At 44.2% G+C, this 71,559-nt stretch overlaps 1 protein-coding gene across 1 annotated transcript; it reads right to left on the bottom strand.

Annotated features, from left to right (window-relative positions):
• Positions 1–35,562: 35,562 nt before the first annotated feature.
• On the bottom strand, positions 35,563–56,654 carry LOC115099056 (protein tyrosine phosphatase domain-containing protein 1-like). The gene is made up of 8 exons (XM_029616334.1): positions 56,476–56,654; positions 55,580–55,660; positions 50,554–50,672; positions 43,391–43,528; positions 42,075–42,697; positions 36,542–36,748; positions 35,978–36,118; positions 35,563–35,580 (listed from the first exon to the last, which is right to left on the bottom strand). The coding sequence occupies exons 1-8, from the start codon at positions 56,652–56,654 to the stop codon at positions 35,563–35,565; spliced, it is 1,506 nt and encodes a 501-aa protein (XP_029472194.1).
• Positions 56,655–71,559: the final 14,905 nt, after the last annotated feature.

The following is a 71,559-nucleotide window of genomic DNA, read 5'->3' as shown; positions in this document are numbered from 1 at the left end:
TCTATTATTCGAAAGTGTAAATAACCGAGTCACATCTACTCGTTCAAGACCTCTCATGATCTTAAAGTTGTTTCTGAAAGGAAAGATAACATGTCATAGCTGTAAGCTCATTGCCATAAGGAATTCCATAAGCAAGGAGCAGCTACAGATAAGGCTCTAGCCCTAATTTCTGTGAGCCTCAATTTTTTAAAAAGAGGAACTTACCAAAGTATGTGGATTTGAGGATTGCAAGGTACTGCCAGAAATATAAGTAGAGTGAGTGCAGAACACAAATGCATAGAATCATTGGCATGAGCCTTAAAAGTTAGAGATGCAAATTTAAATGTAATTCTCCAAAACACAGGCAATCAGGGGAGAGAAAATAGATTAGGAGTGATGGGGTCCTCCAGTCATGGGTAGATTGGATTACTGGATGATTAATGGGAGCTTGCACGAATGCCTAGATTGGTTGATAGATCAATGGGATAGTTAGATGATGAATAGGTGATGACCAGATGAATACACAATTCATTATTTATTTATTTATTTATTTTAAGTTTTTCTATACCGGCATTCGCGATAAAAATCGCATCATGTCGGTTTACAATTAACAAGTGGATAGGGAACAAAGTCAAAAAATAACATTTAGTAATAAATAAATAATAATAATAGTATAAAAAACATAAAACAAGAGAAGGCTAAGGAATGCAGTTACATAAAACAAGGGAATAAAATAACTTGGATCGGAGAAAAGAAGCAGGGGTTTAATAGAAAGAACATATATGCCAGTCAATGTGCTTATAGCATTGATGAATTGCCCTTATGAGGTAGGGATGTTAATTACCATGATTAAGGCAAAGTCTGGGCGACTGGTTGATAATGGAATAGGTTCAGTTTAGTTCAGGAAATGCTTTCATGAATAGCCACGTTTTAAGTCATTAGTATGAACATAAGTACCATGCTGGGTCAGACCAGAGATTCATTGAGCCCAGCATCCTGTCTTTGACAGTGGCCAGTCACAAGAGTAGATCGAGTTTCCTGCTGTACACTCCCAGGGATAAGTGGAGAGTTTCTCGAAGGCACCTGATCAATAACTGTTTAGGGATTTTTCCTCCAGGAACTTGTCCAAACCCCTTTTAAACCCCAGTTATGCTAGTTGCCTTGTCCACATCCTTTGCAAACAAATTCCACAGATTGATTGTGCATTGAGTGAAAAAGTACTTTATCCAATTTTGTTTTGAATCTGCTAGTTTCAAGGAGTGTCCCCCAGGCTTTTTCTTCCTGGGCCCTTTACCTGTTCCATCCCACTCATGATTTATAAAAATCCCTATCATATCTCTATCGTATCTCCTCTCAATTGCTTCATCTCCAGGCTGAAGAGCCTTAAGCAGTTTAGCCTCATCTGAACTACTGCATTCAATTTCAGGCGGCAGTAATCTTCAAAAGAATATAATCAGAATAAAAGAAAGTCCAGTAAAGCAGGGGCGGTTCTATCATAAGAACATAAGAACATAAGAAATTGCCATGCTGGGTCAGACCAAGGGTCCATCAAGCCCAGCATCCTGTTTCCAACATCGGCCAAACCAGGCCACAAGAACCTGGCAATTATCCAAACACTAAGAAGATCCCATGCTACTGATGCAATTAATAGCAGTGGCTATTCCCTAAGTAAACTTGATTAATAGCCGTTAATGGACTTCTCCTCCAAGAACTTATCCAAAACCTTTTTGAACCCAGCTACACTAACTGCCACTAACCACATCCTCTGGCAACAAATTCCAGAGCTTATTGTGTGTTGAGTGAAAAAGAATTTTCTCTGATTAGTCTTAAATGTGCTACTTGCTAACTTCATGGAATGCCCCCTAGTCCTTCTATTATTCGAAGTGTAAATAACCGAGTCACATCTACTCATTCAAGACCTCTCATGATCTTAAAGACCTCTATCATATACCCCTTCAGCCATCTCTTCTCCAAGCTGAACAGCCCTAACCTCTTCAAACCTTTCCTCATAGGGGAGCTGTTCCATCCCCTTTATCATTTTGGTTGCCCTTCTCTGTACCTTCTCCATCGCAATTATATCTTTTTGAGTTGCGGTGACCAGAATTGTACACAGTATTCAAGGTGCGGTCTCACCATGGAGCGATACAGAGGCATTATGACATTTTCCGTTCTATTAACCATTCCCTTCCTAATAATTCCTAACATTCTGTTTGCTTTTTTGACTGCTGCAGCACACTCAGCCGACGATTTTAAAGTATTAATCCACTATGATGCCTAGATCTTTTCTTGGTGGTAGCTCCTAATATAGAACCTAACATCGTGTAATTACATGAGGCAGGGTAAGGCGGCTGCCTCAGGTGACAAAGTTTTGAGGCGGCAAAATTGTCCCTCAAAACTCTCCATCTGAGGCTGCTTCACCCTGCCTTTAGGCGCAGCTCTGCAAACAAGCCCGAGGGGGTAGGAAGAAAAAAACCAGCAGTGGCGCAATTTTGATGAAAGGCCCGTGAGGTCCTCACCCCTTTGTGGAAAAGAAGAAAGGATCTGCGGATGGCGCGGGCCCCTTTTAATGACTTGCCCGCGGGGTTCCCACCCCTTATGAGCAGGAAGAAGGAACCAGAGGGATGGCGTGGTTTTGACTGACATCTCGTGGGGTCCCCACCTTCCACAGGTAAGAAGAGAGAGATCATGGCAGCAGCAGCACGCTGTTGGTAACGTGCCCCGAGCCGAAGTAAAGCTGTGAGGCGGCCAAAATGACTGCTCTCGGGATTCCCCACCCTTCTCGGGCCTTTAGAAGGACACAGGGAGAAGGAGAGGCAATGGACCAACCATGAAGGGAAGGAAGGGACAAATTCCCATGTTTTCCCTTCTCTTCACTCAACTCAGCTCCCTTCCCTTCCCAGTGAGAGGAGAAGGAAGGAAAGGGGAGCTGAGCTGAGCTGAATGACTGAAAGGGGAGGGGATAGAGAGAGAAGGGAATGGAAGGTGAGGGAGAGGGAAGAAGGGGGATTGTCTAAGAGGGAAGGGATGAGGTGAGAGAGGGAAGGGGTGAGTTAGAGGGGGAAAGGGTTAGGGGGGTGTAGTGATAGGGTGTAACAGGTGAGTGAGAGAGGGAAGGGGTAGGGGTGAGTGAGTGAGTGTGGGAAAGAGGGGAGGAGCAAGCATGTATTGTGGGGAATGTGAATGAGAGAGAGTGAAGGGCCAGTAGAAGTAGGTGGCTGCCTGGAGTGGTACAGTGGGCGCAGGATTGCGACAATTGCAGCTCCTTGTTCTTCAGCATAGGAAGCTGTCGCATGGAAAGAAGGAGGCACAATCACTGTAGCCAGAAGGAGCAGAAGCAGCCTTGGCCCTTGTGGCCTGAAGAAAGCAGGAGCAGCCTCTGCCCAAATCCCAGGGGGAAAGAGGAGTCCTGTCAACTGCATGGGCTATAGGTGGAGGTGCATTCCCGAGGGGAGAGAACGTGTGTGAGCATGAGAGAGTGTGAGCAAGTGTGTGTGTGTGTGTGTGTGTTAATGAAACAGAGGACAAAGTTTGTGTGCAGCTCCTGTCCTCCCACTCCTCCACGACAATCTGAGTGACTAGAAATCAAACGTTCACAGGTATGGAGAGTGAGACATTTCTTTTATCCTTATTAGTTGTAATTATTGGGTGTTTGATGTGTCTGCTGTTTTTAAAATATTTTATTGATTTTTGGGGAATATTTAACAATTCTTATGTGAGTTTATTGAATGTTCTATTTGTTAGCTGTTTTGAAATTTTCATTTTCATATTGTTTTTAATAGAATGATGTTTTATATTTCTTGATTGTATTTGTTTTATGAAGAATGGTGATGATTCTGTTTTTCCATTGTTGCACTGCAATCAGAGTCTGGTTTGCTGCAGATTCTAGTTCAGTTTTTGTCTGGACGTTTCTATGTACGGTCTCTTTATTCTCTTTTTCATGAGGGTCTGGCTATGTTCTGCATGGGCGACAGAAGTGAGGTATTCTGCTGTATGTAGTTTCTGCATAGGGATGTTTAGCAGCCTGGTTTGTTCTGTTTTCCTAATAGGAGGTGTAATATTTGCAGTGTTGCTTTCATGGGCAGGTCTAAATGGCTACCCAGCGATATTCATTGCCATATGCACCTAAATTCTAGGCACTCAACGAGATATGCACCTAGAATTTAGGAGAATAGGTTGGAGGCATTCCAGGGGCAGGCAGGAGGCATTTCTGGGTGGAATAGAATTAGTCGCATAACTTATGCAGCTAACTCTGGTCGTCCCATAGAGTTGTCCTAAAGTTAGCCATTTAGACATAACCAGCTGCGCCTCTGAATATCCCTGTTAAGTTAGCTGGATAGCTAAATATGCTAAATTAACTAGCCGCCTCTGCGGCTGAATATCGGCCTCTCAATTTTACTTATGGCTTTCTGAGGGTCAAGCTCATATCTAACACACTTTATAATAGGCTTAATACCGTATGTGTTGCAAGTGTCTTGGTTTATTTGCAGGATTTTCTGGTTGACAGCACGACGGTGCATGTAAATATAATATACCTGATGTGATTGTTTTACCTCAAAAGACTGTATTTCATGTAAAACTTGTCATTATAAATGCGTTATTTGTAATTATGTGTGGGAGGGTCAGGGGGAGGAGGGGACTGAGCGCAAGGCTGTAAAACTTGCCTAAGTGGCCAATACCCTTGCACCGGCCTAGAGAGAAGGCTTTACACACACACAAACCATTCACCCTCTCCCACCTCCCCAGGGCTCACATGTTGTGGAAGATGGGAGGCAGGTGGTAGAGTTCCTGGGACCGTGACAAGGTTACCAACTTCCTGGAAATATCAATACCACGCTATCTGCCACTCCTCTGGGAACCCTGACGCCCGTCTCCCCTCTTCTCCAGCATTTCAAATCACCAAAAGGGCTAGACTCTAACGGGGATCCATTTCCTCACCTCCCACTCTCTTGGTGATTTGACCTGCACCCTGCTTTCGGGAGGGGGAGGGCGTTTTCTTTTCCCCTCGTTCAGGCAGCAGATTGCTTTGAGCCGTCCCCGCAGTGAAGGGCTACTTAATGTATGAAATGAGACTTAAGGACCCAAATCTATGAGAAAAGAGAGGGAAGACATTCAAATACCTCAAAGTTATAAATAATGCACAAGAAATGAAACAACATTCGTCAGCGGAGAGGAGTTTCTAGAGCAAGAGGCTCTGATATGAAACTCAAAGTGGGTAGACTGAGGAGTAGTATTGGAAAATATTTCTTCATGGAAACGCTGGTGGGTGCATGGAATGGTCTTTCAGTGAAGCTGACAGAAGTAAAACAGTAACAGAATTTTATTATTTTATGCTGTTTTATGAGTTTAATTTTATTAATTTATGCGATTTTATTGCTCACCGCTATTAGAAAAGATTCAAGCAGACAATAATAAACTAAACTAAAAGAAGGCAGGAGGGGAACCCTGGTGGTGAAGAAATGAAGGTAAAGCTAAAGATCAGCCGTGGTCCGTGACTGGCAGAAGGAAGAAAATTGGGCAGACTAGATGGGTCTCGTAATTCCTATCTGCCATCTGATCCTATGTTTCTGTGAATGGGATGACAGTTGCAACAAGACAATGACCAGATTGGGTGGCCGATGGCTGGATAGGCTGCTAATTGGATGAATGGGATAGCTGATAGAATAATGGTGTCATAAATTATCCTTTAGAGAAGAGTGATATATAGCTAAGATCGCGTATAATTATGGAGAAAGTGCAAGTCAGTTCATTTTAGAGCAGAGTGGTCTGCCAAACTAAATAATTGTATGCTGTAGTCTTACATTCCTAGTTCTAAGGGGAAACTAGGAATTTTCACCTATCGTACCTCTCCCTGATAATGTTATTAAAGAAAAGCAATCTCTTTTTCTCTTACATTGTGGTTTCTGTTCAGGCACTGTGGAGACAATCCAGGCCTTGCCTTTGGCTGAAGTGCTGCATGAACTGGGGGCAGGACGGAGCAAGGCAGGAGAGCAAATCAACCCAAGCGTAGGAGCTGAGCTTCTGGTGACGGTGGGGGAGCACATCGCTAAAGGTAAACCCCTGGGGATATGGGGTGGGAGGGCGAGACAGTGTTGGGGGCAATTCTAGTCTTGTGTAAAAATGAAGAACTGATGGATACCTTCTCTCGTGTATTTGCTGTGGAGGTACCCCCTGGCTAAGAATGCACTATGACCTTCCAAGGCTCCGGGACGGCCAAAGACACACCCTGCAAGCAGCCCTGGTGATTTCTGACTGCCCACCCTTCACTGCAGGCTCCAGGATCACAGAAATTCTCACACCGGAAGGGATGAGGTGGGGAGGCACCGAAGAGCTCTCATCAGCCAGCTCTCAGCACATTCAAATCTGAGGGGGGGGGGGGGGGACTTGTAAAGCCCAACATGCAACAAAGAGAGAGCCTCCGGTGAAAAAACACATACCTGCCAACATTGGAAAACCCTTCAAGTGGTGAAAGGTGTCACTGCTATGGAGTGCCAAGCTGAGGAGGACCCTCTCGGGGACCGGGAGCTGCTGGCTACTGACCCTGACCTTTACTGCCAGAGGGCTGTTTGAAGAGCAAACCTTGAAGAACTCAGTTGCTGACTGAAATGTTTTAGGGTAAGGAAGCTTGTAGGAGAAGGAGGGTTGAGAAATGGTCTGGTCTTTTACCTCATCGGAGGGAATCTCCTTCTGAAGATTCGAGAGCGTGAGAACGGAGAAGGTGTGAGAGACGGAGAGACAATTCTTCTAGCGCTAGAAAGCCGGGAAGAGTCTGCACATGACGGGGAAATATCATGCTCCTTGCCTTCCTCCCCTTCTCTTCTTCCTCTTTTCTCACCACTTCAGCGCCCGCCCGCCATCATTGCTCTCCCTTCTCTCTCACTTTCTCTCTCACCGTCTACATTGCTATAAGAAACGGATCTTGCTCCAGACTGGAACCAGAGGCGGCAGCTCAAGCCACCAGCCAAAAGCAAAGAAAGAGAGAGCGCCTCCCATTGGCCATACAACAGAATTTCCCTTCTCTTTCTTCAACTGTATTTCTTTCTATTATTACAATTTATTAAACACATTTTTTAGAAAAACTCACGCAAGGCAGTGTACAGCATATTAAATGACAATAAGCTAACAGGAAAAAGAGAGTATTAAATACATAGCATAAAGTCAATGTTAAATGACAAATAATTTTTCCTTATGACAAGTTAGTTTATCCGTAAATAAGAGAAGACATAAGAAGGAAAAAAACGGAAATAAGCAAAGATTTACAGATAGTGCTACAAATAGAGTTACCCATAATATGGGCAGGCCAACACAAAGAGTAGCTACATAAAACCTCTGGTCACACAGCCTGTGGCTGCAAGGAAAGGTGATCAGAAATAGGAACGTTAGCTTAGGTTATCTAATAGAGGTCAGGAGACCAGAGGCCGGTTAATCAGAGGCATCAATATCCAGAAAAGCAGTGAGCAGACAAGTTATTTGGCTAGTTAGCCAGATACCTTGTTATGGATATTCAGCGGGTTAAGTCTCCTATTGAATATAGTCCCTAAAGTTATCCTAAAGGTAACCTTACCTGCATACCTTTAAACCTAACCAGATATATTCTGAATATACTGTAGCTGGGTAGGTTTAAAGGTATCTGTATAAGTTTAACTGATTACATTCAGAATAAATCCAGGTAATTGACCAAATCCTTCTGACCCTTCAGACCTAATCACCCAGCCCCCCCCCCCCCCCCCAAAGACTTTAAGGTTCATGAGGGCTAGTGACCCACCCCCAAGTCCCAAAATACAAAAAAAAAAAAAGGTTGTGGGCCATAGTGACCTGAGGACAGGCCTCCCCTCCTCTCTCTATGATATTTAATATGAAGTCATCAAGCCTACCTTTCCCACTCACCTGCAATCTCTACCCACCCCAGACTCCAGTACAGAGCATGGTACAGTGCTATCCACTCCTGGCCAATTTCAGCGTCGCTTTGACAGCCACGCTGGGCGTGTGTATACTAACAAAGCTGCTGTCGGAGAAGGACTGGATGTATCTGAGGGCGGGGAGGACTGTACCATACTCCCAGCTGAGATCTGGAGGGGTCTGGAGGTAGAGTGGGGCAGCTGAAGGGGGCTTGGTGATTTTATATTAAATCTCATGGGGAGGTGAGCCAGTCTTGCATTACTATGGACATTTTTCTAAATTTTGGAGATTAGAAGAGTTGGGAGGCAGGGAGGGATGCTGTTGAGCGCTATCCCACACAAAAACTTAAAGTATTTTCAGGAGGTAGGAAGCTGGGGGATTAAGCCTAAAGACCAAGAAGAGTTTTTTGGGGGTTTTTTTTGTATACTTAACTGGCTATATATTCTGAATATAACCAGTAAAGTACATAAAACATGCCTTACTAGGTCAGACCAAGGGTCCATCAAGCCCAGCATCCTGTTTCCAACAGTGGCCAATCCAAGTCACAAGTATTTGGCAAGTACCCCAAACATTAAATAGATCTCAAGCTACTATTGCCTACTAATTAATAGCAGTTTATGGATTTTTTTTCTCTAGGAACTTATCCAAACCTTTTTTAAACCAAGTTACACTAACTGCTGTAACCACATCCTCTGGCAATGAATTCCAGAGATGAATTATGCATTGAGTGAAAAAGAATGTCCTCCTATTTGTTTTAAATGAGCTACTTGCTAACTTCATGGAGTGCCCACCTAGTCATTTTATTGTCTGAGAGAGTAATAACTGATTTACATTTACCTGTTCAAGTCCTTTCATGATTTTCTGGTCCTCTATCATATCTCCCCTCAGCTGTCTCGTCTCCAAGCTGAACAACCCTAACCTCTTTAGCCTATCCTCATAAGGCAGCCATTCCATCCCCTTTAACATTTTGGTCGCCCTTCTCTGCACTTTCGCCAATGCAGTTATATCCTTTTTGAGATGCGGTGACTAGAATTGCACACACTATTCAAGGTGTGGTCTCACCATGGAGCAATACAGAGGCATTATGACATCCTCCATTTTATTCACCATTCTCTTCCTAATAATTCCTACCATTCTTTTTGCTTTTTGATCGCCACAGCACACTGAGCCAATTTCGATGTATTATCTACGATGACGCCTAGATCTCTTTCCTGCGTGGTAACTCCTAATATGGAGCCCTAACCGAGTTATCAGGGCACACCTACCTGGATAGATTTAGCACTACACTGAGGCAGTCCTACAGTTATTCAGCTAACTTACAGGCCGATACAGTACAGTGCGCTCCGGAGCACACTGTTAGCCCGCGATTGGCTGCGCGTTTGATGCTTTTCTGTACACCCTCCGACTTAATATCATAGCGATATTAAGTTGGAGGCCCCAAAATTTAAAAAAAATTTGAAATTAAAAAAAAAAAAATGTTAAATCGGCCCACGGGTCAGAAGACGGACACTCAGTTTAGCCGGTGTCCGTTTTCTGAACCCATGGCTGTCAGCGGGTTTGAGAACCGACACCGGCAAAATTGAGCGTCGGCTGCCAAACCCCCTGACAGCCGCCGCTCCTGTCAAAAAGGAGGCGCTAGGGATGCGCTAGTGTCCCTAGCGCCTCTTTTTACCACGGACCCTCATTTAAATACTGGATCGTGTGCCCAGAAGAGTGGCCTGGGCGCGCATTGAGAGGGTGGGCGCTCGCCTCGGAGCGCCGGCTCTCCCGCCGATTTTACTGTAACGGCCTGTTAGCTGGATAATGATGAACATCAGCTAAGTTAGCCAGATATCACTGCTCTGCCTCGAAACATACTCAGCACACCCCTGACTTTTCTGACTAGGTTTTTAGTCAGATAAGTCAGGGGCAGTGAAACTGGCAAGATTTTCAACAGCCACAAGGCTGGTTCTTACATTAGATAAACTAGGAGGTTGCCTAGATTACGAAAATTGGCAGGGGGGGGGTTTAACACAGGAATGTCAGATTTTAATTTTGTTCAGTTACTATATCATTAACAATATTGTGTAAATAATAACTAAACATAACATAGTAATTTTGTCTCTGATTTCTAAGAATGTCACACACCATGAAACTCATAAATCAATCATTGCCAATGGTTTAGCCTACAAATGATATTCAATAAATATCTACAAAACCTGATGTATTCCATGCATACTGTTAAAAACGAATGGAATTAAAAATATTTGATTTTCTATTTCTCTTAGCTGAGAGATCTTTTATGGAGCAATTGTATTAATACAAATTAGCAGTTGAATCTTGCTCCATTGGACTGCCAGCTGAATCAGAACCAGTTTCTGTGCTGGGTTACAGTACCATGAGCCTTCATGTGCAACCCCCTCAAATATTTCCCACTATTTTATATCTCCTCCTACTTACTTTGCATACACCACGGGTCCCTCCAAATGACATAATAGTAAGTTCTGAATTCAGCCTGTAGGTATAATCGAAGGGTGATGGTTACAAATTTCCAACACTCTTCCACAGTATCCGCAACCCCAGAGAGGCTGGGGATCAGAGTCCTAGTGTGGGAATCCAAACCGGGCTTTCTGTAGGCTGGCCCTACAAATATTTTTTATTTTAATGTTGTGGTGGATGGAGAGGAAGGCTACAGTCTTCCAAATTCATAAGCAGAAGGTCATCCTGTCATGGGTCATCTTCATCCTTTATTTATTGCCTAGGTTGAGGTTTGATTGGGACAGTATGTTGCTGTTGGTATGACTCTTTAAGGTGGTAAGGTAAATACCACATTCCCTGACCACAGGTACCAGTAGTGGTGTTGGTTCTGCAGCTTACTGCAGCTAATGATCTGTGCCTGTCTGCATTTGCACATTTATGATACAGCTTGCACCAGTCTGATGCCCTCTGACTACTGTCCTAAACTGTCCAATGCAGGCATAATATGTGCATGTGTGTTGGTGTATATACATAATATATTCATATAATATATATATAGCTGTGAATGTGTGCTTGATTATACACACACATATACACACAATAGATATATATATAGCTGTGAATGTGTAGTTGTTGTTTATATACATATCACTGCCTTAAATCAAATTTTGATATCAAAACAACATTTTTTTTTAACTTTTCCAAATTGCACAGCTTTCCAGTGAGGTAGGATTCATTGAAATCACATAAAAATATAAGAGAAGTTCACTTGAAAAGCATAAAGAGTAATAGAGATTAGCAAAAAGTAACAGTATGATAAGCTGCCATGTGGTACTGCTGTTATCAACTGTACCACATTTTATAGTATTGTAAAGCACCGGGTTCCAGACCTTTCCTTCTCTCTCGTGTCATGTGGTAGCTGTTAGTAAGGCTGACAGGTTTCCAAAGAAGCACTGAGAAAGGACACTAGCTGTTAAGAACCCAGGTAAGTTTACAGTGGAAAAATAATTTAAGTTAAATACATTTAAATGATGACATCAGAATATGCATAAATAGATTTTATTTAACTGCAATGCTGAATTAAGCCGGCAGATAAAAAGGATAAGTTCTAACATTAAAATTACTTTGCAAACTTTCAAAATCATGAAACCTCACAATTTTTATCTCTGATATTTGTACCTTTAAATTGGTTATGACATAAAACCAAATCAATAATTTAACTGGAAATCATTTCAGTTGTCACCAGCTATTACTTAAATCTATAGTTCTTTAGCTGGTAAGCTATCACAGTGTGGGCTAACAATAATGACTATTTTTAACTTTCACTGTTAGTACAGCAACTAAATAATTCAAAGAAACAATTCTTTATACTAGCAAAACATAATAGGAAGCAGTTAGGTAAGTATTCCTCTCCATAGTTTTCACAATCTCTCTCTCTGAAACTTTGACCTTATTTTATAAAGAGAACTCAAAAACTGAACTTTTGTAGCAATCTTTAACCTCAGAATTTCTGGAGCGACCATTAGATAACGAGTTTGTGAATTTTTTGGTTAATAAGTTTCTCTTTTCTGTGTTTGTTCTTTTACTCTGTTCTTGGAAAAGTTGAAAGGATTTCTTTACTTGCTTGTCTAGGTAGACTTTGCTACTATTCCAGTTCCTGTATACACTTATCCGATATCCTTTGAGTGGTTAGGGTGCGCTGAATTCTTCTCCCCTGCCGAGGCTAGTTGGCGTAGCTTGCTGCTAGGATCCATGGCTTGAGTGGTCAGGGTCTGCTCTACTGCTGTCTCTCGTGGTCTCACTTTGCCTGGTATGTGCTTCTGCTAACTCTCACACACTTAGCTGGAATGTGATCTACAGTCTTTTCTTCTTTCTTGAGCCTAACTAGCTATAAATAAATAAATAGCATGTTCCTAATTACTCTATCACGAGATTCCAATAGCATAACTAAGATCTTTCTACAGGTGGTCATGTAGGCTAGTTGAATTGCTCTTTCTTATGTGAGAAAAAACAATAAATGAACTTCCCTTTTCTGTCTAAGCAACAGAGAGATGAGTGATGATAGTGTTCAGTAGCACTAGTGAAAAATTCTCTCACACGTACCTTCATTCAGTTTATGAGAATTACAGCTCTTTTCCTGAATATTTTCCCTTAGTTTAACAGTTCCTTATACAAGACTACTACTCATTTTCACAATAAATTATGGGATAGTTTTTCTATCCACTAGTAACACATGCCTTAGCAGCATTTATCCACCACATATGCTGTGGTGGATAAACTAGTAATTCCAAAAATTACTAGTTTTTTGGAAACTTTTAGTAATTATTCCCTCCCACAAATTTTTTAAATTTAAGGACAGTTTATAGAACTGTAGTACACACTTAGAGGCCGATGGAATGATCTGAGCATTAAAAAAACTGTGCACTGGTTTCCAGTGCAGTATTTTTAATGCTCAGGTTAAATTTTTTTAACTCCCGATACAGTAAGCTAATGATATGCTAATGCAGCAGGAATTAAAACATGCACAAAAACTTTAAAATGTGGTTTGGTACAGGGGAGGGGGGAACTGTCTGTGACAGCCTTGGCCACCATTTAGCTGGATAAATACCTATTTATGTGTCTGTCTGTCTGTCTGTCTGTCTATCTATGGAAAGCAGCTGTATCTAATCTCACACAAACCAGGTGTAACCCTAAGACCAATATGTACGAATACTACACCTGAAAACTCAAGGGCTAGAAATGGACAGAATACATTTTTTCCTTAACAATTTTTAAGTGTTTTTGATCTCTTGTGGAGAGTATGTTTTTCACAAAAAAATATTTTTTTGAAAAAATGTATTCTGTTCATTTCTAGCACATGAGTTTTCAGGTGTAGTATTCGTACATAATAGAAAGCAGCTGCCAGAAAGCCAGATAAGTCAGTACTTATATGGCTATTTGGCACGGGTCACTGCTATTTAGCCAGATAAGTACTTGATCCAGCTAAGTAGAGGTAACCTGCCCCAGATAGCCTAATTCAGTACTTATCCGGGTAAGTGGGGCCAGTCCCCACTTAGCCAGATAAGTACTGACTTATCCACGGACAATTTTAAACCTTGTTCCCCCTTTTTTAGGGAGGATCTTCCCTACCTCCCTGCCTAACCTTCCTTCCCTTTCCCCTCTCCACCCCGACCCCTAATTCCTAACTAGCGACCCCTAATTTTTTTTATTTTTTTACTTACTGCACCTGAGGAGCAGAAGCAATATCTGCATACCGGCCGGCTGCTGGCGTGCGCTTCCCCGGGACAACGTACAATGGTGCTGTCCCGGCCCGCCCCTTGTGCATGTACCAGTATTTAAGCGCTTGGCTGAGCCTTTTTCAAAATTTGTGCAGCGCGCACAAGGCCCAGCCCCACACGTAAACCCCAGGATTTACGCGCGCAGGCCTTTTAAAATCTGGCTGTAATAGTTTTCGCCATACCTCTGGTAACAAATTCAAGATCTTAATTATGCGTTGAGTAAAAAAATATTTTCTCTTATTACTTTTAAATGGATCACCCAGTAACTTCATTGTGCATCCCCCTAGTCTTTGTACTCTTTGAAAGAGTAAACAAGCGATGAACATTTACTCGTGCCAATCCACTCATTATTTTATAGACCTCTATCATATCTTCCCTCAGCTGTCTTTTCTCTGTCCTATCCTTTTTAGCCTTTCCTTATAGGGGAATCATTCCATCCCCTTTATCATTTTGGTCACCCTTCTCTGTACCTTTTCTAATTCTGCTAAATCTTTTTTGAGATGTGGTGACCAAAACTGCACACAATACTCAAGATGAGATCACACCGTGGAGTGATACAGAAGCATTATGATGTTCTCTGTTTTATTCTCCATTCCTTTCCCCAGCATTCTATTTGCTTTCTTGGCTGCTGCTGCACACAGAGCAGAAGATTTCAAAATATTATCAATGTTGACACCTAGATCCTTTTCTTGAATGATGACTCCCAGATCCTTTTCCTGAATGGTGACTCCTAATGTGGATGGCATGGTGTCTCTGAGCGGGGTGCACTACTCCAGGAGTGGTACAGGAAGGCAAGGCAGAACATTGGAATTGACAGAGGCTGGTCTTCTGTCTAGCCAGTCCCCTCCACTGCAGTTTGGGCCCTTGGGTTCTGGGGGCCAGTAGGACTTGACTGCAGTGGCAGTACATCAAGGGGAGTCAACAGCATTAGACAAGGTTGAATAGGCTGAGCAGGCTGGAACAAGCCTAGACAAGCTGGGTAGACTGGAGCAAGGCTGGACATAGACACGGGCTGGAAGCTTGGACACAGAGTACAGGCAGGGCAACAAGGCTTGGTTCAGGCAGGGCGAGGCAAGGCTTTAACTGTGGACAGAGACAGGCTGGAGCAAGGTTAGACTGGATACTGGGGCTGGATACAGAACAAGGACTGGGGCTGAATGCAGTGATAAGCCAAGGTACTGAGCATGGCCAGGCAGAGGCACAAGCAAGGCAGGATACTAAACAGGGAATGGATGTTGGTTCGACTAGACTGGATAGGGCATGACGAGGTCAGACAAAAACATGACTGGATAAGATCAAATAAGGACTAAGCAAGACAACACAGAACAAGGAATATAGAAGCCCAAAGGCCTACAGCCTTGCCTGTAGGCCACTAAACTATAGGTCTGAAAGTCCCTAAGTATAGAGGGGCCTGGATAGGCTACACAAGGCAGAATACAAGAGTAGGGTGGGCTCAGAGGCCACAAGGCAAGGAAAGGCCTAGAATAGGCCACAGAGCAAGAACAAGAGCAAGGAATGGACTAGATAGGCCACAAAACAAGGCACAAAAAGCAAGAAGGCCTGGCAGCCACAAGATAAGGTAAAGCCAAGATAGGTCACAAGACAAGGAACAAGATGCAAAAAGACCCAGAGACCACAGGGCAAGGGAAGGCCTGAGTAGGCCATAAAACAAAGCATAAGGAGCAACAAGGTATGGAGCAAGGTAAGTGTGGCCAGGTCAGAGAGCCAAGAGTGACTCAATGAAGAGGCAAAGGTGTACTGGCAAGACTGGGTTATATAGAGGGCTGGAGTTTGGGTATGGTGCAAGCAATGAGAAGGAGCTTTCAAAGCTGGAAGTTAAGCTTGCTGAGGTCCCATAGTGGAGAGGAGGCTGCACCACAGAGTCAGGTAGTCAATGAGGAGGCAGCTCAGATAGCTTGGAACAGAGCTCACTGGAGACCTCTTCTGGTGAGAAGGAGTTGTAGTAGGCAGGATCAGGGCATGATGAGGCTGCACAGCAAACAAAATTGTGACAGTGGAACCTTGCATTGTGTAGCTATAATTTAGGTTACTCTTCCCTAAGTGCATCACTTTGCACTTGTCCACATTACATTTCATTAGCCATTTGCATGCCCAGACTCCAAGCTTTGCAAGGTCCTTTTGCAATTTATCACAATCCTCTTGTGATTTAACAACTTTGAATAATTTAAGTGTCACTGACAAATTTGATCACCTCACTCACTTCTATGTTTTAACTGTACCTTTGTCTAACAGAGGCCTCTGTGAAAGCGGACAAGTACACAGCTTCTGCTCTCTCTGTAGACAGCAACTCTCTCCCTCAAATTCTAAACTGTCGCATTGCTACGTTACAGTGGAAACCCTCCTATTGCTGACATCACATGGTAAAATAGTCCTGGAGGTAACTGAGATCTGGTATACACAGTCCACTGCTAAACTCCTCTATTCCTTGTTGGAGATATACTCCCTAAAAAATAATTTTTAGGAACGTTATTTTAAAGTGGACTTTTGAAACATAAATGAAATTGCGATGTGACCATTGCTAGAATAGTTACTCATTTTCTAACAAGATGTTTTCCTTCTCTCCATAGCAGTGGCCTCAGAACCTTGGTTTTGTTTTTATTTTTCTGAGTTGATCGAACTTCTTTTATCAGGCCTAGCATAGCAAACTCCAAAATGGACCCAAACCACCCAAAAAATTTCAAGTTAAAAAAAAATTAAAACCACCTCAAACACACTTTATCTCAGTCAGCAATCACCCAAAAGATAGCCATTATCACATAAAATCACCAAACATCCATAGGAATCCACCTGAAATATCCCAAACACCTTTATACCCATAGTTCGAGATGATCATTTTTTTTTATCCAAATTGCTAGTCAAATAGTAGACTTCAACAACTTCTCTGATGTTATCAACTATTTCCCACCTTTTGTTTTTGTGGTGTTTTACCTCTTTTTATACCCAAAATGCACTCTGAAAAAGAGGTTGAATTTTGACTTTAAAATGCACTTTTAAACCCAAAGGGTTAATTCAGGTCTTCATCATCCTCTCATATGACCCCCCATCCTCTTCTCACATGACCCCAACCAACAATTTCTTTACATTTTAATAAATTTAATGAGTTATGAAACTCACTGGTGTTGGGTCTGCCATTGTGCTTCCTGGCTGCTCAAACTCAGTAGGGAGCCTCCCCACCTAAATCAGGGCATTTAAATTCTAATTTTGTTGTTTTCTGCTTTTTTTATACTTTAAAATTAGGATTGGGCCCACAACGTTGTGACCCTGCTGCTGTCATCAATGACGTCAGCGGATGCCACCTCTTCTCATCCTACCAGGGGTTTTCCCAAGGCCCCTGGTTAGGGTTGCCAACTGGCTCCAAATGTTCAGGACAGGTTGTTCTGGTCCTGGTTTTATCCCATTGCATGGAGGGACTTCTTCTTGTGCTCTTCTAAGGAAAGGCAATAGGAAAGTCAGAACTACAAGTCCCTGCATGCAATGGGATAAAACCAGGACTGAATCAGCTATCTTGAAAATCTGGAGCCAGTTGCCAACCCTACCCGATGCCCATATACTGCAGTGGCAGCTTCCTCAAGGCTGCTGCTGCTGCCGCCAAGTTTGGCCTTCCCCACAGCGGCACTTAAAATTTAAAATTCACCACAGCGGCCCTTCTCCAGGAGTGGGAGGGCTAGGAGTGGCAGTGACAGCTAATTAGGTGCTCGCTCATGCCCCTGCTCCTTCTGAGCCACCAGGAACTTTCTGCCGGTTCCTGTGGTCTCCTGTAACATCACGGCACTCAGCCGCTTTACAAAAAACAAAACATGTCCCACATGGCATCTTCTGCCATGGAGAGGCTTAACTCAGCTCCTACGGCTTCTCCTTTCAATGTGGCTGACATCTGCATTTACTTTCTATGCAGCACGCAACCGCTAATGGCAGCACCATAGCTGTTCCTCTCCCGAGCCCCCCAATAAAAAAAAAAGTACAACTTTGTGGCCATGCCTCCTGGGCTCCCCAGACCGAAGTCACGCCAACCACAGGCTCCTCCATGAGCAGGCCTCACTAGCCCACTTCAGCCTGCCAGCCCAGGAACCCCAGGATCCAACCAACAGAGCAAGTAAATATGTGAGACCCTTCTGGGTTAGCCACTAGATGGCCCTAGCATCCCATTAGACAGCTAGAGAGTATACCACAGTCCTGCACCTCTAGCGGCTGCCTGTGTAGGTGGACTATGAGCTAAGAGCAGGTGTGGCATGCGAGTTCAGCTTTTGAGGAGTGAGGTGCTCCAGGTGTGTTTATTTGACAGTTAGGCCTGTTCCCCTCATGGCTTTATAATTTTTTTGAGGTTCTACCTTCCTAGGTACTACCTGCCTGTCTGGAGGTTGGTCTCATTTTAGAAGAAGAGATTTTGTTAAGACTTTTGCCATTTTTTGAGAGACATTATTGCAGTGGAAGCCTGATCATTTTGGTACGGGCAGTTCCCCTGATCCAGATCCCAGAACACTGAGGGCCTGACCGAACCCTCTCTAGGAGAGAGATAGATCTGCATGGCAGTGACTCCCCTTTAGAGAACATTTTTGGCTGTAGGAGATTTATACTATTTTAATTTGGCAGGAAGTTTTTTTCTTCTCCACAAAAGCAAGAGTACAAGTATAAGAAGATCCAATCCCCCCCCCCCCCCCCCCCCCCAAAAAAATAGCAAGGTTGACCAGCATGGAATGACAATAGGGCTTTTATATATTTTCAGAAATAAGTAGTGAAAAGTGTAAGGATGCCTGTCATGAGTGGCCAGACAACATGGCTACACACTGTAGCTCATGGCAAAAAAGGACAAACAGCCATCTCCTGAAGAAAGTCAAACTTGCAGAGCTGACAGAAGGTGATTAAAAGTTCAAAGAAAGTTCATAACCAGAACTACAATACTGTAGGTAGAAGCACTGAGAAGACTCGGTGGGCCAAATGGTCCTTATCTGCCAATATCTACTGCATTAGGCCAATGACCACTGGAGGGTACTCTGTTCCAAATGGCAAATCCATTTCCTGCAATACTGAGAGTGTTCATCTGATGGTATGAGGGGAAGAGAAACCCCAGGGAAGAGGCAGGAGAGACGTGAGAAAGTGTCACCGTAGGGAAGAGGCAAAAGAGATGTGCACCAGTGCCAATGCAAGAACTAGCAGAGGAGAGATGGAGGAAGATCATGGAGGCAGAGACACTGCTGGAAAAGGGAGGAGAGTTATGGAAAAAGGGATGCTAGGAGAGGGACTTATAAGAGTTATGTGTAAGTTTACACTGACGAAGGTGTAAGAGAGTTATGGAGAAAGTAACAATACTGGAGGAGATAGGAAGTGTCATGGGGGCGGTTCCACTGGTGAAGAGGTTGGAGAGCTCTTGAAGAGTTGTGTGTCTTTCTCGCTGGGACGAGCGCCTGTCGCCTTTCCAAGCTCTCTGGATGACCCGCCTTGCATGCGGAATTCCTGTATTACTGTCCTAAAGCAGTGGAACAAGCCAGAGAACGTCCTTGCCTCTTCTTCTAGGCACTGTGTGAACGAGAAAGAAAAATCTTAGCAATGGCAACTGTCATGGATCTCCGTGCCAACCCTTGTGAAGCTTTTAGATAGCTGCGGGAGAAGTCTGAAGACGTAAATTTAAGAGAGTGATTCCAGCTCACGGTGGCAGGAGCAGCCAGGATTATTTTTAAAACCAAGCTTAGGCCTGTCAAAAAGATGAGGGGGAAACCACTGGTAAGAGAGACAAGAGCTGAGATAGAATTGAATTTTGCATAATTATATTCTGCCATTTTAACACAGTGGATAAACAAAGTGAATCACAGCAGCTAAAACTTTATACACATGGACACTGCTCCAGTCAGAGGCTCCGGGAAATTGTAAAGTTGTCCTCGTAGATCAGTGGTTCCCAACCCTGTCCTAGAGACCGCTCCCCCCCCCCCCAGCCAGTCGGGTTTTCAGGATATCCACAATGAATATGCAGGAGAGAAAATTTGCATGCTGCACAGAGAAAGAAAGGAATCTCCTGAGTCCTGTGGAGCGCTCAGTAAGGCTGCCTTCAGCCCCCTGATTAGGGCAAGGATAGGCAACTCCAGTCCTCGAGTAGTGCAAACAGGTCGGGTTTTCAGTACATCCATAATTAATATGCAAGAGGTATATTTGCATGCACTGCTTCTATCGTATGCAACTATATCTGATGCCTGTTAATTGTGGCTATCCTGAAAACCTGACCTGTTTGTAGGACCAGAGTGGCTTACCCCAGCCTAGAGTGAGACTGGCCTCCCACTTCTTCCTGTTAAGACCCCAGACATTTTTTTTTAATAATTTAATTAAACACAGCCTGTGAATATATTTAGGAATCAGTATGTTCAGACCCTAATTTCTTGCTTTCTATTCACTGCATCCTCATTCTCTTTGATCTCTTCTAGTCCCCTCACATCTCGTCTTTCTTTCCTATTACCTATAGACTTTACTCCATTCTGCAGCTTTCTTCCAATTTTATTTCTGTAATCTTGTGCACTGTGCTTTGTAATTCTGCTACTAAATAACTGTTTTTACTCTCTCGATTCTGGATATTTCCTCTGACTTCTGCCAAGCACTGCTGAAGCTTCCAGGTGCTTTATTGCCTCTGTCTAATTTCGATTCAAGGCACTAATCAGCGCCCATTCAAGGGCCAATGCAATAAAACACGCCCAGGCTAGCGTACGTGCACACGCGCAGTTGGATGCGCGTTTTAGACGCGCTAGACTAGCGCCCAATGCAATAAGGAGATTAGCGCGTCCAAAACTCGCGTCCCAACAAATGCGTAGCCGGTTGCGCTCATCGCAAATAAATTCCATGTAGATGAGGCTAGGAACTATTACCCCCCAATGCAAAAAATCACTGACAAAATTTAACTCCAGGCCCGGAGGTAGCATTAAGTCAATCCGCGAGAAAAGGGCTCAGGAGAAATTTAAAAATACGGTCCTCTGTGGTTCCTCCTAGTTAGCATCGTCGTGACACTTACATTTACTGCTTGCAGTGTTTAAAAATAAATGTATATGGGCTTGACTTAAAATAATAAAATTCTGGATGCACAATTTACCCGCACAATTGCTAGGGGTGCTTAGCTATGGGGGTCCAGCAACCTCAGCAAACTCGGCCAGAAGCGGGATAAAAATGGACGCTCGTATTTAGCGCCCGATGCATTTAAGCACCAGGGACGCACAATTCTTCCTAGCACGTCCCTATTTTATGCATGTGGGCGCTCAGTGGCGGTGGCCGTGTGCGTTTTAACGGGCATCTTATTGCATCGGCCTGAAAGAAGGGAATTTATATTGTTATCCCTTGTCACCTGAAGAAGTATCGGCCCTCGGGCCTCGTTGTGTTTGGTTTATTACCTGTTTCAAGGAATACAATACAATAAAAATTGCAAATTTAAAAAAAAAAAAAAAAGAAGGGAAGGTGTCATTGATGGAATTGCTTCATTTAATGGATGCCTGGATTCCGAGGAGAGACTGGGGCTGCAGTTTGTGGATGCCAGATTCCAGTATTTAAGAAGCGAATATTTCCTCTGACATAGATGGCTTTTTTAAAATTACATTTTCCATTTTGTGAAATTTCCTGCAAGGGACTAGGTCAATGCCTCAGTCTACATAGTGATTTTGGGAAAGGACACAGTTCTGCATTTCAGCCATGCCTGGATTTAAGAAAATACCCAGGGCATCAGATTTTGAAGGCTCCAAATACCTTAGCTGGTCAGGAGCCTTCCTCCATTTATTTTAGGGCCACTTTGGCCCAACGCTTCCTCCCTCGCATTCTGATCTCTGAAGATGGAACCCTGCCCCTCCCCTCTGGTCCTGTCTATCAAGGCTTAATTTGGGGGCAAAAAGGAAATGGAACTGCAGAGCAGGGGGAGGGGCAGTAGGAGGTCGGATGTGACCTGTGTGAGAGGGATAAGCCCTTCCCCCCCACCCTCACACTGCTTCCCTCCAATCCCTTCATTCAATTCGATTGTAAGCCCTTTTAGGGGATAGTGAATTACCTATTGTACCTTATTATAAACCGATGTGATATCTCTTTTTGAAATGAACATCGGTATATAAAAATTGTAAATAAATAAATAAATAAATAAAATAAATTCCCCTCCTCCATTCCCTCACTTACTCTCTTGCCCCTTTCTCCCCCTCTAGTGTGACCACCAGTGGCAGAGGTGGGAGTCTGGGAAGCTAGCACAGTAAGCAGCAACCTGGCCAGGAAGGTGACATGCCCAGTAGTGGCAAAAACAGTAGGGCTAATGAATATTCACCTCATGTGTCTTCAACCTTGGCCATTATACCTCATGGCCTCCTCAACTGGGCCAGGAAACTGCAAAAAAAATCAAAGTTGTATGGCTATCCTGTCTCAGGATAAGCAGTTCCAAGACATTCTGCTCTGCTCTGCTTCCTCTAGGCCCTGGGTGGCCAGAAATAATCTGTGTTCTTTTCTGTTTCTGCAGGAGAATTGGAACTGATTTACATCGCCAGCTCTGTTCCACTTCCTTGGGTCCCAGAAAAAAGACAGTAGAATGCCAGTCTGGGTTGTTCCACCAGAAATGAAGCTCTGAGTAACAGACACTAAAAGGGGTTGAATTAGCCCAAGTTTGAAACTTGTGAACTGTAGTGCCAATCATCAAGGCCAGGGTTGAAGCCTTGACGACTGGCATTATTGCTCATAGGTTTCAGACTTGCCCTAATTCAAACCCTTTTTGTATCTGTTCTTTGCTGTGCAGTTTCTGTTTCAGTAACAGCCTTTCCCCTCCTGCTCCCTGTAAAATGGGAGGGTAGGGGATGAATTAGGGAGCAGAGTGATTGTTGTCTGCTCCAACTCACCCACTCTCCTCCTCTGCCTGGAGCACACCTACATCTTAAAGAAGTGCCGGAACTGCGTTCCAGGCCATTCCCCCAGAAATTAAGCCCTGCGGTCTATGGTCATCAAAATCTTAAAATCCGGTTCAGACTCCAACAAAATGAGATCATGGAAGAGTCCCCCTCCCACTTAGGAAAGATCTTAGCTTGACTACAAAGAGAACTTGTCCAGTTAGGCCGTGCAAACCTGAAATGTGATTGTAAGCAGGAAATTGAGCAGATGTGAGCCAAAATCATGCAGCTTCCCCAGCAAGGCAACCCAAAGGCGAGATCATTTTTGGAAAGTGGCTTAATTCATTAAGGAACTCCTATGGAAGAAAGTTGTGTGGTCATGAGGGAAGTCTGGAGCTTATGTTGGTGAAGTCCCATGCACGTGCTGCCAGCTTATGATACACACCCATGTTAGTGCTCTGATTAAACGTGAGAGAACCGCATCTTCCATGTCGAAGGTCAGGCCGCTCAGTTTACTGATGCACTCCAGGATACAAGAGATGGTTTCACACTGAGACTTGAAAACAGAATGGATTGAAGGAGAATATGATTGGTTATGGCTACAGATTATCTACAACAGACTTCAGAAACTTCTTCAGGGATCTCTCTACCTCCAGTGCAATAAAAACGCCCAAGATATTCATACAGAGAACCTATAGAGCATACACCGTGCCAAGGCAGAGTAGGCAGTGCCTAGGGGTGCCACACTGAAAGATGCGTCTCTTCCTAGAGAAGTGATACATTCCCTGTAACACCACACAATCAGCAGAGCTTTCCTAACCCTCCTCTTGAAGAGCATTCATCTCAGGAATCATCCTTTGCAGATGATTCAAAGCCTATCTATCTATCCCTGAGAGAGCATTAATCCTGCCCCTCAGGACTCACCTTCTGCAGACATTTCAGAGCCTGTCTATCCATCCCTTGAGATAGCATTAAGCCTGCTTTCTCCAAGCTTAGTACCGGTTCCTAAATGAACAAAAACACAAGGGTAAGATTTATTGAGAGTTGCTGTGCATTAGTTGTGATTAACAGGCTGAATGTAAAATACTATGATAGTGATATATAATAAGAGGTATTAACGAATGCAGTAATATATTACAGTGATGTATTATAGGTTTGAAATAAACTATTCCTGCTTTATAATTTGGTTATAAAGTCTTGGTGTTTAGGAATGCAGAACTATTATATTGTCTTATATTGCTGGAGATTTCTCAATTATTTAGTAGATGTGAGGATGTAATACAGCACAGACTGTTTTAAGGTTGCCATTAAGAACCAGAACCCAAAAGACTGGCATGTTTAATCAGTTTGTAGATAACTGAATGTCCTTGCTGTAAGTGTGGTTGTATATATTAAACAGGCTAATGTAATCCCATTACACAAAAGTGGGAACAAAGGTTCGATAGGCCATCTCATACCTGTCAGTCTAACTTCAGTAGTGGGTAAAGTCATGGAAAAAGACAGTGGAGCACCTAGAAACGAGTAGATTGCAGGGCAGCAGATGACATGGCCAACTTGACTGAGTTCTTTAATAAGGTAACCAAAGTGATAGACCAGGGAAGTGCTGAGGGTGGTAGCACATCAGGACTTTAGTAAGGTTCTTGATAATGTTCCACAGAGAAGACTGGCCCAGTCCCAATTAGCCAGCATGAGACTAGGATAGAAAACTGTTAAGTGGGTGAGGACTTGGAGGAACTGGTTGAGCAATAACATTAAAAAATGTGGGCAATAGAACCCATTCTGCTGAAGAAAAAGGGGTCAGTTTTCAAAGGTTTTAGGCTCCTAACTTTTACAGTTAGGCTCCTGAATTGGCTGTTTTGAAATTTTACCAGAGCTGGGCTTCTGAATTTAGGAGCCTATAAAGAGGGTAGCTACAGGGACGTTAGGATAGAGAAAAAAAGTTAGGAGCTGAGCACCTATTTTTAGAACTAAGCACCTAACTTAGGGGGTCATTTTCTATCCCTATCGCACGCGAAAAGGGACTTTTCACGTGCGATAGCTAGATAGGTGCGGAGTTGGGGCAGCGTCAGGACCGGAAGAGGAGTCGTCAGGGCAGCGTTGGGATGGACGCTGCGGAAACTTCACTGACGGTGAAAAGGTAAGACCCCCTTATCGCCACCAGTAGCGCAGCCCAATAGCACCACCTTTCACGGTGGCGCTATTGGGTGCGAAAGCTGGCAGCGATATCAACGCAGTGGTGCGATCGCTGCAGGCTTTCGCGATTCGCCCCCCGTTACCGCTCGATTCACAAAGCCCTGCGATTTTAGAAAATCCAGGCCTTAGGATGCTAAATCTAGGCCTATGAATAACAGGCCAAATTTAGGATTCTAAGCTCGGCTGAAAATAGGTGTTTAATTTAGGAGACTAATTTTAGAAGTTCAAATTTTTGAGAATCTCATCCTCATGGTGACCAGTGAGTGCCTCAGAGCTCAACGCTAGAGTCAGTTATTTTCAATATCTTTGTTAACCCGATTTTAGAGGCACTGGAGAGAAAATCTGCTTGTTTGCAGAGGATAAGACACTCTAGGCAGACACAATGGGAGGGTTTGAAAAAATAAAAGCAGACTTGAAATAACTCAGAAGAATGGTCAAGAGTCCGAACGCTCTGCTTCAACACAAAAGAAAACAAAACAAAAAAAAAAAAATATTTTTTTCAATTAATTCATTCATTCATTAAAATCATGCATCCAGAAGGCAAAACTCCCTTAGCCACTTATCAATTGCAAGGATAAGAATTGGCAAGTGTAAAACAGGACAGAGGCCCAGCAGTCATCATCTCAGTCGATAAAGCCACAGAGAAAGCTAAGCATATACCTGGGTGTGTACACAGAGCTGCCATCAGCAGTGCTGGAAGCAGGCGGGATCGAGGTACAGCATATACCTTGATCCTGAGGCCCAGATCCTCCTGTGCACAGGTACCAGGTGAGTGGGAAGGTTAGGGTTCAAATGGAGGGGCCCCTCCATTTGAGAGGAGTGGAGAGAGCCTTTGCTGATAGAATCGCCTAACCGGAGAGGGGGGGGGGGGGGAGAAGTTAGCGAAACAACCACTGTTTATTATTTTTTTTAAATTATATACTTGGAGAGATTTGGGGGGTGGTGGCTGGGCTTAGCAGAGCTGATTGATGTGTCTTTGGGTGTGGTGGGGGGGCTGTGATTCGAGGTGGCAGACTGGCTCTGAACCTTTGTTTTTTTCTGTATGGAGGCTAAATCGATTATATTCTTTCAAAGGCTAAGGTAATTCCGGCCACACAAGGCCAGATAACTTTAGCCCTGCTCTGAGACAGACCTAGCACGATTTATCACTATAGGGAGAATATAAACATTTTTAAAATAAAATAAAGTTATCTGACTAACTTAGCTGAATACATGGCGATATCCTTAAATTAGCCAGATTACCGCACACCAAAATGCCTCTTTTTTCCATCTGGCAAAGTTATAGCCAGATAATGATTTATCCTGCTATTATAATTCAGCGGATATGTGCCCCAGATATTCAAAAGTTGGTATTTAGCCGGCTAACTCACAAGATATCCAGCTAAATGCCATTGATTATCAATGCCCCTCAATATTTAGCAGGCTTCAGTAAAATATAGGAAAGTAAAATTTTTGATAAAAAAAAATAAATAAATTCAAGGATAAGGGATCATGATATGGAGGGAGACAGAGGAAATATGAGAAAACTAGCTAATACCCGCTGAAATTCCCTAGAGGCCCCTATACCCACCCCCTCCTCCCCAGCCTCGGCCTAGCACATTCCAATCCCCCTCCCTAGTCTGACCTCCAAACTCTCACCTGTCCCCAGTCTGATCCTAGCACACTCCTACCCATCCCAGTCCAATCCCAATAGTCTCTCCAACTGTCCACCTTACTTCACCTGAGCTCTCTTCTCCCCTCCCATCCCCACCTTCTCACCCCCTAAATCCAATGCAAGCACTCTCTCCTCCTCTTCCCTCTACCTCTAAAGCCAGATCCAAGCACTCTCTCCTCCCCTCCCCTCCTCCCCAGTCCAACCCCAGCACTTTCCTCCTTCCCTCAGTCTGGCCCCCAACGCTCTTCTCCCCCACCCCACCCCCGGCTCCCCAGCCCAACTGCAGCTCTTTCTCCCCCTCTCTATCCCCACCCCATCCCTCTCTCCTCCCCCCTGACCGCATTCCTCTCTCTTTTTCTCCTCCCTAGCCCTATCTCAGCACTCTCTACTCTCGCCCTCTCCAGCCCAACCCCAACACTCTCTCTTCAGCTTCCACCTAGTCTGAGCCCATCACTCTCTCCTCCTCTTCCCCTAGTCCCAACCTCAATACTATTTCCCCCCCCCCCGCCCCCGCCCCTCCCTGGGCCAGGCTCCCCAGCCCTCATATCCTCTTCCCTGCCTTCTGACCCAAGCACTCTCCCGCCCAGCCCTTTTTCCCCCTCTTTTCCCAGCCCAACCCTATCTCTCTCTCTTTCCCCTGCCAGTCTGACCTGAGCATTCTCTCCTTCTTCACCCTCCTGTACGACCTAAGCATTCTCTCCTCTTTTCCCTCAAGTATGACCCAAACATTCTCTCCTATGCCCCCTCCCTAGCCCAACTTCCTCAAGCTATTGAATATCAGTCCTCTTATCCACTCTAGCTGCCATCATGTAGGCATGTTGACTTGCACTGTTCGTGTCTCCTCCACAATCCTCTGAGTGCATAAGTGGAGGTTAATGCCTGATCCTCCTTCCAACCCATGCTGCCGACTCCCCTTCCAGTCTTTTCTGGTTGTGCACTGATGTCTGCAGAATGGCTGAGAGGCTAGATGGGAATTTTCCTTAGTTGGTTGTGCATGCACACCCCACCAGTTCCCAAAAGACAGACACCATCTGGTCTACCTAAGCGCATTATATATAAATGATACTTCTTTACTTAGAGGGTGGCAGCTGCATGGAATAACCTACCAATACTATGACAGAATTTAAACATGTTTGGGACAGTTTTAGAGGACAGTGATAAAAACAGGGTTGAGGTTGGGTGAGAGAAATGGGGCAAGAGACTGCAGTGTTTAAGGGTAGAGGACCAAGGAGGAGAAATCAATGAAAGTAACTTGAATAAGGAGTGATATCCTGCAGGTGGTCTAGTTTGTATGGCTGAACATTAGGAGATATCTATTCCTACAGCAGCATACACAGGAATAACCAGGCACACTAGATGGACCAATTGGCCTTTATATACAGACATCTGCTAGGTTGCTTTATAGTGTAGAAAGATTTGTGCTCAGGTACAGTGGATCAGGGACAGCAGCTTTAAGTAAAACTGAAAGGAGCAGCTACAAAAGTAAAAAATGTCCAAGAGGCGTGGTCATTGTTAAAAAATACCATTCTAGAAGCACAGTCCAGATGTATTCCACACATTAAGAAAGGTGGAAAGAAGGCAAAACGATTACCGGCATGGTTAAAAGGGGAGGTGAAAGAAGCTATTTTAGCCAAAAGATCTTCATTCAAAAATTGGAAGAAGGATCCAACAGAAGAAAATAGGATAAAGCATAAACATTGGCAAGTTAAATGTAAGACATTGATAAGACAGGCTAAGAGAGAATTTGAAAAGAAGTTGGCTGTAGAGGCAAAAACTCACAGTAAAAACTTTTTTAAATATATCCGAAGCAGAAAGCCTGTGAGGGGAGTCAGTTGGACCGTTAGATGATCAAGGGGTTAAAGGGGCACTTAGAGAAGATAAGGCCATCGCGGAAAGATTAAATGATTTCTTTGCTTCGGTGTTTACTGAAGAGGATGTTGGGGAGGGTACCCGTAATGGAGAAGGTTTTCATGGGTAATGATTCAGATGGACTGAATCAAATCACGGTGAACCTAGAAGATGTGGTAGGCCTGATTGACAAACTGAAGAGTAGTAAATCACCTGGACCGGATGGTATACACCCCAGAGTTCTGAAGGAACTAAAAAATGAAATTTCAGACCTATTAGTAAAAATTTGTAACTTATCATTAAAATCATCCATTGTACCTGAAGACTGGAGGATAGCAAATGTAACCCCAATATTTAAAAAGGGCTCCAGGGGCGATCCGGGAAACTACAGACCGGTTAGCCTGACTTCAGTGCCAGGAAAAATAGTGGAAAGTGTTCTAAACATCAAAATCACAGAACATATAGAAAGACATGGTTTAATGGAACAAAGTCAGCATGGCTTTACCCAGGGCAAGTCTTGCCTCACAAATCTTGCTTCACTTTTTGAAGGAGTTAATAAACATGTGGATAAAGGTGAACCGGTAGATATAGTATACTTGGATTTTCAGAAGGCGTTTGACAAAGTTCCTCATGAGAGGCTTCTAGGAAAAGTAAAAAGTCATGGGATAGGTGGCGATGTCCTTTCGTGGATTGCAAACTGGCTAAAAGACAGGAAACAGAGAGTAGGATTAAATGGGCAATTTTCTCAGTGGAAGGGAGTGGACAGTGGAGTACCTCAGGGTTCTGTGTTGGGACCCTTACTGTTCAATATATTTATAATGATCTGGAAAGAAATACGACGAGTGAGATAATCAAATTTGCAGATGACACAAAATTGTGCAGAGTAGTTAAATCACAAGCAGATTGTGATAAATTGCAGGAAGACCTTGTGAGACTGGAAAATTGGGCATCCAAATGGCAGATGAAATTTAATGTGGATAAGTGCAAGGTGATGCATATAGGGAAAAATAATCCATGCTATAATTACACGATGTTGGGTTCCATATTAGGTGCTACAACCCAAGAAAGAGATCTAGGTGTCATAGTGGATAACACATTGAAATCGTCGGTTCAGTGTGCTGCGGCAGTCAAAAAAAGCAAACAGAATGTTGGGAATTATTAGAAAAGGAATGATGAATAAAACGGAAAATGTCATAATGCCTCTGTATCACTCCATGGTGAGACCGCACCTTGAATACTGTGTACAATTCTGGTCGCCGCATCTCAAAAAAGATATAATTGCGATGGAGAAGGTACAGAGAAGGGCTACCAAAATGATAAGGGGAATGGAACAACTCCCCTATGAGGAAAGACTAAAGAGGTTAGGACTTTTCAGCTTGGAGAAGAGACGACTGAGGGGGGATATGATAGAGGTGTTTAAAATCATGAGAGGTCTAGAACGGGTAGATGTGAATCGGTTATTTACTCTTTCGGATAGTAGAAGGACTAGGGGACACTCCATGAAGTTAGCATGGGGCACATTTAAAACTAATGGAGAAAGTTCTTTTTTACTCAACGCACAATTAAACTCTGGAATTTGTTGCCAGAGAATGTGGTTCGTGCAGTTAGTATAGCTGTGTTTAAAAAAGGATTGGATAAGTTCTTGGAGGAGAAGTCCATTACCTGCTATTAAGTTCACTTAGAGAATAGCCACTGCCATTAGCAATGGTTACATGGAATAGACTTAGTTTTTGGGTACTTGCCAGGTTCTTATGGCCTGGATTGGCCACTGTTGGAAACAGGATGCTGGGCTTGATGGACCCTTGGTCTGACCCAGTATGGCATTTTCTTATGTTCTTATGTTCTTATGTTCTTAAAGCAAGAGATCTAGAATATAAGACATGCTAACCTTGAGGTGTTCCAGCCAATTCCAGAGCAAGGCGCTGAGGATTCTGGGATTGTTTTCCATGGAGAGCTGATCCCAGGCTCCCTTTTCTGTATTCAAACTTTCCTGTCCCAAAGAAAGACACATTGGGATAAACCATAATGGTGGGTACAGAACTTGAGGTTATGCCACTCCAGGAGCTGTTAATAAACTCACATGGGGTAATATGGACAAGACACATGGCATCATTTGAAGCTACTGAAAAATTATCAGTGTACATTAGGGATGTGAATCGTTTTCCATATCGTCTTAACGATAGAAATCGTGTGGCAGGGCAAGAAAATCGTCTTAGGCACGATTTTTTAGTTAAAAAATCGTTAAAAATCGTTTTTTCCGATTAGTGCGCACTAACTGGGAGTTAGTGCGCACTAACTGAAAATGATACAATTTGACACTTTCAGGTCAGTTAAGGTCAGTTTAGGAATGAATATGTATTCCTATTGGCTGCCCTCTTATTTATTCATGTTACCAAGTTTCCCTACTGACAGTATATGGGGGATGGGAAATGGAAACAGTTGGTAGCTTGACAAAACAAGTAATGTGATCAGTCAATGTGACTAGAACTTGTGCCCTAACCCTGATACCAGGGGTATTGTGATCTTCCTGCACACAGTGCCCTATCCCTATTAATACCAGGAGTGTTGTGATCTTCCTGCACACAGTGCCCTATCCCTAATACCAGGGGTGTTGTGATCTTCCTGCACACAGTGCCCTATTCCTGATACTGGGGGTGTTGTGATCTTCCTGCACACAGTGCCCTATTCCTGATACCGGGGGTGTTGTGATCTTCTTGCACACATCCCGATATCAGGGATAGGGCACTGCATGCAGGAAGATCACAACACTCCTGGTATTAATAGGGATAGGGCACTGCATGCAGGAAGATCACAACACTCCTGGTATTAATAGGGATAGGGCACTGCATGCAGGAAGATCACAACACCCCTGGTATCAGGGATAGGGCACTGTGTGCAGGAAGATCACAATACCCCGGAGGAGTGAGGGTCAGGCAGCTCCCCCCTGTCTGTGAAGCCAGCCTCTCACTAGTAATGCAGGGAGGGAGCTGTCTCAGACTTCACCATCCACCCCCCCCCCTCACCCACACACCATTCACTAGCTGGGACATGGGGGAAGTCAGGAGTGAGGGACAGGCAGCTCCCCCCTGTCTGTGAAGCCAGCCTCTCACTAGTAATGCAGGGAGGGAGCTGTCTCAGACTTCACCATCCTCCCCCCCCCCACCCTCACCCACACACCATTCACTAGCTGGGACATGGGGGAAGTCAGGAGTGAGGGTCAGGCAGCTCCCCCCTGTCTGTGAAGCCAGCCTCTCACTAGTAATGCAGGGAGGGAGCTGTCTCAGACTTCACCATCCTCCCCCCCCCCCCTCACCCACACACCATTCACTAGCTGGGACATGGGGGAAGTCAGGAGTGAGGGTCAGGCAGCTCCCCCCTGTCTGCGAAGCCAGCCTCTCACTAGTAATGCAGGGAGGGAGCTGTCTCAGACTTCACCCTCCCCCCCCCCCCCCCCCCTCACCCACACACCATTCACTAGCTGGGACATGGGGGAAGTCAGGAGTGAGGGTCAGGCAGCTCCCCCCTGTCTGTGAAGCCAGCCTCTCATTAGTAATGCAGGGAGGGAGCTGTCTCAGACTTCACCATCCTCCCCCCCCCCCCCCCCTCACCCACACACCATTCACTAGCTGGGACATGGGGGAAGTCAGGAGTGAGGGTCAGGCAGGCTCCCCCCTGTCTGTGAAGCCAGCCTCTCCTAGTAAGGCAGGGAGGGAGCTGTCTCAGACTTCACCATCCACCCCCCCCCCCCCTCACCCACACACCATTCACTAGCTGGGACATGGGGGAAGTCAGGAGTGAGGGTCAGGCAGCTCCCCCCTGTCTGTGAAGCCAGCCTCTCATTAGTAATGCAGGGAGGGAGCTGTCTCAGACTTCACCTTCCTCCCCCCCCCCCCCTCACCCAACACACCATTCACTAGCTGGGACATGGGGAAGTCAGGAGTGAGGGTCAGGCAGCTCCCCCCTGTCTGTGAAGCCAGCCTCTCACTAGTAATGCAGGGAGGGAGCTGTCTCAGACTTCACCATCCTCCCCCCCCCCCTCACCCCACACCATTCACTAGCTGGGACATGGGGGAAGTCAGGAGTGAGGGTCAGGCAGCTCCCCCCTGTCTGTGAAGCCAGCCTCTCACTAGTAATGCAGGGAGGGAGCTGTCTCAGACTTCACCATCCACCCCACCCCCCCCTCACCCACACACCATTCACTAGCTGGGACATGGGGGAAGTCAGGAGTGAGGGTCAGGCAGCTCCCCCCTGTCTGTGAAGCCAGCCTCTCACTAGTAATGCAGGGAGGGAGCTGTCTCAGACTGGTATCAGGGTTAGGGCACTGTGTGCAGGAAGATCACAACACTCCTGGTATTAATAGGGATAGGGCACTGTAAGAGATGACTGTAGTAGATTGAATAAAGATCTGATGTTTCTGCTCTCCTCACACCAAACAAAAACAACACACAAGCAGAGAAGCCCTTCTTACAAAGCTGAGCTAGTGAGTTAAGTAGGAGGAAAAGTAAACATACTGGTGCCAGTGTGGCTACTTAAAAAATACACTTACCAACAATCAATTACATATATTTGAACTGTGTACAGTTCCAGCCAGGACCACCTTCTAAAATGCACAGTGATTGGCAAATTCAACATGCACTAGCATTTCAGGTGCCTGCTAACAAAAATAATAAACAAACAAGTTCTAGTCACGTGAGTGCTGATCATTACATTACTTTTTTTGTCAAGCTTCCAACTGTTTCCATTTCACATCCCCCCAACCATATTGGTAACATCAATAGATAAGAGCACAGCCAGCCAATAGGAATACATATTCATTCCTAAGTGACCTTTACTGACCTGGGAAGTGTGAACACTTTGTTTCATTTTCTGTTGGTGTTCATGAGTTTCCAGTTCCATTTCCCATCCCCCCAACCATCACCTCAGTGGTAACCTTGGTAACATCAATAGATAAGAGGGCAGCCAGCCAATAGGAACACATATTCATTCCTAACTGACCTTCAGTGACCTGGAAAGTGTTTATTTATGATTTTAAGGAAGATCTATTTTACAGCTAGTCTTATAAGGTCATAACATCTACTGCTTAGCTAGTTTGAGGATACACCATTTCAGGTTTGTAAGGAAGAAAAGGATAATTTGAGGAGTGCACAAAGTAGGAGCATGGTGATCTGATACATCATTGAGGACAATTAAGCTCTGGAATTTGTTGCCAGAGGATGTGGTTAGTGTAGATAGTGAAGCTGGGTTTAAAAAGAGTTTGGATAAGTTCTTGAAGGAGGAGTTCATTAACAGCTATTAATCAAGTTGACTTAGAGAATAGCCACTGCTATTACTGGCATCAGTAGCATGGGATCTACTTAGTGTTTTGGTACTTGCCAGGTACTTGTAGCCTGGATTGACCACTGTTGGAAACAGGATGCTGGGCTTGATAGACCCTTGGTCTGACCCATCATGGCAATTTTTTATGTTCTTATGTTCTTAGTAGGGTGTACTGCAGAAGACACCCAATAGAAGGTTGAGAGACAAAGCATGTTTGCATGACTGAATGTGTGTGTGAACAATTGAGAGAGAGAGAGAGAGAGAGCATTTGTGTATATGAGAGGGAAAATGTGTGTGTGAGAAAGCATTTGTGAATAAGGAAGAGAGCATGGGTGTGTGATTCAGAATGTATGAGGGAAAGAGCATGTGTGTGTGACTGAACATTTATGAATTAGCATATGAGGCAGAGAAGAAAAATTTGTGCTTAACAACCCTCTCCCCTTTCCCCTGCTATTCCATGATAATCTCAGGACATCTGGAAATCAAAGCTTCTCAGGTATGAAGAGCGAGGGATTTTAAAAAATCTTTATTAGTTTTAATTATTGATGTTATTTAATGTGTCTTTTGAAGTATTTTATTGGTGATTGCAAAATTTTACAAAATTTTTATATGATTTTTTAAAAATATTTGATGTTATTCTATTAACTAACTGTTTTGGAATATTCATTTTTATTGTATAATTTTACTATTATTAATGATTTATATTTCTTGATTTTGTTTGATATTTTATAAGAACTGATAATATTTCAGGCTTTCAACTGCCGCACTACATATAGAGTCTGGCTTTTTGTGGTTTCCAGTTCAGTTTTTGTTTGCATGTTTCTATTTCTATTTTATGGTCACATTATTCTGTATTTGGTGAGCATCTGTCTATGTTCTGCATGTATGATAAAAGGGAAGTATTCTGCTAGTGTATAGTTTCTGTGTAAGGATCTATGTAGCTTGGCTTGTTCTATTTTCCTATCAAGAGGTGTATTGGTGTTTTAGGCCTGGTGTAATATTTGAGTGTTGCCTTTTCATATATAGGACTACTATTGTTTGAGTGTTTGTAGTTAGTGCTGTTTTGGTATGGGAAGTTTACTGTATTGTAATTGTAATTCAGTTTAGTCATAGCTTTCTAAGTGCCAAGCCTACACCCAACAGATGTTACAATATCCTTACGTATTTATAAACCAGCTAGACAGTTACGGTCCCTATCAAAAAATCTTTTAGATGTTCCCACAATCAAATTAGCAAGATTAGACTTAACCCGCAAGAGAGCTTTTTCGGTGGCAGGTCCCTCCTTGTGGAACTCTTTACCAGATTCCCTCAGACTGTTCATCAATTCAAGAAATCCTTAAAAACCTACTTGTTTCATAAAGCCTTTAACATTTCTTCTTCAAATTAAACATTAAAAACTTCCCCTCCTGACGCCTCCAAGACCCTTGCCACTACACACATCATTTCCTAGCTCCTCCTCCCCCCCCCCCCCCCCACTTCTCCTTTCCCCTCCAATACCCAAGTCTACATTTAAAGTGAGTTATGGCACTTTTTATTCAAAAGGAACTCATTGTTTGTCTGCTGATTTGTCTGTAGAAATTTATTTTATTGTTTTTTATTCAGATTATATATGTTTTAAACTGTAAACCGTTTTGACTAAATTTTTATTTGTAAAGGCGGTATACAAACATTTTCAAATAAATAAATAATACCATGTGGGTTCCAAATGTCTTTTTTGCAGGACCTTCTGGTTGGCATCATAGCGGTGCATATAAATATTATATACATTCTGTTATTGTAAGTGATAGTTTTATCTTAGAAGACTGTACTCTGCATGTCCTTTTTCAAGTAAATTTTATTATAATAAAATGCATACTTTTAAATTGTGTGTGAGGAGGCTGGGGGCACAAGAATGTAAGGTTCACCTAATACCCTTGCACCAGCCCTGAATTTTCTCAGTAAGAAAATGAAGACTTAAAAAAGTCCCACCCTGCTCCCAGATGAGATGTAAAAGAATATAACAGCTGGGGCCATAAAGTTATAATGAATTTATTTATTTTTCATTTTTAATGAATGTGATAGAACCCTCTGTAACTCTGTGAACAAATGTGTTTCAGTTGCATCAGAAGAGCCAACATATCTAAGAGAAGGACATAGAGGAAAATCTCCCTTACCAGCTGTGATAGCAGTATTTTTTTATCTCTGACTTCATCAACTAGAGGACACTCAATGTATTCAACAATTGCTCAAGACTCCATTCACATAAACTCACGGTGGAGCTGCCAGCACATGCTGGACCAGAGAAACTTAAGACGACAGCCCTCTACTGGGAGAAAGTGGAATTACAGCCTCTGGCACAGCAGGCTAAGGTAACTGCAGTGTTTGCTGTCTTCAGGGTTGTTACTAGAAAGAGCAACCTCATCAGCAATAGGAAAAAAAAAAAGATTCTCTACGCGCCATATTAGCATCAGCAACTCTGACCACACTGGGGCCATGGCTGGCTCTGGCTTCTCTTCTCCCTGTGATATCTGCATTACCTGGAGCTGCTGTACTCTCTTCATCAGGCTGGCGTCCAGGGGCTCCAGCTCTGCCATTGCTCCAGCAAGGGACAGGATATGAGGTGTCGTTTTATTGTCCACCGACTCCTGCACTGACCAGCTCAAGGGTTTAACTATCTGCTGTAGACAAATCAGATAGAAAAGACAAAGGAAAGCAAGACTGCTGTGATGCCCACCAAGCGGTTATATCCTGCTGAAGTTTAGAGCTGGAAAAACTAAGAAGGGCGATCCTCGTCTATGGTGTTCATTTCATCTATGGGAGAGCTCTATAACTTGCAGCAACTGTGATTAAGGATTAAGGATCCAGTCAAATCAATGTTCCTGTATAAAGTTCTCGAGTAACATGCATGCATCAGGGCTTCTGCATAAGAATCATAAGCAACAGACAGGAAGTTTCTTGCATAAACTCCTGGAAAAAGACTTTCAAAAATCAGGACATTTCTCATCAGCCATGACAAAAAGAGTAAAGTTTACTGATCTACAAAATCCTGAAGGGAAGTTTCTAGTTCTCAATGAAGCTCAAAAGTGGCTAAAAGTTATTACCTTTAAGATATCATAATTTGTCTCCCTTTTAGCTACGTTCCTTGACCTCTGAACTTTCACCTCATTTGCTTCCAGTCTCACAGAATCTCTGGTCTTTTCATGTCTCTCAGCAGCTGAGCTGACCCCTTGGAAATCAGAACCAACAAGAACTGGGCTAGACCCAAAGCAGCTGTGGATGTTACGTAAGATAGTCTCCGCTTCATGCCCCTGCATAAAATACAAAGAGGAAAGAAAAAAAGAAAATCATAATCTAAAGATTTCACAGAGACAAGTCCTGCTGTCTATGTTTCTCAGTACTGCTGTCTGTTGGTCCTTCTCTTGCTTTTTACCCCTTCAATTATTTCTCTGTAAAACTCTTTCCCATTCAATACTCTTTAGAAACACTCCTACCTCCTTCCTTGACCCTCTCTACCATTCCTGACACTTCTCTTGAGGGTCTGCATCTCATTCTAGCTTCATTCCAAGATTGTCTCTATCATACCCTTCAGCTCCAGAACAACAAAAGCCATTAACTCCACACCTGCGACTAACCATAAGGATAAGAACATAAGAATATAAGAAATATAACCTTATTTTGTAAACCGTTATGATGGCGTTATTTTGACGTTTCCGAATGACGGTATATAAAACTCGCTAAATAAATAAATAGCCATGCTGGGTCAGACCAAGGGTCCATCAAGCCCAGCATCCTGTTTCCAACAGTGGCCAATCCAGGCCATAAGATCCTGGCAATTACCCAAACACTAAGAAGATCCCATGCTACTGATGCAATTAATAGCAGTGGCTATTCCCTAAGTAAACTTGATTAATAGCCGTTAATGGACTTCTCCTCCAAGAACTTATCCAAACCTTTTTTGAATCCAGCTACACTAACTGCACTAACCACATCCTCTGGCAACAAATTTCAGAGCTTTATTGTGCGTTGAGTGAAAAAGAATTTTTTCCGATTAGTCTTAAAATGTGCTACTTGCTAACTTCATGGAATGCCCCTAGTCCTTCTATTATTCGAAAGTGTAAATAAATGATTCACATCTACTCGTTCAAGACCTCTCATGATCTTAAACACCTCTATCATATCCCCCCTCAGCCATCTCTTCTCCAAGCTGAACAGCCCTAACCTCTTCAGCCTTTCCTCATAGGGGAGCTGTTCCATTCCCTTTATCATTTTGGTTGCCTTTTCCTGTACCTTCTCCATCGCAACTATATCTTTTTTGAGATGCGGTGACTAGAATTGTACACAGTATTCCAGGTGCGGTCTCACCATGGAGCAATATAGAGGCATTATGACATTTTCCGTTTTATTAACCATTCCCTTCCTAATAATTCCTAACATTCTGTTTGCTTTTTTGACTGCTGCAGCACACTGAGCTGACGATTTTAAAGTATTATCCACTATGATGCCTAGATCTTTTTCCTGGGTGGTAGCTCCTAATATGGAACCTAACATCGTGTAACTACAGCAAGGGTTATTTTTCCCTATATGCAACACTTTGCACTTGTCCACATTAAATTTTATTTGCCATTTGGATGCCCAATCTTCCAGTCTTGCAAGGTCTTCCTGTAATGTATCACAATCCGCTTGTGATTTAACTACTCTGAATAATTTTGTATCATCCGCAAATTTGATTACCTCACTCGTCGTATTCCTTTCCAGGTCATTTATATATATATATATATATATTGAAAAGCACCGGTCCATGTACAGATCCCTGAGGCACTCCACTGTTTATGCAACAGATGCAATTTGGAGATCTTGCTATTGGAATTGGCATGAATATCAGAGCACCTGAGTAGCCTCCTGCAGGTGCAGAGGAGGCATGAATCATCTGTAAAGCTATAAATTCCTCTGTACCCAGGTCCACATGGCAAAATGGAGAAACTCTACCAGACGATGGTGACGAGAAGTAGACCAGGCAATACCTTTTGGTTTGCCCATTGCTTAAGGATAGCCCTTGTACAGTGTAGTATCTGGCTAAGGCCAACTCGCGAGTGTGGAAATGTGCTCATCAGTGGAAAAAATATGACTTTGGTGGATGGAAACAAGACAACGACAACTTCAGAATGTGTTGTTTTTTACTCCTCCATTTTTCACAATCAATGCCCCCTTCATTCCTCCTGTTTGTACACTTGGTTTAGCTCTACTTAATTTGAAAAATGTTTTCAGAATCTCCAATATACTGTAACTCTTCTCTTTCTCTCGATGTTTCAACATTTACTCCCTGGGCCGGGACAGTGAAAATTTCTCACCTCTCACAGGTGTTCTGAGGACAGTGGGATGTAAGTTATCATAGTTGGGTAACATCATCTGATGGAGCCTAGTCAGCAAAGATTACTTCAAAGCTTCTGGAAGTTTTTGACACACTCTACAGTGCATGTACGTTACATCCCACATCATGTGGATCCCTTTCATTTCTTAATCTAGTTAAGCAAGGGGAGGTGAATGGATTTTGTGAGAATTTATATCCTGCTGTCCTCTAAGAATATCCATTACAGGTAAGCAACTTTCACTGTCTCCAAGGACAAGCAACGAAATCCCAAATTACAAACTGTGTTTAATGAAAAGGGGGAAAATAAAAAGGAAAAACAGTGCCAATGGACAACTGTTTATGGTAGCAACAAGCCATTTTGCTCATTTCTCTTTTTTTTTTTTTTTTTTGAGGCAGTTTGGAAACAATAAAATAATGAAGAGGGAATGGAGTTGCATTCTAAACCTCAAATACGCCAAAGTTAGTGTCATGTCGGGAGTCGTTATCTAAAAACAATAACTTTCCTCCCAATCAGTGCCAGTGCAAGTGTCTGTAGCCACCCTAAGTGTCACGTAGTGTTTCTCCTCTCTCTCTTCTACCCCGACCCACCAGACTCACATACCTCATCTCCATGACTTCTGCCTGTCCCCTTCTCTCCCACTCAACAAACCTCCTTTTGAACGCCATTACAGCACTGATTCCTCCTCCACGCATTTGAAAAATGGCACCCTTGTGTCCGCCTACGGCAACCCACCCACTTCAGGCACTCTAGGTGTTCACCTAGTTCCACCTAATGCTTGTGCTGGGCCTGCTCCCAATAAGATTAAGAGTAAGAGAATCCTTCTCCAGGGGCACTGAAGAGTAGGTTATAGACCTTTTGGCCTTTTTGAGAGTGGATGAGACTACAATTGACAGATGAGGCAATTGTGGTTTTTTGAATCTGGGAGCTTTTTGGACACAGTACATTGCATCTGCCTTCTTAAGTTTAGCTTATTAAAACTTAATCGCCTTTCTGAAATAATAATCACCACTGACACACAGAAGTGTGTGTGTGGGGAAGTGTCTCCTATATTCTCATCTGACCCTCCTGAAGGATCTCATGGATAAAAACTACTATGATTTCCTTGAAGGGAACCATGAACTGGAAGAGGTCAAGCATTTTTAGCCCTGGACTCTTCCTTCTTCTATAAAGTAAATGTAATGATCTCTGCCATTCTTGTCATAAAATCCACAAAGGAGAGGTCTTGTGGAGGGGCAGAGCTGGTGCAAGCGTATATGGTGTCCTAAGCAAAAACTTTGGTCATGCATTCCTCCCCCAACTTACTTCTAGCACAATGCTTCCTCCTACTGGCAGCAGTGGCTCCAGAAGAGTGCTCCCTTTTTTAGCAGTATTAGATTTGGCACAGCGCCCCCTCTGGGCCTTGTGCTGGCAGGATTTTGCCACCCCCCCCTCCCCCTCCCAAACTTTGGTGCTCTAGGCGACTGCCTAGTTGGCCTAATGGAAGCAACGGCCCTGTAGAGGGGACTCTCTCCTGTGGACGAAAGCAAGACCTGTTGACTCCTCGTGATCAGAATATCCTGAGACCCATATGCACACTCCCAGGAATACCCAGACTCTTGTGTCAGAATCATAGGTTGATGGTGTGATCTGAGTGCACATGTGATGAGAAGACAAAACATCTGTGAGGGTATCCCTTGTTTGTTGGCATCTAGACCCTGATGAGCTTCTGTGCCTTAGGAAAACTTCTCCCCTGCACTCCAATGCACCTCCAAGAACTGACAACAGATCCCTTCCACCACATGCAATAAGTCTCCAGCAGAGGTTGGACCTCAGTTTCCAAGGCTATTAGTGACGTTGGTGCCAATACACTGATGTACGCAATGGAGACTCCATATATGCAAATTTGACTCATGCATATTCATTGTGGATATCCTGAAAACCCGACTGGCTGTGGGGTCCCCAGGACAGGTTTGGGAAGCTCTGATCTAACCCCTCCTCAAAAACTGCCCATGCCACTATTGCATGGGAAGCAGGAGGATTGGTCGCATCTTGCCGGGACACCTGAGGGAGATCGGTGGTTGGCATATGGGGCTTAGAAGACTGTGGCAATTCCTGAGGCTGATGCGAGGGTGAACTGTCCTCACTCAACCATAGCCAGAATCTCCTTGCTCCCGGCATCATGCGCCAACGGGAACTTTTGCTGCTGCTTGGCATCAATTCTCCTTAATGCCGTTGAAGTAGAAACCTTCCCTTTCATTGGATGAGGAAACTAGATGAAGGGCTATGTCCATGGCCTCTGTGGGTGCTTGATGTCGAGGGAGAGTGATGCTTCCTTAGTGTTGATATCCTGCCAGCATCCGGTGCAGCTCCCAAATCTTTTGACGCCAATGGGCCGGACTTGCCTTTCCCAAAGAGCTTTTCTCACAGCTCTAAGCAGGAATGACATCCTCTGAGGATCATCTTCCTGCACGTGAAGCATTATGGGACATTGTGGTCATCCCCCAGGCACATCACACATCTGTCATGAGGATCTGTGAAAGACAGGATGCGACCACCCCAGGGACACTTGTTAAAGCTGCTGGACTTCTCTTTTTGGGACATTGGCTGAAAAGAAAGTTAGATGAAATCAAATGACTTAATTTTACACAAAAACCAACCCATTTCGCCTGATACACTAATACTGATGTACATAGCAGCTGTGCCAAAAAAAAACCAAACAAACCATGAATAAAACTTAGAAATGTGAACAACACACAGGTGTAAAGTGAGAAAACAGAATAACAGGAACAAGCCAGGAAAGCAGTGAGAAGACCACCAGAGAATCTAGCTTGTCAGAATTAAAAACATTTTGGGAGTCAGTGGCACACTGGACTTCATGCTAAGGGCTGGTACATCCCAGCTACTGTAATAGGATTCCTAATGCTACCAATGTGGAACTAGGGGATAGGATTACTGGAGACTAATTCTGACTCTAGCACCAACCTGGTCCTAGTTAATTTACCTCCAGTTATCCATTTGCGTGACAGTAAATAACATTTGCTCTCCTCCTCTTCAAGAAGTCTGCAAACACAAACTCTGCAGCACAGTCACTTCTTCCTAGAGGTGGCCGCATGTGTTTCTGAACTGCTGTGATTGCCAAGCATGTCAATATCTTTCTTGAATGGAGTGTGCTATACAAATCAAAATTATTAGTAATATCGTTGTCGCAGATCACAAGTCCTAGGTTCCCCAGTATGAGGAAGCAAAAAAAAAAAAAGAGAGAGAGAGAACGGCACCCATCCCTCACCTCTTTAGTCGTCTGGAGGGTAGCATGGTTGAGGCTGGACTCACTGTAGCTCCGTTGGGTCTCTGTAAGTCTTCTCTTTGGAACAATCAGTGCTCCTGTCCTTCCTCTCGCAGTAACTGAAGGATCTGCTCCTCTGCTTTCTCTCGCTGGAGGGGCTACCACTGGGAACAGTAAGTTGTCGGGGTCACTTGGTACGGGTTCATTGCTCATCAGCTGCTGGGAGTGCAGCACTTGTCTGATCACCTCCATTAAGGCTTGGCTGCTGACTTCTTTATCCAGTTCTGCCCAGGGTCCGAAGCAACTCTGCCTCCTCCCTGTTAAGTGCACCAGTCGCTTACAGACCACAGCCACAAGCTTTGGGACATGCCTGAGGCTACGGGCTTCGCAGCCGTGGAGGAGATGTCCCTGTCGGGTCAGATACTGAGCCAGCGTGAAACTGCAGGTTCTGGGCGCTGCACGAGCAAAGACAGTCTGCTGGGAGGCAAGAAACTGGGCAAAGTCAGAGACCAGGCTGATCTGTCCCACAGTCTGGATGGAGCCAGGACGTCGGATACGGACAAAGCGGATAGCTTCCTGGGGACTGACTCGAATTGCATAGATCAGATAACAGGCTATGAGAACCCCTGGGACACAAACACACACACATGCATCTTAGGGACTCTGAAAACCCCCTTTTGTTTGGACATCCAAATTCACTGAGAAAAGTAAACAAACAGGATGCACAAAATATTTTCTATCAAACCAGTGCACAATATCTAGGGATAGGATAACTCAAAGGGCTAGCACAAGGATGCACCTCTAGTGGATTGGCACAGGGATGCAGAGTCTTGCATCTTTAGACTTGGGGGCTAACGGACAGGACTATTGCTGGATAGCATGATGCCCCAGGCAATAGTTACTAACACTGCTACTTAGCACTTCTATAGCACTACTCATAGGCACTCTCTCCACCCAACATGGTACTCATCCCCATTCCTCCCACCATCTGGCTAGCTGCTTGGCTCCAGGCCACCACTGGGGCAGGCTAAGGCCCAAGAAGTACACAAGCACATCAGGGGCAGGTTGGGAAGGGTACAGAAGGGGGCTGGCAGTGCCCGGTCGCCCTGCTTTCCCAAGTCTTTGGTGCCCCCAGGGTCTGATACCTTGGGCGGGCAGCCATCTTGCCCGTCCATAGTGACAGCCCTGCTCAGGCAACCGAAAAAGGTTTCAAAAATCAAGGAGGAGTACTGTGAGTGCAACAGATCAATTTAGAATCCCTCACACACATTCAGTAACTACCAGCAAACTACCAGCCACACAGGCCCACCACATGTTACCTGTGCGTCCCAGGCCAGCATGGCAGTGTACCGCTAGCTTCCCCTCCTGCAGCGCAAAGGACATCACCTTCACCGCATCCAGGACTCGCAACACTGAGGCCACCCCAAAATCTGGCAGGCCAAAGTTAAAGAAGAAAACTGCAAAGATTAGGAGACACAAAATTAGGACAAGCCACATAGGGAATGGCTGTAGGACACTCTCCTTCTATACCTGCATCCTTCCTCATACAACCTCCAGTCACACCTTGCAGCTCTCGCTCTGGAATAACTCGATGTTCCACCTCAGTGGTGCCTGCACAAGGATTTCTAGATCTCATGTGCTCAGTGAACAAAACCCAAGAACCTTTATCTTTATATACATGCAACTTATCTCAGATTGAGGTCCAGGGGGTTATATTTACTTCCATTACATCAGGACGTCCCCGGGCCATTAGCCTCATAGGCACAAAAGGCCGGGGACCATGGTTTTCCCCATTTTGTGTCTATGAGAAAAATGCCTGATACATCTGAACCAGAAGGGAAAAATCCCTTTAGTACATCTGGCCCAGGAGCTACTTCTGAGTGACCCTGGGAAAGTCACCTTCTCTGTACTTCAGTTCACTTAACTGCCATTCGCTAATAATAATAATAAAAGTCAGTCATGATTTTGCAATGCTGTTTTTACAGCTGGTTCACCACCTAACAAGAACTCTCTTCCTTTAATCGTGGCCTGGGCCAGAGGCCCTAGACGGCTTACGCTATGGCAGAACTGCTAATCATAATAATGGGGGTGGCAAGAGAGCCACAAAAGAAGATGGACCCTCAGAATTCCCCCCCCCCCCCCCCGCCCCTCTCTCTCTCTCTCTCTCTCTCTCTGGGAGATGAAAAAAAAAGTTTTCACCCCCATAAAAGCAGAGACTCTGAAAAAATGTGCAGCTAAAGCTCCCTAAATATTAAGAGAAGTTGTTGCCCAAAAACAGGAGCGTGGATGCAGCTGTAGGCAAGCCTTAGAGGTGAGAGTGGGGGGAGCTGAGAAAATCACCCGGCGGCAGAGCTGCACGCGTGCAGGAGGCGCGGGGATTAAAATGAACGCAAGGCTCCTTTGCCTTACAAAAGCCAAAGCCAGTCCCTAGCAGAGGTCTGCCGTGGTACAGTCCCGTACGCCCTTCTCGCCAGAATGTACACGAGGTGCGCCAGGAGGGGGGGGGAGGGGATTTCAGGACTGCCTGCAGGGCACGAGAGAGCGGGAAATGTATTAGAGGACTGCTCGGGGACGCTCTCCTCCTGCATCCCCCTGGGTCACAGGGGATCCGTGTCTGATTTTCCGGCTCGTGGCATAAACGTCCTTGAACAACCGAGATAGCCGGGACGAGGAAATCTTTGGGCACGTTGCAGCTTGGGGGGCAGGCATCCTTCTCTTCCAGCGAGGGTGCCTGCTGGGAAAGGGGCAAGCACTTTACAGAGATGGCCAGGTATCGCTCAGCCTCTTAACCTAACAATTTGGGTTGGAAGGAGAGCTAGGCTCTGCGCAGAGAAGAATTCTTTCAAACTGTTTGGATTCTGAGTTGCCATAAGGCACCGAGACTGGTACCAGCGCTTGTCATCCATTGTTAAGGGGTATGAGGACAAGCTTTAATTGCAGTGATGAATTCCAACCGACTCTTGCTGGATGGATGCCAACCGATTGTTGTGTTGTTATAAAGAATTGTCAGCCATCTGTCTTGAAGAATAAGGAAAAGTCTTTAGAAACATCAAGCGCTTGTATGTTGTTTTATTTTGTGGGGGAAGTTGAAATATGGCGTCACCCCCCCATGAGTAGTGTCATCCCCTATGGATAAAGGCCCATCTCATGCCTCAGAGCAAGCCAGGGCTACATAAAGCGGTGCTGGGGAAGCCACGTGCTTGAGACTGGGTGAAACAAGAAAGGGCTGGTGGGTTTTTGCAGTGGTCAGCGGCAGAAGCCTAGGCACCGGCTAGTAAGTGCTGGGATCCAGGTGAAAAAAAAACCAAAAACCCCACCTCACAAAACACAACACTGAAAAAGTAAGACAGGTGTGAGAGACTCTACTGATTCTATGGAGAGCAAACAAAAGAAGCAAGGTGAGCAAGCAAGCGGGTGAAACTGGATGGGATCGCACAGAGAACCCTCCCTCTCCGCTTCCAGATGACAACAGAAAAGAAAAAAAAAAAACTACAGAGAAGGGGAAGTCATCATGAAGTGCCAGCAAGAAAGAGCAGCTCTGGGTTCAGGTCTGCACCCAAAACAGCAGCTCTCTGTTTAGTACCCAAAGGATGCTGCCAAACCAGAAGCAAAACCCTAATGATAAGTAAGCAGATGGAAGAGCATTTGGCAAAGTTTGCTCAAGGAAGCAAACAAGCTGAGAGCGAACAACAATCAGGTCTATCCTGTAAAGTGCGGCCGCGTTTACCCTGCTCCTAAGCCGCGTTTTACTCACTTTCCGGCCGCGTTATCCCTTCCTGCGATCCCGAATCCACTTTAACCTACTCCTACCGCGTCCTAAAATCCCCGGCCAACCCCTTCCACACGCGGTATGGATATTGCATGCAAACGAGTGAATTAGCTATTCCCTAGCATCCCGTAACCCGCGCCCCGATTGTCGCTATCTTTCCCTGCCGTTTTGTCGCGCGTTTAACCTGCTAACTTACCGCCTACCCTGACCCTGCGGTAGAGGCAGGGGTAAGGGTAGGTGGCAAGCTTTCCCCCAGCCCTCGCTCACCTGCCCCAGCCGCGATCTTGGGTGCCGGTCTCCGGGGCAGCCCCAGTCCTCTCCCTCCTCTCGAAGCAAAAAAAGCGAAAAAACCAAAAGCAAAAAGTAAGTCGCTTCGCCGCTGTCACTTCTCCCCTCCTCCCGGAGCAGGGCGCGAAAAGCAGCCTTGCTCCGGGAGGAGGGGAGACTGACAGCGGCGAAGCAAAAAAAAAAAAGCGTCACATGCCGTGACGCCAAAAGAAGCAAGGCATGTGATGTTTGGCGTCACATGCCGTGACGCCAAACGTCGTGACGTCACGTCTTGAGCAGCCAATTGAATGCACAGGGGCCGCTTTCCCCCGTGCTGGCATCCATCTTCCCCGTGGAGGGGAAGATACCTTCTTCAGATGGACCGGACGGCTGCAAAAAAAGTAAGTTTAGGCAGGAGAAGTCCGATCGGGGATGCTTCGCCGTGAAGCGGCGAAGCAACTTACTTTTTGCTTTTGCTTTTGGTTTTTTTCGCTTTTTTTTTTTTTGCTTCGCCGCTGTCAGTCTCTCCTCCTCCCGGAGCAAGGCTGCTTTTCGCGCCCTGCTTCGGGAGGAGGGGAGGGGGGATTGGCAGTCCCGACTTCCTGGTATCTGTCATTTCAAATGACATTTGAAATGACAGATACCAGCGTGGCGTGAAGCCTTAGGCCCGCGCACCCAGGATACTGTATAGGAGCTCTATCCAGTAAAATGGGTTGCGCGGGCCTAAGGCTTCACGGACCCTTCTTAGACGCGGTTTACATTTACATAAAATTAGTGTTCAGGATCGAGCGGTAGGTGAGCTGCACTGTGCGTGCGGCAACCGCGGGTGCCGCAGGCACTAACGCAGCTCTTCCTACCGCTCGGTACTGGATAGACCTAAATGTAAGCTGGCATGGGAGACTGGGGAGGGAGGCTCTGATGAGGAAAGTGAGATAGGCCTAGCCACAAAGAAAGATGTAGAGGAGATAATGAAGGAGCTGAAACTCGTCAGATCTAGCGTTGCAGCAGCAGTCATAGCAGGTCTTACACAGGAGATGCAGAGCATTTCAGAGTGACCCAGAATGGGAATTACCCAGGAGAACAGATGGACTCAACAGCAGCTTTATTTAAGAGCCTCAAAGGAATTAGAGGGAACATTTTTCTTCCATATTTGGTGCCTGTGTCTCATCATTAAAATATTCTGGTCCGCAAGGTTGGCACTGATATATGAGATAAGGAAGATTCAGCTTCCACTGGACCCTTTTCTTATTTGATTGTGAGCTCCAGTTCAGGGGGAATACAGAAAGTACTATTGATTTCCCATCTGTTGACGGCAGCCAGCAGGTCGGTGGCTAGGCTCTGGAACGACCCAGCTAAGCTCACGGTAGTTGCTTGGCTTAATTATATGTAGTTCATGTTATCTATACAAGAACTGAGCACCGTCTGCACATAAAGGTGGCCCTGACTTTGTTCCAGCAAGTGCAACCGTTCTTACATTTTCTTACTGAGCAGGTGGCAAACCTCACAGACCATTTCTAACATGCATGCAAAACTGGATGGGCATCTACCTCTATGGCAGAAATACTGTATGCATCTAAATGCTTTATTAAAAGTAACAATAAGCTTGGTTTTTTTTGTTTTTTTTTTTTTACACAGGATGCTTCATATGTTTTATTATTTAATTATATTTCAGTACCTACTGGAATCAAATACTTGTTCAGATTTTTTTCTGTATGTTCTTAACTTGTCAGATCTATACAAGGAAATTAAAAGCAAATTCAAAATGAACGACACTAATAATGAATAAAATAGCAATGTCCTCTCTTCTTTCATGCAGTCCAAGCTGCCAGAGCCTCCATTCCAGAGGTGCATGTATTTTGCAAATAATTTCATATTATCAGATGTATCCTCTTGCGCACCTGCCAGGTGGAATGAGATGCTCCTGCCATTTGCCATGGGATTGGAGGCAGGGAGTCACCATAGCCCCTCCTCCCCCACTTCTGGCCTGAGGTATGGCATGCGGACACACTGTCATGTTCTCCTGTTATGGGGTACAGGGCAGGGCTGTTTTGAATACTGTCCTGGGAGGGAACAACGCTGTCTCCCTGTCTGAGTTTCATTTGTGTCTTAAGAACATAAGAAACATAAGAAAATGCCATACTGGGTCAGACCAAGGGTCCATCAAGCCCAGCATCCTGTTTCCAACAGGATGCTGGGCTTGTGCATGCTTTCAGTGGCTACAGCTCCTGGCATGACCTCATGCACAGCTGACATGGTGAAGTGATCCCTTCCAGCCAGGTGAATAAGTGTGGTCTCTGCAGCTGGTGGTAATGCGTCTGTAATAGCTGAATCCTGGCACTCTGCCTGTCCTGTCCTCCCTCCTCACTGCTGCCTCAGCATCTCCCTAATCAGTGATTAGAGGCAGAGGCTGATCAGCAGGGATATCAGAGACAGCTGAGTAATACAACTGCTCAGATCCTGTATCCGACATGTAAGTGATACAGGAGAGGTGCAGACAGCTGAGCAGTTACAGGTGGGCACGTGTAACCAGAGCGCTTGCCTGAGTTACAGCAAACATCTCTGGTACACATCTAAACCTATAATGTCAAATCAAGTACTGATTGAATTAACACTTATAGAACAGAAGCTCTGGCTGAGGACGTGCATCTTTCACAGCTGTGTGTGTGAAGCAGACAACTATTCAGTAAGGGATCAATGACTGAAGCCTGCATGGTGCAGCAACCTATATACCACCAGAGCAAAACTTTCTGAGTGACCGATCCTGCCAGATCGGCTGAGAGAACAGCAAATCAAATGAGGGATGCAACCTCACTGTGCCAGGGTTCATCTGCTAATGACTTGCCCCAGCACTGCCAATATACCACCTCTGTGAACCAGACCCAAAGCCAGCACAGCACAGGAGAGATCACAATTCAGCAGAAGCAGAAATAGCCTCTCATAGAAGGGAATGTCTGCAGTACTTAGCATCTTTTCCATAGCTAAAATAAAAACTCATAGGGGGAGCAATATTCAGCCACTATCTGCCTAAACATATCCGGCTAACTTGTCACTAATATACCCGGCTATCTAATGTAATAGTTAGCTGGATAAGTTCATCTGGCTAACTTAGCCGGATAAAGCTGATTATCGGCACTTATCCAGCTAAGCCAACCAGATACTGTAAGTAGCTCCATCCTGGAATGCTCCCATCCTCCCCTCATTTAGCTGGCTACATAGCCACATAAAGAGTTATCCGGCTGATAGGCGACCGCCAAATACGGACGAATATTAAAACAGCATCATTTAGCTGGATCAGTCCGAATTTATCCAGCTAAACGTCGCTGAATATCGGCTTCACACTGTACATCCCTCTCGGGCTGGGCTGACGCTGCAAGTGCCTGTTCAGCTCCCCTGCAGATACTTCTGGGTTCTTTTTTTTTTTTTGGCTGACAATGGTAAATCTCTTTCTTAAAATGCCCTGCAAGACCTCGGTAGGACACGAAATTAGCATTCAAAGAATGCAACAGTTTTAAAGGCAAATCTTAGGTGGTGTGCTCTCGAGGGACATGAAGTATCCCGGAGATATTTCTGAGGTTGCTGCAGCCTTGAAATCTGGGCAGTGCTGGGACGAGACACCTCTTGCATGAGCAAAATGCCCCAGGGTGTGGGGGGCACTGCTTGATGTAATGGGGCCTGTGTGTGTTTGGGGGGAAAATGTGGCTCAGGGTCTGCAGAAAACGCTCTGGGGGTGCAGAGAGACTTTCAGGCTGGCAATAACGTAGCACATTTCATCCACTCTCCTTTTTCCCTCTCCCCCCTTCCTATACATCTCTTTAACCACTTTATGTAACACACGTGCAGTCATTTCAATAAAGTTTCTTGAATCTGAATCTATTATTCACCCTCCCAGCACCCCCTCCCCTCTACATACTCTGGGACCTCCTCTCTTCTATGTCTTATTACTACTCTCTCCAGTACCCCCTCACCTGTATATCCCCTGGGATGTGCTCTCCTGTGCATGCTCGGTTACCTGCTCTCCCGTACATGCTCGGTTACCTGCTCTCCTGTGCATGCTCGGTTACCTGCTCTCCTGTGCATGCTCAGTTACCTGCTCTCCTGTGCATGCTCTGCATGCTCGGTTACCTGCTCTCCTGTGCATGCTCAGTTACCTGCTCTCCTGTGCATGCTCAGTTATCTGCTCTCCTGTGCTTCCTGTTACCCACCTTCTCATGTATTGCGCGTTGCCTGCTCTTCACCTTCTCACTCTGTCACTCCACTGAAACAGATATAGACTGATATATACATACATAAGCATACAGATACATATGCTCACTGTGACACATCGTATACCTCCTCCTCTCCTTTTTCATTGTGCGGGCAGCACCCATTCATGTCTCATTCACAGTATATTTCAGAATCGCACGCTGGGGGCCAGGGTCTCTCCAGTTCCCTACCCAAATCACTTACTACCGCCATCCATGAAGGTCTGAGGGAGGTAGGAGAATCCACTCTCTGCCTGCAAAGGGTCCCCGCAGTGGGCATGCTCCCCTGGCACCTGGGCGTTGACCAATGATTTTATGTTACACCTGTGAACCAAAGGCAAGGCGTTACAAGGGCCAGCAAACCAAAGGCTTTGTGCTGGGCTTTGCTTTTCACAGCCGGATGCAACAAGCAAAATAATGGATCTGGAGACTGAATTTCCCCCAGGGATTTTCCCATTTTGCGTCTATGGGAAAAATGCACACTATATCGGTTGATGACAATACGGAACACGATGGTCCATTTTTTATATGAACTCGCCATCCTGAAAAACATCTTTTCACAGACCTAGCATATTCCTAAGAAAGCCATTCCTATAGAACTTCCCCTCATGAAAGCATTATTTCACACTTCCAATACATCAAAACACTAGAGCAGTGTCTGCACTCAAAATTAATGTAACACCAAGATGAATGCAGAAAATGTTTGCATAGTCCATTATAGTTGTTCAAATAAATCTTTTTATTTATATGGCAACTCCACTGTTTTTCATTGTTACTTTCAAAGGGGTCCCCCGACACGGACCCATGTTTCGCCGAGGCTGCATCAGGAGGGACAAACAATTTGTATCAACAAGTCTAAAGGCAAAACATAAAAGGACTATGTTAATCAATGGAACATACGCCGACAGCAAATTTTATAGATCAGACATTAAAACATACCTTTATGAAGCTTACAAATGTGTGGCAGGGAGCACGTACATCAATACAACAAATATATTTTTAAGCACTGTCAAAAAAGGCGCCAAACCATGTGGCCCAATCAGCTTGCACAGGGAAAAACAACCAATCAACAGCAGAGCAATGTAACCAATCAGAGTCAAGTGAAATACAAGCACTCGAGTTCCTTATTCAGTCCGTGAGGAGTGACAGTGTTTAAAATGTATATCCATTTTTGCTCTCTACGAATTAGATAGTCAGAGAAGTTGCCTCCTCTACTAGGAAAAGCAACGACCTCTAAGAAAAAGTAAAATAAATCTGATACAGCAGGTGAACACTGAACCCAATGGTCAACAAGAGGTGCATTTTCTCGTGTGTGCTTGATGTTGGACCTGTGTGACCCTAATTTACAATTTAGTTGTAACATACATTCTTCTCAGATAGCCTTTCTGGACATTCTTATATCACTTGATAATTCAACTTTTTCCACAACTATTTTTAGAAAAGAAACTGATCGTAATACCTTACTCGGGTTTGATAGTTGTCACCCTAGGGCTTTGAAAAGGAATATACCTACGGGTCAGTTCTTGCGGTTACGCCGGCTCTGCTCATCTAAGCTAAGGAGATGATGTCCCTGTTTAAGTCGAGAGGGTACCCCAGTAAATTACTAAGACAAGCCTTTAAACGGGCTCTATATGTTAATAGAGATTTGTTATTTTTGCCATTAGTATGTAGTACAGATAAGACATTGAACTGTATTTTACCCTTTTCTCCGTTAAGTAATCCCATCACTCAGATCATACGTAAACATTGGCATTCACTAGCCCTTCAACAACTTCTTCAGGGATCTTTACGGTTTACACATCGGAGAGGCAGGAATTTACAAGACTTATTGACACACTCTGATTCAAGTTTGAGACAAACTTGTTATCAGGCTATTGGAGGACATAAACCTTGTGGGCAATGTTCCGTCTGCTCACATACAAACACCATTTCACATTTTGTACACCCCCATTCTGGGAAGAAGTACCTGTTACGGTACAGCTCGGATTGTAATTCTGAAGGGGTGATTTATATCATTCGATGCTCTTGCCAAAAACTGTATGTGGGGGGAAACTATCAGGGGGGTAAAAACTAGAATCATTGAACACAGATCCAACATCAAGCACACATGAGAAAATGCACCTCTTGTTGACCATTGGGTTCAGTGTTCACCTGCTGTATCAGATTTATTTTACTTTATCTTAGAGGTCGTTACTTTTCCTAGTAGAGGGGGCAACTTCTCTGACTATCTAATTCATAGAGAGCAAAAATGGATATACATTTTAAACACTGTCACTCCTCACGGACTGAATAAGGAACTCGAGTGGATGTATTTCACTTGACTCTGATTGGTTATCATTGCTCTGCTGTTGATTGGTTGTTTTTCCCTGTGCAAGCTGATTGGGCCACGTGATTTGGCGCCTTTTTTTGACAGTGCTTAAAAATACATTTGTTGTATTGATGTACGCGCTCCCTGCCACACATTTGTAAGCTTCATAAAGGTATGTTTTAAGGTCTGATCTATAAAATTTGCTGTCGGCGTATGTTCCATTGATTAACATAGTCCTTTTATGTTTTGCCTTTAGACTTGTTGATACAAATTGTTTGTCCCTCCTGATGCAGCCTCGGCGAAACACGGGTCCGTGTCGAGGGACCCCTTTGAAAGTAACAATGCAAAACAGTGGAGTTGCCATATGAATAAAAAGATTTATTTGAACAACTATAACGGACTGTGCAAACATTTTCTGCATTCATCTTGGTGTTACACTTCCAATACATAAAACATAAGAACATAACAAAAGCAATTCCTGTCCTAAGGACACTCCATTATAAGCACAGCCCCCAGTTTCCTGCACCAGCTCAAGGGTTAATTCTGCAGCAAGGTAGAAAATTCTGCATCAGTTATGTGGTAGAAAACCCCTCACTTCCCAAACAGAACGGGCTGTGCTCCTGCAGACGCCAAGGGCAGAAACGAGGGTGCTCTTCTGTTTTGCTGCTGTTCAGACAGCGACAGAAGAAGTTTGTTCAAACTACGCCTTCAGACCCCCGCAACCGCTCCATCCTTGCACGGACATGCACATTGCACAGAGCTGGAGAGGCTGCTAAATTTGCTTCTAATCTAACTTGTTGCGATGCAATTCTGAACAGCCTGCAGAGTTGCACGGTACCTGTTCCCTTTGGTCAGCGCCTGCTCGCAGTTGCAGTTTTTCAGGCGACCGATCGCTGACAAACCGACGTGTGTACAATTGGAAAATGTCAGCGTCAGCGCTGTTGCCTCCCCTGACCCAAATACGCCCCCCTCCCCCAGTGACGTCTCTTTTTAACCAGACTAAAAGGATGTGTGCTGTGGAAGCCAGTGCACAATTTCCAACAAGAATAAGGTGGTCCCTTTTACTCGGGTAAATACCTATCTAGCCAGGTAAAGTCTGAAAATGTTTTATTGAGCAGTGACATGGGTACGTTGTACCTCAGTAACAGGCTAATGCAATACTGTGCACTGGCTGCAGTGCACGGCTCAACCCGCGATTGGACGCAGGTTTTGGATGAGCATCCGCAACCCTTGATGCACAAGGGGGTTAGCACATCCAAAACACGTGTCCAATCACAAGGGTAGGTGATAGCATTCATTACATGCAAAAATGCATGCTGATGAGGCTATTATCTATTCCCCCCAATGCCAAAAAAAAAATGTGCGCCCTGAGCAGGTGTTAATTTTGGAGGAGCCCAAAAATTGAACAGAAGAGCAGAAAATACTGCTGTTCTGTATTTCTTCCGACTTAATATCTTGGCGATATTAAGTCGGAGGAACTAAACGATTAGAATGCCCCCCAAAAAAGAAAGAAAAAGTGTGCCGGAGGTCAGGTTAGGAAAAGGATGCTTAATTAACGAGCATCTATTTTCCTAACCCGTGGCTGTGCGCAGATTAGGAAAAGTGGCACTCTAATACTGAGCATCCGTTTTCCTAACCTCTCCCAGGCAACCGCTGCCGAGGAGGCACTAGGGGCGCACAGTTTCTCCTAGCACCTCCTTTTTACAGCGGCAGCCCATTTGCATTTTGCACTGGGTGCCCCGAAGAAGTGGATCGACGTGCATTTGGGGAGCAGGCGCCCAATCATGAGCGCCCGTTTAACGCGCACCAATATTGCGTCGGCCTGTAAGACCTCTTGTCTTCTAGCTCAGCTGGGCCGGTTCCTTTATCAGTCGCTCTAGTGTGGTCAGAGCACTCCTGCCTAGTCATTCTAGAATGCAGCAAGCAGGACTGCAGCGGCCAGGAAGTGCAGCTCACTGAAAATCCACATGGATTTCCCCCTACAGGAATTTACAAGTAATTGAAATCTCAGTTTATTGCAAATTTAATTTCTATTACTTCTTTTCAGCGGCCTGCTTTGTAGCTGCATGTGCAATTGGGATCTTTAAAAGACTTTTACACATGAAAAGAAAGTAAGCATTTCTGCTGGGCATCCTAACTCCACATGGCATGCAGTAAAGAGGCGATGGCCTGTGCTTATATTCTAAGACCTGCCCAGGATTTTCCTGAGCTTTTCAGAAAGCTGGACACAGTGTTTCCAGAGTCATTAGTACACAAGGGACAAAGTTTTGTTCTGTTTAATAAACCTGCTTACAAAGAGAAATTTTATGGAACAGGTTCTGTTAGAAAGTAAAAAAAAAAAATTATTTTTTTTTGTAAGGAGTAAAGGAAAAAACCGGTTTTGCTGGAGGATAGCTGGACAGTACTGCTGTGACTGGAAGTCTGTTGTTGGTGGGCCAGGCTGAATAAGGCTGGAAGGAAATATGCAGATATGTGCATCGACAGGGGTGATGAGTTAGAGCTGCATGTCACTGTAATTTAGTGTTCTGTATTATTTCTTTTCACCATTCTATTTTATAACTTAATTTTGCATATTTATGATCCACTTTCAGAACAATAAGTTTGAACAAAGCAGGATATAGCAATAAAAAACATAAACCTACAATTGTACATGTAATTAAGAGCTTAGAAAGGCAATCCTTGCTCTGCAAGGTGAGGCATGAAAAGGCAGACAGCTCTAGCTGTGATAGTGTGACACCTGCTCTTACACCCACATTACAGTCCATATCTGTGAACAGGGGAGTAGTAACTGGTAATGATATCCCAACTTTGTAAACTGAGATTGCTGCGTTGCCTCCATCCTCTTTCCTCTGCTCACCCTCCTCCCACATCCCCATCCCCATTCCTGCCCAACACTTCACTGTTTAAGATGGGGATCGCTTACTGTTTGAACTGCTCCATAATCTTATGCTCCTTAATGAGACGGGTGGATGGTCGTGCCATGGCCAAAATGTCATCAGTGACCCTGAAACAAAAATCCGAGAAGATTAATTCTATACAGCCAGGGCTGAGGAAGACCTCATCAAGTTCCTATTTCTGAAAACCCTTGATCCTCTTTCCAAAAATGTCTTGGTCACTCCCCCTGTGTGCAAATCCCAGCACACGCTCATGGGAAGAGGGTCACCCTCCTACCTAAGCTAGTCATCTCCACAAACTGCATCACCCTCTTCAATAACTCTTTCCCACATCATTTGCCTCTAGAGCAGGGGTGGGCAATTCCCGTCCTCGAGGGCCACAAACCAGTCTGGTTTTCAGGATATCCCTAATGAATATGCATGGCATAGATTTGCATACAACTGAGGCAGAGTGCATGCAAATCTCTCTCATGCATATTCATTAGGGATAGCCTGAAAACCAGACTGGTTTGTGGCCCTCGAGGACCGGAATTGCCCACCCCTGCTCTAGAGACTGCAATACATCATCATCGAATCATTGCTATGCCTATGGAAAAGATAAATCACAAAAGTCTTACAACTTTAATGGCCCACTAAGTGATGGTAAAGCAGAAGATCAAGTTGGGTCTGTGGTATTAGAGTAGGAAGGGAAAACAGGCAGATTTATCTGCTTTATAGTTTAGCAGATGGAGAAGTATATCTGTCCTGAGCCTTTCCCTTAATCCTTTATAGTAACTCTGGAATCATTCCTTTAGTCCTAAGCGCCTCCTTCCCTCAAATTCAAAGCCCTTTCTCCATTCTTCAGCTCTGTCTTCAGTCTTGAAATTCTTCCTCCTCCTTTGAGCCATTCCTTTATTTCACAGGCACCCGATCTCCTTTTACTCACCAGGAGGAGTAAAGTCCTCTGATTGCTTGCTGGTCAGGGCTCCATCCCTTTGGTCCTTCGTAGCGACACTCCCGTCCTCCACAGGTCAAGGAGCAAATGAGGTGCTGAGGGATGGCTTTGATCAGATTCTCCCGGGCCTGGGAATATGAGGGTTGTGGATCTAAAGCATGATGACTCATGCTGAGGGTTCACAGGGTCTCTTGAGAGCACAGAAATTGAGCTGCAACAGAATAAGAAGCAGTAAGACAAGACTCAGAGAAGAAAGGTGACAAGAGTGTGGAGCAAAAGAAATGAGGAGGAGAGAGCAAAAGTAAGCTGTGGGAGGCTGCAAAGACTAAAATATTTCAGGCTGGCGGGTAAGTATTAATTCAGGTTGGTTACTTATTACAAAAACCAAAAGAAAACATACAACAAATATACAACAATTTATAAGAATGAAGTGAAAACTACCCACATACAATAAATCTGTTCAAAAAAATCAATTAAAAACAATAAAAGACACTAACAAGGGCCCAAAGAAACATAAAAACAAACACACAGAACAAAAAATGTTTTATTGAGAACACCACACTAAAATATACAATATCATAAACATCCATATATAATGATATTATCTAATTGAAGCTTCTATGCCTTTAAGCTGTGATTTCCAATGATAAACTGGATTAACAATTTCTTCCAAATCTTCAACATGGAAAAATCCCAAAGGAAGAGACTGTAATTTGTCGTTAAACTGAAGTTTCTGAACACTGGAAACAATCAACAGAGAGTCCACAGCAATAGAGAAAAGAAACAGATCGCTTCTTAAAGAGATGATGTACAGACAGAGATCATAAATGCTGAATTGACTTTCCAAATCAAATCAGAAATCTTCCTAACGCAATCAGCAGTTGAACTGCCCATAATGAACAATATTTGTGATGGACGTATAGGGCCAGATTTTCAAAGGGGTACGCACGTAAGATACGCGCGTACCCCCCGAAAACCTGCCCGAAGTTCCCCCTGCGTGCACCGAGCCTATATTGAGTAGGCTCGGCAGCGCACGCAAGCCCCGGGGTGCGCGTAATTCCCGGGGCTTTCCTAGGGGGGCATGTCGCAGCGGCGCGTCATTTGGGGGCGGGGCCGTGGGCGTGGTTCTGGCCCGGGGGCATTTTGGGGGCGTGGCCAAGGCCTCCTGAATTTGCTCCCGGGCCTGGCAATCGCGCGACGGCAGCTGGCCCGGTGCGTGCAAGTTACGCCTGCCTTGGGCAGGCATAACTTATGCAACAAAGGTAGGGGGTTAGGTAGGGGAAGGGAAGATGTGGGGGGGTGGAAGGAAAGTTCCCTTCGAGCCTGCTCCGATTTCGGAGCGGCCTCGGGGGGAACGGAGGCAGGCTGCGTGGCTCGGTGCGCGCAGGCTGCCGATTTTGCACAGCCTTGCGCGCGCCGATCCCGGATTTTAACAGATACGCGCGTATCTATTAAAATCCCGCGTACTCTTGTTTGCGCCTGGTGCGCGAACAAAAGTACGCGTGTGCGCAAATTTGTAAAATCTACCCCATAATATTTTAATTTAAACCTTGAACTCTTACCAAAACTTTTGTTAAGAACTTCACATCCATGTTAAGCAATGAAATTGGCCTATAATTTAAGCATAACAACAAATCCTTATCTTTGCGAGACAGAGTAATAACAACTTGATACATAAATTGAAGTAATATACCGTTACCTAAGTTATCATTACATACTTTGACTAATCTGATAGGAATCAATTTTTTTAAATACCTTAGAAAACTATGAAGGCAAACTCTCTTCCCCAGTAGATATAAAATTGGGGAAACTCTTAAATCACTACTGAGATATCTTGCCCTGAAATCAGCATCTTATGCCTATCATGTGGTGAAAAATATTCAGAGGGATAGCCATGTTAGTCTGGTGCAGCAAAAAATGACAACAGTTGGGTGGCACTTTTTTGGACTAACCAATTTATTGAAGCATGAGCTTTCAAGGACAGTGTCCATTTCATCAGAAGCATCTGATGAAGTTTCAATAAATTGATTCGTCTACAAGATGCCACTCAACTCCTGCCATTTTAAGCCTATCGTTCTCCTTTTGTGAAATCATGGGAAAAGTAATATCCTGAAAGGGTTATCCCACCTCCTAGCTTCAAATAGTGTTTCAGAAGCATATGCATTTTTGTGTAGCATTGTATAAATTCTCTACTGATATTGGTTGCGTGGCTCTATCCCCATTCATTTTATAAACTGCACCAAGGGCTCTAGTTGTAGTTTGCATCTTGATTAAATGATACATATTCCACTTTCCCATGACTATTGTATCAAGCTCATATTTTTCCTTTTTCAAATTTTGAAAATCTGAGGTAGAAAGAATGTATTTGTATAACTGCTTTCTTTTAATCTCCTGATTTAAGAAGACATAAATCCTTTCTGAGTCTCTTTTCTGAAGTGCAGAAGCTTTTGATATAATATCCCTAAAAAGAGCTTTCCCTGCATTCCAAATCTTTTGTAGGCTTTAATCTCCAGTACAGTTTTTCTCTAAAATAATGATTTACGTCAGATTCAATTTCTTCTTTTACTTTCTTATCCTTAAAGAAGTTGACATTAATTCTCTATTTAGGAATCGCTGGGGTAAATCACTGAAGTGTTCAATGTCAAACCTGCTGCAGAATGGGCTGAAAGCCCTGGTGAAAATATCTGAGTCTTACCAATACTTTGCAAAAGTGTATTTAACAAACAAATAAACAAAAAAATCCAGCCTGGAAAAGGATTTATAACCATTTGAAAAGAATGTACATTTTCATTTAGTCAGATAATAAAACCTCTAAGTATCAAGCAGCTTTCTCTCTTGTATTATCTTATAAATAAAGGATCTTGTTTTTCAATGTCTCATGTCAGATGTATTTGTGACCTCATTAAAATATCCCCTCCCCCTAAATATTTTCATATGGAATATTACAAATTAACTGCATCATCTGCTCCAGAGAAGAAGTCTCATCCACATTGGGTTCATAGTAGGATACTGGCAGAAGAGCAGTTCCCCCCTCTGGATCTGTAAAGCAGCATAAAAGGGAAACCTTTCTATATGAAAATAGCTGGCTGTGAGTAAAGAGGCTGAATGCACATTCTTCACCCACCTTTTTTTTTTTTTTTTTAATAGTTTTGCATGCTTTTGCAGAAGTCAGTTTTCAATAGTGCAAGAGGGCCCACGCAGATTTTAGCATTTATTTTAAAAACTGTGTGGTGGGAGCCGCACAGTTTTTAAAAAGCTCCTATCTCTGCCCCCAAAAGCATGCACGTATATTTACTTGTGCGCCTACTTTTGTAATGCAGGAACATACATAGTTTATGTATACTGTAAATTGTTTTATGGTATCTCGGTCTAATGGATATTCTGATATGGTGAATAATCAAATATGGATAAATAAAACAGGTTTTATTTTACGAATTAACGTGTGTATATTTTATGCATATGCTATTTGTACCATGTCCGCATTCTTTCTGCTGTTCACGCACATAGGCAGGTACTTGATAAACTAAGTGCCTACGCCACTACTGAAAATAGTTTTGGCTGTACGCCCAAGCATATCGCTGAAGAAGCTTGATGGTAACATGCACGGACCACCACTCCTCGGTTGCGTTCTCTAGCCGCCCCACAATGGAACTGTTATACTAGAACTGCTCACTCAAATTATGTTTCAAATCCAACAACCCTAATTAACTGTGTAAATAGCTATGTTAACTGTATATATTTACTATGTAAGCTTATCTGCGTTACTCTCTAGTTAAAAATTGCTTAATCTTTCCCTTCCTCCTCAAACGGCCTAGTTCTACTTTCCCTGTTTTAATGTAACTGTCCCTTTCTTTGTTAACTGGTTTCACCCCTAGTTTATTGTAAACCGGTTCGATAAGACTTGGTCTTGAGCATCGGTATATTAAAAAGAATTAAATAAATAAATGTTAATTAAATCACTAGTTCACTACCAATATTCTCCACCAGCTTGCCCACACCTTGATCAGTTAACCTAGACCCCTCTACCGCTTCACCCTGACCGTCCACTCCTTAACCCAGACCTCCCACCCAACAACTGCAGACATAAGATGTGCAATTTCCCTTCTGCGAGGTAATTAGCAGGCGAAAAATCCCGTAAGTTGCATGCACACCACTTATAAAATGTGAACTTGTGGGGGATACTTCTGAAATCTGCCCCGGGACATCTGTAAGCTGCCCCCCCCCTTTTCCCCTTCACAGTTATCAGTAAACTGCAGATACGTGCATAATCTCAACAGTCATAAAACTAGCATTACATGGGTGTAAGCGCTGCTCACGGGCATAACTCTCTGAAAATTCCCCCCCTTAGGGTCAATGCTACATCTGCCTGAAGTGAATTCAAATAAACTAATCATTTTATTTGTTTCACCGGACCATGGATATCATTTGTTCATTATGATGTCATTTGCCTATAATTAGGACAAAAATATGGGAACTCAAACTCCGAAGCATAGGGCACCGTGCACTTTCAGTCTTGGTCAAGATACCTTATATTTGGTTTTATCTCCCTAACCCATCAACTCCCAGCTAACCTATTCCCACTGAGCTCTAACGCTCAACTTGGGCCACTTTTTCACTGCATTAATGCTGCTTCCATCAAACCCTATTAACTCACTGGTTCCAGTTCTAATATAATGAACCATGCCAGGTCTTCCAAGTCTCGTAATCGTTTAATAATCTGGTTTCAATGAGAGAGAAACTTAAACATATACATCAAAAATGTTTCAAACTCTACAACCTTAAGCACATTTTTTATTTTTCAAGTCTCGATCTAAGAATATCAAAAAAATATCTGCCTCAAAATTTAAAGTGCACACTCTTGCAGTAGCAACTAGTGATGTTCTCTATGTCTGCTGATTTCTCTCTCTTATTTAAGACATTTCTATACTGCATTATCACCAGTTCTAGGTGGTTAACAATAAAATATCCATTAAAAAAAATACAAGGCAATTACAATCAAACATAACAATACATAGCCAAATACATAAATAATCAAACACCAACCACAGATATCCCAGCATCCACAACTCACTTAACAGCACCATTCCAAGCCTAGGTCTATCTCCTAGAGAGCAACTGATATAAGAAGAGTGATTACCAGCAATACATCTTACTTAAAACCAGTAAATGCCTGCGCAAAATGATAACCTTTCAATCACTTCCTAAAACTAAGCAAAGAGCTCTCAGTTTTTAAATCATCAGGCAGTGATTTCTAGAGTAAGGTTGCAGCGATGGAAAAAGGGTGATCCTGGCATTGGGCCCGTCTAACTTATTTAGCAGAAGGTACGTCTAATAAATTCTGAAAAGAAGACCTGAGGGATTGGGTGGGTGATTTATTTTTAAAACACATTCACACTCATTCTCTCTTTGGGCTTTAGGGTTAATGCCCTGTTCCTTTTCTCCAAAAATTTAAAAAAATATTTCTGATTCTGCCACACACATTTTAGCAGCACTGAATTGAGCAAAAAAAAAAAAAAAATAAATCCATGCATACTTTTCATTATTCTACATGAGCACGTTTGTACTGGGAACAAGTTTTATTTCTGGAGGATAATTCCTCGAGCTAGGTCTCGGAACAAGAAAAATTGTCACCCTGGCTCCTGGCATATGAATAGACTTTTTCAGCTTTCAAATACATTTTAGATTTCATATTTTGGACTCCTTTTTTTCTACGGCAAAGTGCTACATTTAAGATCAGCAGTAGCTAAAAGCAGAAACACATTATTAAAATGCAATTAGTGCTGTGTCCCCTACATACCCGCAGTCTTACATGCTTAATTACTTCAGCTGTCCATGCACCTGTTGCTGCACCACACCTGAGCAGATTTCTAAACCTGCCCCCACCACGAGCACACATTAAGTAGAACTTGAACCTGTTGCCAGAATAAGCACGTGTGTTTGGCTCACCTACTTGCAGTGTAAATCACTTTAGCAGAATTCACACCTGTCATCTGCAAACGTCTACCTGAGCAGCTGCTCCCAGTGCAAGCACACTTGAAAAAAACTCACAGGTATCGCCAATGTAAGCACACCTGAACAGCTGTCACCTGCTCCCAGCCAAAGCACACCTGATCAGCTCACCTGTCACCAGTCCTAAGTATATCTGAGTAGAACCTCACCTGCCACCAATGTATGCACACCCGAGGACCAGGCTGTAATGCTAGAAGCATCTAGCACACCAACTACACTTTCACTCCCACCAGCAAGAGTTTCTCCAGGATCCTAGTGCCCTCCTTATTCTGCAGGGACAAGGGAACGTCCTAACGGGGATGAAAAACTCTTGCATTCTTTTTATTAGTTTATTTTATTGACAAAACAGTACAATTACATATGCATATCAACAATAAAATGATTAAAAATACAATTCCCTTAATGGCAACCCAAATAAGATACAATATGCATTCACACATGATACACACCAAACACTCGGGCCGATACAATAAAAATCCCGGCGTGCGCACAGGCCACTCTCCTGTGCGAGCGATTCAGTAAATTAATTTATTTAAATTAGGGCCCTCGGTAAAAAGAGGCGCTAGGGACACTAGTGCATCCCTAGCGCCTCTTTTTGGACAGGAGCGGCGGCTGTCAGCCACGGTTTAGGAAACCGGACGCCGGCAAAATTGAGCGTCCGGTTTTCAACCCGCGAGCCGCGGGCCCATTTTAAATTTATTTTTTTTAATTTTTAACTTTTTTTTTTTAAACTTTTGGGTCCTCCAACTTAATATTGCCAAGATATTAAGTCGGAGGGTGACAGAAAAGCAGTTTTTACTACTTTTCTGTGCACTTCCATGGCGCCGGCAGAAATTAACGCCTACCTTTCGGTAGGCACTCATTTCTTAAAGTAAAATGTGCAGCTTGCCTGCACATTTTACTTACTGTATCGCGCGGGAATGACTAATAGGGCCATCAACATGCATTTGCATGTTGCGGGTGCTATTGGTCTCGGGGGGGGGGGGGGGTTGGACGCGCGTTTTCAACGCGCTATTACCCCTTACTGAATAAGAGGTAAGGCTAGCGCATCCAAATGCGGGTTAACAGTGCGCTCCACTGGAGCGAGCTGTTCTGTATCGGCCTGACTAATAGGTAAGCCAGTTTTACCTCATTGTGCCTCCTTATAATAATCTATTGAGAGATTTGAGCAAAAATTTCATAAGTTATTCCAATTACATACAATCAAATATCTGTAAAAAAAAAAACAAACAAATTTAACCACTGGGGTTGGCTCAGCAAGCCAATATTTCAAAATACCAGCTCTAGCTACTAATCATGGCTGTCTGAACAAATTGCAAAAATCACTTCGAAAGGCCATTCGCCCAGTCTAAGCACCCAATTACAGACTCCAGTGAAAGGAGGCTTCTGTCCAATTGTTCAAGTTAGAACCCTCCAGCTGTTTAATTTACCTGCATCCAGCTCCTTCCTCCTGCCAGAACACCACTATTACCTGCACACGGACATGCTTACACAGCAGGGACCTGCTGGCGGACGCCTTAGGTGTACACTTGCCCAAGTACGCACATAATATATGCACCTATGTGGGGAAACTACTGCAGTCACCTTTGGATTATCTGCTCCTCAGTGCATGTTATTTCTTCTTGTTCCTGATTCCCGCTTCCTTCTGCATTCTTCTGGTTTGATCTGTGTTCCCTGCCCAGTCCGGTTCCTCTGTGTTGTGGTCAGTCTCGGTCCTTGCTCTTGTCTTGCTCCATCTCCCCTGGCTTGACCTCGGCCTGTCGTTTGTCTGCTGCCTGCCCTAACCTCTAGCCCATCTCCTGGATCTTCATTTGTCTGCTGTCTGCCCCAACATTCATCCGGACTTGGTCTCATGCCCTTGTTACTGCCCTCAGGACCCTCCTAAGACCTGCTGGCTGTCAGAACCCAAGGACCCAACCACAGGGAAGGTGGTTGGTATAGGCAAAGCTCCTGTCAGTCCCATTCAGGATACGTCCGCCCATTATCGGAGTGAGCCATACGGGCTTGCTCGGCCGGTAGTGCCAACCACACCACATCACAAGGGTCCACTTCCCCAACAGTTCAAATGTATTCATCACTGCTTCCCAATAATCATACAATTTGACACATATGTTACGCATAGTTTAATGGTCACTACAGTCATGCTACCAGTAAGTCCTGGGTTCTCAGGTGTCAGATAGTTTAGTACAGGATGGTTGATGAGGGAGGTTTCCATTCAGATGCAGCCCCTTCCTTTGAGGGTTCTAGAATGGCCAACACTCTGGTGAGCCTATATAGCAGTGCTCTGGCTAGAACTAGGGAGGCAGTCCCTTTTGGTTTGCGCAGAGTTAAGAGGTAGTTAGGAGCTTAGCCTTTGTTTTTCCAAGCCCAGACAAGGAAAGCAGGCTAATCCAGCTGACCAGGGCCAGGAGGGTTTCCATCCAGTCTACTAAGTAGCTGGTTGGGATATCCCTCTGGGTATAGTAGTTTGAGTTTTTGAGGCCTGGTGAAACGCAGGACTTGGGGAACCCTGTGTTTGGGGCTGCCCAAGTTAGGGAAGACCTGCCCCTCTACATCTCAGCAAGGCCGGAGGAGGTGATGACCTGGTGCCAGGACCCTCCACTGTTAAATTGGTTTACAAGGGAAGAAACTTTGAGTTCGAGATCCAGAGGGAAGTTCTGGCTGCCCTTTCCTCCTGACTGAAGAAAGCCCAGTGCCACCAGGTGTACAAACTGTGCAATTGCATAGGGCAGCACACCTGGGAGGGTGGCATCTGGAGCAAGAAGAGGCCTGTGCTACCGCTGGTGGAAGAAGCAGGAGACATGAGCAGCCGCTGCCAGACTCCATCTCATCGGTGGTAGAAGAAGCAGGGAAGCCTGTGCAGCTGTTGGTAGACCTCATACCACCGGTGGCAAGGAAGAAACAGAAGGACCATGCAGCCACCAGTGGGCTCCATCCCACTGGTGCCGGAAGAAACAGGAGGAAGATGTGTGTGTGTGTGTGTCTCTTCCTGGGATAGGCAGAGGGTATATGCGTGTGAGAATGGGGGACTGCCCTGGATTTGGGTGGATGTGACTGAGAGATTGTCTGGGTTGTGTGTGAAAAAGAGACAGAGAATGGGAACTGTGTGTGTGAGAAAGAGAGAGAGACAATGAGGCTGCAGGTGGATCCCAACCTGCCAGCAGCTGAAATGAAGAGGAGGGCCCGAGACTGTTGGCAGATCCCAACCAAAGAAGAGCTGTAGGCGGCTGGGGGTTTGTCTGAGAGGGAACATGTGTGTGTGTGTGTATATATAAGAAAGAGAGGAGAAAGTATGGGCAATCCCTTCCCACTAATCCACAACAATCTCAGGATGACTGGAAATCAAAAGTTCCCAACGATGGAGAGCATGAATTTTTAAAATCCTTTTTAGTTTTATTGTTTGGGAGATATTTAATGTGTCACTTTTTTGCTGTATTAACATGTCTGTTTCAAAATACTTTATTGATGTTCGGGAGTGGCTCTAGTGACCTTAGTTGGCACATCCGGCACACACAGGGACATTCAAGTGCCCCTCTCCAGGGACAAGAACAAGGACACGAAGGGTCACCTGCAGCACTCAGATCTTTGGGAGTAATCTCTCCTCTCACTCAAAGAAACCAGGCCCTGAAAAAAAGAGACCATGTCAAGCCCCAAAGAGTAAACCAAATACTTCTCTGGCCCCATCAAGTAGCAGTTTGCACCCAGGGATAGGGTTACATAGAAACAGAGAAATGACAGCAGACAAAGACCAAACGGTCCATTTAGTCTGCCCAGCAAGCTCCCACACTTATATTCCCATATTTATCTGTTTCATCGACCACCATGTTCAGGGCCCTTGTTGATAACTGTTTGATTCGAATTTCCTGCCACCCCCTGCAGTTGATGCAGAGAGTATGTTGGAGTTGCATCAAAGGTGAATCATAAGGCTTAATGGTTAAGGGTAGTAACCGCAGCATCAAGTAAGTTACCCCGATGCTTGTTTACCCAGACTGCACAGATCATAAGAACATGCCATACTGGGTCAGACCAAGGGTCCATCAAGCCCAGCATCCTGTTTCCAACAGTGGCCAATCCAGGCCATAAGAACCTGGCAAGTTCCCAAAAACTAAGTCTATTCCATGTAACCATTACTAATGGCAGTGGCTATTCTCTAAGTGAACTTAATAGCAGGTAATGCACTTCTCCTCCAAGAATTTATCCAACCTTTTTTAAACCCAGCTACACTAACTGCACTAACCACATCCCCTGGCAACAAATTTCAGAGTTTAATTGTGCGTTGAGTGAAAAAGAACTTTCTCCGATTAGTTTTAAATGTGCTACATGATTTTAAACACCTCTATCTTCTCCCTCCTCAGCCGTCTCTTTTCCAAGCTGCACAGTCCTAACCTCTTTAGTCGTTCCTCATAGGGGAGCTGTTCCATTCCCCTTTATCATTTTGGTTGCCCTTCTCTCTACCTTCTCCATCGCAATTATATCTTTTTTGAGATGCGGCGACCAGAATTGTACACAGTATTCAAGGTGCGGTCTCACCATGGAGCGATTACAGAGGCATTATGACATTTTCCATTTTATTCACCATTTCCTTTCTAATAATTCCCAACATTCTGTTTGCTTTTTTGACTGCCACAGCACACTGAACCGACGATTTCAATGTGTTATCGAATATGATGCCTAGATCTCTTTCTTGGATGGTAGCTCCTAATAAGGAACCTAACATTGTGTAACTATAGCATGGGTTATTTTTTCCCTATATGTATCACCTTGCACTTATCCACATTAAATTTTATCTGACATTTTGATGCCCAATTTTCCAGTCTCACAAGGTCTTTATCACCATCTGCTTGTGATTTAACTACTCTGAATAATTTTGTATCATCTGCAAATTTGATTACCTCACTCGTCGTATTCCTTTCCAGATCATTTATAAATATATTGAAAAGTACAGGTCCCAATACAGATCCCAAAGGCTGCCCACTCCCTTCCACTGCGAAAATTGTCCATTTAATCCTACTCTCTGTTTCCTGTCTTTTAGCCAGTTTGTAATCCACGAAAGGACATCACCACTTATCCCATCACTTTTTACTTTTCCTAGAAGCCTCTCATGAGGCCCTTTGTCAAATGCCTTCTGAAAATCCAAATACACTACATCCACCGATTCACCTTTATCTACATGTTTATTAACTCTCAAAAAAGTGAAGCAGATTTGTGAGGCAAGACTTGTGCCATTAAACCATGTCTTTCTATATGTTCTGTGATTTTGATATTTAGAACACTTTCCACTATTGTTCCTGGAACTGAAGTTAGGCTAACTGGTCTGTTGTTTCCTGGATCGCCCCTGGAGCCCTTTTTAAATATTGGGGTTAAATTAGCCACCCACCAGTCTTCAGGTACAATGGATGATTTTAACGATAGGTTACAAATTCTTACTAATAGGTCTGAAATTTCATTTTTGAGTTCCTTCAGAACTCTGGGGTGTATACCATCCGGTCTAGGTGATTTACTACTCTTCAGTTTGTCAACCAGGCCTACCACATCTTCTAGGTTCACCGTGATTTGGTTCAGTCCATCTGAATCATTATCCATGAAAACCTTCTCCAGTACGGGTACCTCCCCAACATCCTCTTCAGTAAACACCAAAGCAAAGAAATCATTTAATCATTCCGCGGTGGCTTTATCTTCTCTAAGTGCCCCTTTAACCCCTCAATCATCTAACGGCTTTCTGCTTCGGATATATTTTTTAAAGTTTTTACTGTGAGTTTTTGCCTCTACAGCCAACTTCTTTTCAAATTCTCTGTTAGCCTGTCTTATCAATGTCTTACATTTAACTTGCCAATGCTTATACATTATCCTATTTTCTTCTGTTGGATCCTTCTTCCAATTTTTGAATGAAGATCTTTTGGCTAAAATAGCTTCTTTCACCTTACCTTTTAACCATGCCAGTAATAGTTTTGCTTTCCTTCCTCCTTTCTTAATGTGTGGAATACATTTGGACTGTGCTTCTAGGATGGTATTTTTTAACAATGACCATACCTCTTGCATAGTTTTTACCTTTGTAGCTGCTCCTTTCAGTTTTTTTCTAATTATTTTTCTCATTTTATCAAAGTTTCCCTTTTGAAAGTTTAGCACGAGAAATGTGGATTTGCTTATTGTCTCCCTTGCAATTATTAATTCAAATTTGATCATATTACGATCACTATTGCCAAGCTGTCCTACCACCATTACCTCTCTCACCAAATCCTGTACTCCACTGAGAATTAGATCTAAAATTGCTCCCTCTGGGGCGGATTTTCAAAGGCCCGCGCGCGCCTATTTTGCATAGGCCTCCGGCGCACGTAAAGCCCCGGGACGCGCGTAAGTCCCGGGGCTTTTGTAAGGGGGCGTGTCGGGGCGGGGGCCTACTGACGCGGCGTTTCGGGGGCGTGGCACTGGCCCAGGGGCGTGGTCGAGGCCTCCGGACCAGCCCCCGGGACCGGAGGTCGGAGCAGGGCTGCCAGCCGACAGGCGTAACTTTGCCGACAAAGGTAAGGGGGTGGTTAGATAGGGCCGGGGGAAGGTGAGTTAGGTAGGGGAAGGGAGGGGAAGGTGCGGGGAGGGAACGGAGGCAGGCTGCGCGGCTCGGCACGCACAGGTTGCCAATTTTGCACAGCCTTGCGCACGCCGACCCCAGATTTTATAACATACGCGCGGCTACGCGCGTATCTTATAAAATCAGGCGTACTTTTTAAAATCTGCCCCTTACTCATCAGTTTCTGAACCAATTGCTCCATAAAATTGTCATTTATTTCATCCAGGAACTTTATCTCTCTAGCATGTCCCGATGATACATTTACCCAGTTGGATATTGTCTGAATGTAAATCCTCTTTTTCACATTTCCCCCTGCCGTTGAAGCAGAGAGCAACGCTGTATATGCATTCAAAGTGAAGTATCAGTCTTAATTGGTTTAGGGTAGTAACCGCTGCAATAAGCAAGCTACCCCCATGCTTATTTGTTTACCCAGACTGTGAAGTTCGGTCCTTGTTGGTTGTTGTCTGAATGCAAATCTTCTTTTCCACATTTTCCTTTGTCGTTGAAGCAGAGAGCAATGTTGGAGTTGCATTAACCGTGCGAAGGCTTATTGAGTAAGGGTAGTAATCACCAGGTAGTAGCCTCCATTCCAGCAAGCCACCCCCATGGCTCTTCTCTTCATTCCCATCCTCTAGCCTTTATGGATCCATAGTGTTTATCCCATGCCTCTTTGAAATCCTTCACAGTTTTAGTCTTCACCACTTCCTCTGGAAGGGCATTCCAGGCATCCACCACCCTCTCCGTGAAGAAATACTTCCTGACATTAGTTCTGAGTCTTCCTCCTGGAGTTTCGAATCGTGACCCCTAGTTCTGCTGATATTTTTCCAACAGAAAAGGTTTGTTGTTGACCATGGATCAACAACAAACCTTTCAAGTATATGAAAGTCTGTACCATATCACCCCTGCTCCTCCTCTCCTACAGGGTATACATATTTAGGTTCTTCAATCTCTCCTCATAAGTTATTTTATGAAGACCTTCCACCTTTTTGGTTGCTCTTCTCTGGACTGCATCCATCCTGTCTCTGTCCCTTTGGAGATACAGTCTCCAGAACTGAACACAGCACTCCAGATGAGGCCGCACCAAGGCCCTGTACAAGGGGATCATCACTTCCTTTCTCTCTTACTAGATATTCTTCTCTCTATGCAGGCCAGCATCCTTCTGGCTTTAGCTATCACCTTGTCACATTGTTTCGCCGACTTTAGAAAGTTAGACATAACACCTCTCCTACCACAGCCTTGAATGTTCTCCCCACAGTTAACCAATCATTCTCTGATCATGTGCTAGATTTACCCCTCCTACTTTGTCCCTGTCTTTTTACATTGTTTCTTGTTAGAACCCTGTTCAAATGTTCGATGTTATTCTAACTTTGGTTCTCTGTAAACCGATGCGATATGTACCTTACATGAACATCGGTATAGAAAAGCTTTAAATAAATAAATAATCACTCCAAGGTCTCTCTTCTGCTCTGTGCACATCAGCCCTTCACCCCCCATCAAATACAGTTCTTTCGGATTTCCACACCCCATATGTATGACTGCACTTCTTGGCATTGAATCTCAGCTGCTATATCTTCAACCACTCTTCCAGCTTCTTTAAATCTAGTGTCATTTTCTCCTCGCCTTCCGGTGTGTCCACTCTGTTGCAGATCTTAGTATCATCCACAAAAAGACAAACCTTACCTTCTATCCTGTCCGCAATTGTCGCTCACAAAGATATTGAACAGGACCGGTCCCAACACCGATCCTTGCGGCACTCCGCTTAATACCGCTCTCTCTTCAGAGTAAGTTCCATTTACCATCACACATTGTCTTCTGTCCGTCAACCAGCCGGAGGGAGACGGCAAGAAGACGCTGCAGCAGCTAACCGTCCATCAGACCCGGAGGCAGTCGCCACAGAGGTAAAGAGGGCGGAGTGAGAGCGTCGAGCAGCGACGGACGCAACTGATCTCTGTAAACAATCCTACCCTAGAAGGGGCACATTTTTCGCAACACAGAGGTCCAAATTTTTTATGTTTCTCATGAGCCTTTGACTGCTAATAAACTTTATTCCACCACCAGAGCTGGAATTAATTTTCCAGCATAAAAAAAACTGCATTGGGCGCCCAGTCTTTGGGCGTGCTTTCTGCAGAGGGCGGTAATAGCTAATGTCTTTGTTTTCATGTAATTTAAATGCGATGGGCATATCCGATACAGCTAATCTGCTTACTGCTTCGGATGCTATAATTGCTTGCCCAAAACATACGTCCAACTACGCGTAAACTTGTGCATTAGGCTGGGCGCACTTTATTGCATGGGCCTGTGTGGGTTTCTGGAGTACTCAAATAGTGCCTCCCCTTCAACCAGGGGCCTATACTGAAGATGGTGGTGCATCAGAAAATGTACTGCTGCCAGGTGACTGATCCTCTGAGCTGCCTCCCCATCCTGACATCAACAAAGGCCAGGTTTGAAATGCCTCCTTTGATATGGTTACATGTGTAACATTGAGCCTGACTTTGACGTCA

The sequence above is a fragment of the Rhinatrema bivittatum genome, chromosome 9, assembly GCF_901001135.1.
Source record: "Rhinatrema bivittatum chromosome 9, aRhiBiv1.1, whole genome shotgun sequence".
Taxonomy (NCBI): domain Eukaryota; kingdom Metazoa; phylum Chordata; class Amphibia; order Gymnophiona; family Rhinatrematidae; genus Rhinatrema; species Rhinatrema bivittatum.
The sequence above is the reverse complement of the archived record's forward strand: the minus strand, read 5'-3'. Positions and strand labels throughout refer to the sequence as shown.

What these genes read in the sequence shown, in the direction of transcription:
- LOC115099056 (XM_029616334.1), bottom strand. Translation starts at nt 56,654, where the DNA reads ATGAGTCATCATGCTTTAGATCCACAACCCTCATATTCCCAGGCCCGG. An exon ending in ATTATGGAGCAGTTCAAACA is followed by an intron (nt 50,673 to 55,579) that starts GTAAGCGATCCC and finishes TTTGGTTCACAG; the next exon opens with GTGTAACATAAAATCATTGG. An exon ending in CCCTCCAGACGACTAAAGAG is followed by an intron (nt 36,749 to 42,074) that starts GTGAGGGATGGG and finishes TATTTTATGCAG; the next exon opens with GGGCATGAAGCGGAGACTAT.